This window comes from Pseudopipra pipra, chromosome 3, assembly GCF_036250125.1.
Source record: "Pseudopipra pipra isolate bDixPip1 chromosome 3, bDixPip1.hap1, whole genome shotgun sequence".
Taxonomy (NCBI): domain Eukaryota; kingdom Metazoa; phylum Chordata; class Aves; order Passeriformes; family Pipridae; genus Pseudopipra; species Pseudopipra pipra.
This window is the reverse complement of record NC_087551.1, coordinates 44128232-44200320: the sequence shown is the minus strand read 5'-3', so window position 1 is coordinate 44200320 and position 72089 is coordinate 44128232. Positions and strand designations below refer to the sequence as shown.

General features: G+C 40.5%; 1 long non-coding RNA gene across 1 annotated transcript; it reads left to right on the top strand.

Annotated features, from left to right (window-relative positions):
- The first annotated feature begins 23075 nt into the window (after nucleotides 1-23075).
- LOC135411418 (uncharacterized) lies at nucleotides 23076-53242 on the top strand. The gene is made up of 3 exons (XR_010429141.1): nucleotides 23076-23268; nucleotides 24814-24881; nucleotides 49345-53242. It is a non-coding gene; the product is annotated as an uncharacterized LOC135411418 (long non-coding RNA).
- The last annotated feature ends 18847 nt before the right edge of the window (nucleotides 53243-72089 follow it).

Sequence of the window (72089 nt, the reverse complement as noted above, 5' to 3'; positions counted from 1 at the left end):
CACTTGGTGGTAACTTGTGGGAATGGGATTAACTTTGTACCGTGTTGGATGTTAAAACTTTGACCAAGTGTCAAACAAATACCTTCTTCCACCAGGCAGAAGGAGTGGGCCATATTCTTTTCTGTAGCTCCTGTGTCCTTCCTGATACAGGAATCAATAAGAATAGTAACTGAAAGCTGAGATCAGGATTTTTAATCCATCAATACAATTATAATTAAAAAAAAGAGGCCTTCTGAGCAAATGCAGCAGAGGAGTTTGGTACTCTCCTAAGGATTACAGAGTTTAGTGTTGCAGCTTCTTGTACCAACTAGTAGATAACATTAGGAGCTTAATGCTTGTCTGGATTTTGCCAACAAAATGTAGGTAAGATAAGAAAAAGAACCTACAGCAAAATTTACAAACCAATTAGTCAGCATTATAACAAGTCACTTCACAAATGAGAATACCAATAGGAATGTTTATGTTAGGGATTTATTTAGCTCTTTGAGCTATCTTGTTTCTAATTTAAAATACTTGGGTTTGCTCACTGAAATATTCTGCTTGCAACAGCATTGGGTTAAATACAATAGAACAACATGTTGAATTGTTTGTTTGTATAATGACTTGTGGGACAGGTGATCACTCCTCACTTGGTGCAATTTGACAGGGATTATGAGCTCAAGAGCTGTGGCTACATAATTAGTTGTCAACTAATTTGTTCTAAGGCAGGATCACTTGAGGAACATTTTCACTAGTGATAGTTACTGAAATGTGTATTTTGCTGCTTGTTATTCGATCACTGACATTCATGTTTTTCCTTGGAGCACATGCTAGTGAACTTTACAAACTACAGCATCCTTATTACTCTGTGGCTCTGGATGTTTATGTTGCTGCCTAGGACATCTGTGACACAGCTGTCTGTCTATCCTTCACTGCTTTGCTGCATAACACAACAAATTCTTGTAGGAAAAACTGTAGCCTGTTTTGGCTCTTTCACGGCATCACAATGAATGGTGAAATGAAAATTGGTAGAGTTGGTTTGAGCAAACCTGGCCACACTTGCACCATGCCAATATGTTGGACTATCTGCGAGCTCACAGGTAATCCTGAATTAATACCCTAACTAATTCTGTTCAGGCTCAGGATTTCTTCTTAGCTGTGCTCCAGAACTTACTCAAAAAAATTATCCAGAGTACTGTGTCTTAACCTTGTTTGGCCTTGGCAGAAGGTTAGGAACTATCTCTAGAGCACAGAGCAGGTTTAGATGTTTTTAGAGATGCTAAGAAACTGCAGAGCTCACATCTTATGTGGGGGATTATCACCTCTGAGCCCCAGGTCATCCAAGCAAGATGCTTATACCAAGGAGCCAAGACTGAGCTTCTCAAGCAAACCGATGGTCCAGGTGCATTCATTTTGAACACCTGGGGTTGAATCTAACATAGAACTTCTTAGGGAGGAGTTAAAACAGAGAACTGGCTTTCAAAGGCCAGTTGCTACAAATATAGCGATATTGTCAGAAATCCAAAATTAGTGGACTTAAATTTAAATTAAATAGTCATCATTATAAAATATTACACTGCTCACTTGTATTTACATGCAACAATTGCATTTCATTATTTTTATTAACCATTCAGTAGTTACAACGACGCATTTATGACCACTTAACAGCCAGGCTCTTAATATTTGTAGTGCAATTAGCCTGAAGCAGTCTTGAATAATGTCCTGTTTACAACTGAAGTAATAAAACAAGAGCACCAGGGGACAGAAAGGCTAATTAAAGGGGACAATTGGAGAACCAATCCAGAGTTGGATGGCTGGAAACATGCTGTTATTGTTCCTGTATGGGGTAGATTATGCTAAAGGTGATTAAACCTTGAAAGTATTTGGTTTCTTTTTGCATTTTTGTTTGGACCCGCTGGACCTGATTCTCATTTACAGCCAGACTCCTTTACACTTGCAGGGGCAGTATAAAAAGTCTTTGGAAGGATATTTACTGCCAAAGTGGTCTAAAAAGGCAATAAAAGTTGGACTGGACAAAGAAGTTAATGGGAACAGTTTTCCTACTCCTAAGTGCTCAATATTTTATACGGGCTATGGGATCTTAGGGAATTAATATCACTCCTGCATAATGAACACAGACTGACTGTATCCAGATATGTTGTTTAATTGCTACTAACATCCAAACCTCCCAAAGTCTGCTGTGACTGGCCAAAATGCTTGACCACCATTCATGAGCTGAATTGGGTAGCAGTGATTAGGGGACTCTCATCATGCTTCTAAAATCAGCATTTTATTAGGAAAACTATTCCCTGAGTGTCTACCACATGCATATATACTAGAAACACAGTTTTGTAGTTCTATGTGTGGACTCTTAATGAGACGGATAAAAATTAAGACATCTGAAAAATAGGATGTTTTATGATTGTTGTCACCTAGTTTACAGCCTTCTGCTTTCAAACTTTCCTCAGCAAACTGGAAAGTCAAGATTATTTTTCTGTTTAATATTTTAAACAAAAGCTGTTCTCCTCTGTTCATGCACGTCTAAGAGCTTTAGCTTTCTTTCTTAAACGTACTGAGATTTGCACCAGAGATGCAAGACTTGGCAATGCTGGAAGTTTGAGACCAGCAGTCCTTTTTTTTTTTTTTTTTACTCATGTGGGCCACATGAGTACACTGTGCTTTTCACTGAAATCAGTAGGAGTTTTGCTACTATTCGCTTCAGTGGTGAAAAAAATCAGACCTGAGTAACATTGTTGTATCCATTACTGTACAACTGTCAGATTAGAAAATATAGTAGAGATTGTAATAATTTGATAATTGATATTATGTTCCTTGGTTGTCTTATATGTGATGTCTTTGTCCTATATTTGATTTTAAGGATAGTATAAGAGACTATATAGACTTGAGAGATGGGCTGATTCCAATGGGATGAAGTTCAATAAAGCCAAGTGCCGGGTCCTGCACTTTGGCCACAACAACCCCATGCAGTGCTACAGGCTGGGCACAGAGTGGCTGGAAAGCAGCCAGGCAGAAAGGGACCTGGGGGTACTAATTGACAGGAAGCTCAACATGAGCCAACAGTGTGCCCAGGTGGCCAAGAAGGCCAGTGGGATCTTGTCCTGTATCAAAAATAGTGTGGCCAGCAGGAGCAGGGAAGTGATCCTTCCCCTGTACTCTGCGTTGGTGAGGCCACACCTTGAGTATTGTGTTCAGTTCTGGGCCCCTCAGTTCAGAAAGGATATTGAGGTGCTGGAGCGGGTCCAGAGAAGAGCGACAAGGCTGGTGAAGGGACTGGAGCATAAGTCCTATGGGGAGAGGCTGAGGGAGCTGGGGTTGTTTAGCCTGGAGAAGAGGAGGCTCAGAGGTGACCTCATCACCGTCTATAACTACCTGAAGGGAAGTTCTAGCCAGGTGGGGGTTGGTCTCTTCTCTCAGGCACTCAGCAATAGGACAAGGGGACACGGGCTTAAGCTCCGCCAGGGGAAATTTAAGTTGGATATCAGGAGAAAATTCTTTACAGAGAGAGTGATCAGGCATTGGAATGGGCTGCCCAGAGAGGTGGTGGATTCACCATCCCTGGAGATTTTCAAACGCAGATTGGACGTGGCACTGAGTGCCATGATCTAGTAAATGGACTGGATTTGGGCCAAGGGTTGGACTCGATGATCTCGGAGGTCTTTTCCAACCCAATCGATTCTATGATTCTATGATTCTACGATTCTATGATTCTATGATTCTATGATTCTATGATTCTATGATTCTATATTTTTATACCCGAGATTAGTGGTTATGTGCAAAAAGAGGAACTCAGGAGGACTCTAGATATGTTCCTCTTCCTTCAATCCTTGTTTTTATCAGCTGTATACAATACAGAAGATGGACTGCACTAGCTCCACTCTTGTACAGATCAGCCTCACACCAGGCTGGTAGTATACACCAACCACATGTATACCTGCCATTTCATTTCTGCTCCAACTCCATTAAAGCTGGAAAATCTAACTGCAGAGCCTTCCAAGATTTCTTTCCATCCTTTTCAACTCAGTCGTGAACTGGGGGAATAATGTGACAAATATTGCTTTGTCTGCATTTCAGGCAATATCAATCAGGGTGTTTCAAGAGGATGCAGATACACTGTCTGAAGGAAAGGTCTTTGAAACCCCATAAGCTTCTAAGTTACCAAAAGACTGCAGTTCAGGTGAGCTGGGAGATCTAAATGGGAATGGGGATGAGTCTGCAGATGCGTAAAGGGACACACTGTCTTTGGTGAATTTTGTTCAGCATGCTGGTTAAGGACTAGATACTGATAGTATAACGTTGAGAGGTATGGCAAAAAGAAAGAAAAAAAAAATTGGATGTGAAAACTAAAGTAACCTGATCAGCCAGGCTACTTGAAACCTTGAATGAACTGATGGGAGAGTTTTATATAGAAAACAGTAATGTCAAAAGAGATTAATAGGTGATGATCAGACTAAAATTGACTATTAATTATCAGTACATTTTTTTCCATAATAAGTCAGTGCTCTTTTAATCAAGTTATAGAAAGGAAAAAGGTTTCTTAAAAGGCAGAAGAAGTCATATTATTTATTCATTATTTGACAGTAAGAACTGTATAATTTTTAAAAGGATGCTTGAACGACAGAAAATTGAAATGAAGGGGAAGGGAAGCTGGGAAGAAGCCTGTCTTCTGAGGAAACCGGAGAGCAGAATTTATACATTGTGTGTGATGGATCTCATTCCCAAAGTCTGTCCTGCCAAAGATCTTTGGATCTGGGAATTGTCTTACAGTATTTATTGGTCTCATGGTTCAGATTCCAGGCCTTGTCAATAGTGCAAAGGCTGAAGAAATGTGTGTGTTTGAGCCAAATTCAGTTACTTGTAGGGGCATCTTGTTAAAAATTATTTCCATTGTACATTCCTCTGTTCGCTTTCAATATCAAGGTGATAAAGAGGCTGGTTAACTAGGACAGTGCTGGCAATTTGCCTCTACATAAGCAGCACTAAATGCCTCTATGCCTCTTTTTTTTTTTTAATGAAACCCTATGGAAGCTGTGACTAAGGAAGGCTCATAAAAAACCACCAGAGGCACAACACTTTAAAACTCATTTAGGAGTGTAACAGTCCACAAGAAGTGGTGTGAAACACTCACAGTACCAGGCTTAGATGTAGGGTTGGCAAAACTTCACAGATGACAGTGGCTTCTGGGGACTTAGTCCTATAAATAAGGAGAGGATTTTATCACAGGATAGATTTATGAATGTAATATTTATGTCGGGGAGGGACAGGAGAGAAGAAAGATTTTTAAAACTGCTTAAAATGTTCCTGGTAAAAAAAAGTCTCATTAATTTTTATCTTTATGTGCCAGCTGGCTAAATCAATAGAGAGCAAATTTAACTGTTCTAAGATTTTGGGAAGAATATTTGCATCTTCTTTTTTTTTCTGTGGCTAAAATAGATTTCCTGTTTCTGGAAATCCCTGGTGTTGGAATTTTTACTGACTCTTCTCTACATGTAAATGTCTGAGCTTATATAGGTCTATGCATTTCTTTGCATCCCAGGCTTTGCTGGGCACTCACACGTGGGAACAGCATTGAATAACAGTGTTTCTAAATAGGTGTTGGGTGTTCAGGGAATAAGTAAATATAAGCAGATAGGCCCCAGATATTTTCACTTTAAAATCATTGTGGAGAATCCAGATTTTAAATGACAGAGAAAAATGCTGGCACTTGTAACCCCCAGTCTTCTGAAATACTGCGATTTTCATGCAATGAACCCCCTTGCCTTCAACAAGGTTTCTGGATCTTGAAACATAAGCCCCTGACAACTGCTGTAGACTGGTTAGCTTCCTCCACTCTGCTAAAGAAAACAAGAGATCCTGTTTCTAAATCATGTGGCTGTATGGTTTAGGCTGCTTAGTAAGGATGAGGAGCAGCACTGTGTTCAGAGCCTTAGCCCACAGAAGAACCATTGAGCTCTTTTGGCCCTTTGAGAGAAGGGGTTTGAATCTCAGAAGACTGTGGAACCTATCACATTTCTCTGCATGATAAGGACCCTGCTATGAGGATCCGGAAAGGTGGCCTTTCTACCCCTCCTTACAGTCATCAGGGTCAAGATCTTACTCTCCAAGGTCATTTCTGCCCCTGCCTTGCTTCCGTGGAGACAGAGGCAGGGACTAGCACCATTTATGATCCAGAGCTTAGGACTGGTTACTGGTCCTGTGCACCGGAAACCTGCTGTGTTCTCTATGGTGGTGGTTCTATGTCCTTTGTATATCCTCCATGAATGATCAGTCAGCAGCAGCCTCAGTCCCGCTGTGGCTGTTTGTCTATTCCCCCTAGACACCAAAGGCGAGTGCTACTTTTTTACAACCAGTTAAAAAGAGCTGGGCTTTGCTTTCTTCTTGAGGCCCCTAGTCAAACATAGAAGTCATATGCAGACATGTGGGCTCTTCCTGGCCCCTGGAATGTGAATAGTTACTAGTCACAGGTTAACCATGTTGGTATTTGCCAGTGAGCATTAGTAGTTTCTTTAAGTGTCTTAAAGGTTTGCCCACCAACTACCTCTCAGGACCAGATGATCCTTGAGGTCACTTCCATCCTGCTGTTCTATGATTCTATGATTGGTATGCCACAGGGCTGAAATTAAAGCTCTAACATCTTCAAACCCTATTGAATTTTCAGGATAAGATCCTTCCTGCAGGAAAGGATAGGATATGGCCATACAGATGGCCTCTTCTCACACAGCATGCAATCAACAGTGGTGTGGTTGCCTGCTCGATGTCCCTCATGCAGCAGAGCAGGGCTGCCACGTTCTGCTTTCTCTGCCATCAGCAGGAGCTGCTAGCACTGTTCACCAGGAAAAATCTGGCCTGTGAGGAGCAGCATCTGTGCAATTATGCTGTACATCAGCACATCTACTCATAAAGAGATTTATGATTCATGTCAATGCAGTGGATAGCAAGGTAGATATAACTGCGCCAGTAAAAGAAAATTCACCTGGGGTGGGGAGGATTGTCTAATGTTGCCAGTTCCAAAGGGTTGCAATGACGTACTAGTCCAGGTCCAGACACGCTTTAATCAGCTCCATCTTTATTATATGACAAAAAACCTCTTATGCTAAAGCAGAGAAAAAACATGCAAATAGGTAAGCCCTGTGACCTGCAGCTCCTGAGGGGAGAGGTTTTCTGTCCCATCTGAAGACTGAACAGAAAAACAGGTAAGGACCAAGATTATGAATTTACGGAGTTCCTGTCACAATGCACATGAAGCCAACTGGAACTGCTCCCTCAATGATGAACTAACTGACCAACAAAGACCAGTGGTGGAAAAAAGGGTCTCAGGGAAGAGCAAGAATGTGTCACTACTGAGGTCAAGCACTTTCCTGGAGGATTTCTGTGTCCCCCTTCCCTCCCTTCTCAAAGCCCATGTATATGGAAGAGGTATAACAGCTCTGCCGTCATGTCAAACTGTGGGTCATGACTGGACTCCTGGTTACCCATTTCAATTCTCTCTCTGTCTCTTTCCAGTGGTGACTTGACAGGCCCATATGTTTGGCTATGGAGGGGTACAAAGGCCATCACAGCTAGGATGGCTGCAACCAGAGCAAGGCACTTGTCTGAGCAGATGGCACCCCACTCATGGCTTTGAATGCGGATATAGACAAGAACTCTGGGGACAAGTGGAGCCTGCAAAATGGCAGAGTTTAGCAGCAGGGGTGAATCAGATCTTGCCAACCTCTTCCTATTAATGTCACTCATTAAGTTGAAGCATCCATAGATGAATTAAGTGGTGGAGTTGAAGACTAGGACAAGAGAACCTCCCCACACATTGAGCAAAGCCCTGCTAAAGTGCCCTTCAAGGGTCTGGGAAAGTGCTACCCACTGATGACAAACTGTGAAAAGATGTAGTGGATAGAAGGTGATGTGATAGAGGCATATTTGTATGTGTGAGATGCTTACACTTATGGGCAGGGAGGGAGCTTTTAGTTGTAGTGGCTGCAGAAGCAGAGGAAGGGGCAGGGAACAAAACCATTTTGTTCGTTCTTGCTGTGGGTAGATTGTTGCTCTGCTTTTTCTAAATGAAAATTAATTCCCCATGTTTTCTAGTGATCTCCCTGTACTTCCCTTGCCTTGTGATCAGGGGAGCATCACTGTCAGTGGTCCCAGGCTAGGAAGTTCCTTATTAAATATTTCAAATGGGGAAGCAAGAGAGACAAGTTCAGTAATGTTGGTTAGTTACAGAGAGGATCTGTATTGGTATTACTGGAGGTTACTGACAATGACTTTTCACACAGGCTGATATGACGTAATGGTAAGGCTGTTCTGTAGCCCATCGTGAACCTGTAGGCTGACCCCTCTTCAAGTTAAAAGCTACAAAAATAGCCAATCCCTCTTGGAAATTCTGGACTCAATAGCTAAGAGCTTACAATTTGAACAAACAAACTGGAGATAAGATGTGAGAATGGGCATAACATTAAAGAAATGCCATTTATTATGATAAATTACTTAGCAGTTGTTTAAAGTATTGAAGTATTATCATACAAATAAACACTTGATGAAAGCAGAAAGAGAAGTGCCTGAGGTAATAAAGATTTATGGATTCCTGGTTGAACCACAAGGATTTAGAGCAGGATGGGAGTGAAAAAAAAACAAAACCAAAATACAAGCTTGTTGAAGTAAAGATCACTTTTGAAAGAAATTAAAAGGAACTAACCCCTGCTTAAGCAAAGGGAAACAGCAGCTGCTGAGGGTTGGAACACTTTTCTGCTTATAGCCATTATATTTCTAATCACGATATATTACTCCTTGAAAAAAGCCAGTCATTGCCCCATTTGATCTGTTGATATCAGAAAGGTGCTGGTGCTGAGAGTGGTCATGAAAGAAACACAAAACTGAGAAAAAGATATCTAGATGTCACTGAACGGGTCTTGGGAGCACCTGCACTCACATATAGGGGACTCACTATTCATGAGTGAAAATTGAAGCTTAGACTGACGTCATGCAAGTACTTAATTTTTCTCACACTGATAGTGAGCCAGAGATAGAGGGAAAAAAAGAATGAAAAGGTAAAATATTAAGCATACAGTGAAAATTAGACAAGGAAGTGCCATCATACTAATCAATGTAGATACTCTTATGGGGAAGAGCAAGGTCACAAGAGACAAACTCCAGTAATACTAACAACTTAGTACGAAAATAAGGACTTTTCTGGCTCACTACCTAACTGAATTGCAAATGTGCAAAACAAAACTGATATTCAAAAGTAACTGAAAACTAATTTGAAACTTTTAACCTATCTGCATTAGACAGAGCATGCTGCATACATATTTAGGATAAATTGATTCACTGAATAAATTCTGTAAATGATAGTAGATAATTTCTTTAGGGTGAAATTTTTCACTTTACTGTGTAACTACATAAATTCCAGGCACTGTTCAAATTCCCCATCATTCCTGAAATAGGATTAAAGAGTATGTCAACGCTTCACAAAGTCTTGTCTATGCAGAATTATCTGAATGCATACACGGGGAGACCACTGAAGTAAGAAAACACAGTAACCAGGTTAAGCACATTTGCTCAAGAGAAAGGTAATAAAGTCTCATAGATGTATTTCTTAGTAAAGAAGATCTGTGTGGAAAGGGCTAATATGTAGCGAACACCTGTACAGAGTCAGTAAAGGGAAGCTGTCATCGTGACTGATTCCTCCAAGCATGAGCTAAATGACCACATTAGTATTAGGCAGATATATAACTGTTCACTGTCAGTACTAAATGCAAGGGTTGCTCAAGCCTACCTGCAGCCACAGAAATGGCATGAAGAAAAGTCCTTATTAAAAAAATAGGAAAATAATTGGTTTCCTTACATATATCCTTTCTTAGTTCTTTTGCTGTACCATAAGCCTGATGTAGATAAAACCCTTATGTGGTTAACAAGGTGGGATCTGGTTTGCTGTCTGAAGCCTGCTGGGGTAAATGTGCTGTTTCTTCACCTGTAGAATCAAGATCACAATACTTGACAGGCAAGAGTGCTATGAAGATCTGTTCATGTGTTTATCCCAGTTGCAACATGCAAAATACTCTCCCTCATAAATGCAGAGGGTTAATTATGATTATTATGACCAAAATTGGTTTGCCAAGAGCAGAAATTACGTTGGAGGTGGTGGTAGTTACTCACCTTCACTCATGGCTGTGAAAAATAGCTTGTAAAGAACAAGAAAACACCTTGAGAGCTGGCTGAGGTTTATCTTTTAACCTTCACCTTCGAAAGGTCACTTAAGAGATGAAAATTCTTCCATTGCAACATTGACCTGTTAAAGGTAATCAAATCATGTTCTTTTGAATCTGTATCAAAATTTCACAAGGAGCTGTGAGTGACATCCTATCTCTGACCCATTTCCTGCTACTCGTGTGTGGGCTCCCTAGCTGGACCCTAGACCTGGCTCATCCCTTCACCATGCTTGGGGCTTCTCCCAGGTTCTGTTACCAGCCTCATCTCTGCCCCTGCATTCAACCCCTGGGGACCATCCCCATGGGTGAGGGCATGGTCCGTGCTCGGCTCACCTCTGGTCCAGGCTTGCCTGTCCTGCAGGAGCAACTGCTGCAGCCTGACAGACATGAGAAAGACAACTAGGACCATGAGAGGTTATTGGATCTACCAGTTTGAGAGGTGTATGGTCTGCCTAGGCCTCTGTCACTGTCAGTCATAGATAATCCTTGAAGGAAAGTCATCTTTGCTCTGGTATATTGGACTCCTCCCAAAGAGTGGAGTGGATTAAAAGGGTGGATGCTCAGAAACCCTAAAAATCAGGTGCTGGTTCTGGTGGCTACATGTGAATGATGTGCTAATAATACAGCCTTTTTGGTCACTTTGAAAATGGGCTGATCTGCCTTATTCTGCACTCAGATGGATTATTATTTTGATGTAACGTAGAAACACCCTGCTGGGAAAGTCCAACCAAAAATAAAGTCACGCATCTCTGACCTTCCTTTTAATTCCCAGCCAGCCTTCACTATTGGTCTGACCTAGTCATGCCCGCTGGCTTCTTAAATCAGCTTTGTGGATCTAAGAGACGCTGTACTTATTTCAAGAGCATTTTTATTTGAGCTAAGTTGTAATTAACTGATGTAAAACTCTCTCAGGCAGAAAGAGTGTATGTATTCGTTGATATGTATGTGTCTGAAAGTATGCAAAATGAAACCAGGAATTTGTGAACTACAAGAAGAATCATGTTGCTTATACTGTTGATTACATATTATTAGGATTTAAAAGATATGCAGTGGAAAGGAAAACAACCTAGGAACTCAACTAGGATTGAAATTACTCATAGCTTTCAGTCATTTCCACAGAAAGCATCAAGTGTCAAGGGCTGCTTTATGTTTCTATTTAAATGCCCACTCAGACATGAGAAATATTTTGATTAGATTGTGGTATGGCAACACATCTTCCTCAATGTGGTCTTGTCCATGCAGAACCAATTAGTGCATCATTTCACCACAGGTTAGGAGAAGGGTGTGGATGTGTGAAGAGAGGGAGAAAAGGGAAAGCAGATGTGGTACAGAGATTTTTTCCATCTGATCTGCAAAACAATTTCCCACCACCCTAATTCTGCTCCTGCTGGTGTCAATTGGAGCTTTGCCACAGACTGCAGTGGGATTAGGGCTGGGTCAGCGCATGAAACCTTTTGAAACCACATCCTCATTTCTTACATAAGTGAAAGCTCCGTGAATAATTTTTGCTCACTGTTACAGTTTTTGAAATGAAAACGGTTGAGGATGGAGGAACACCATGGGTTCTGAAGTGGACAACACAAATCTCAGCATAGGTGTGTTTTAGAGATGGGTCTTCAGATCCTGGGGTTTGTTGCCCTGTGCAGAGTGTACTCATGCCAAGTCATCAGGGTCCTTCTCTCAGAGGGTTGAGACACCACAGGTCCTGCAATCTCTTACATGGTGAGGTCAGAAGACCGCGTGAAACTGTAAGAAAGTGTGAGTATGTGCTGGTGATTTGCTAGATAGAGGCAGCAAGTAATCCTTTGTGCCAGAATCCTCTACTGAGCCATGCCAGGCCAAGATTGGGAAGAAGTGAGATTTATTTTCTCCCAGCTATCATAGGCTCCCTCCTTGGAAATCGAGGAGGGAGATTTTTCATTCCTTTTGTGACAGTTTTGTTCTGTGTGAGGGGAACATTGCACTGCAGGAGGATGAAGGAGAATGAGTCAAGTGGGTAAGAAAACTAGGTAGCCCTTCTCGCTTTCTTTGAGACAGAGGTGTTTGGCCATGGAGGACAGGGCAGTTCAGAACCTTTCTTAATGAATTTTTGTACCCAATGGCTATAATACTTCTTTCCCAAGTCTACAGTGTGGAACAGTAAGTGCTATCATGGGTTCTGTAATAGTACAGCTTCCTAAGGACGTACTCAGGGCACACCTTGTACTAAGGCTTGGTGCAGAAAAGCAGCCCTTACATGTTCCTTTGGCTTGTTGCATACAAGTGCAGGCAGATGGGAACGTCAAATGACTAACTTTCCTGACTGCTTCTTAAAGAGGTGGTTTTATACATACATATAAAAAACATAAACATTTACATATATGTGTGGTCACTGGTGAACCTCTTTGAATTTCTGTACTTTCTGTGACACTGTTTATATCTGTAAAAGTTCTGAACATTTCGGGGGGTTTACTGTACTATAACGTGTCAGTGCAATACAGCTCCTTGCACTGATGAGGACTTTTATTTGTGAGCAACTCCTGAGGAGTAATTCTTTGAATAAATTAACAAATAGAAAAGTGTTGCATTCAGAGGAAAGAAAGAAAGGAAATCGCTTATATCACAAAAGTGATAAACACCATTATTAAGGAGGAGAAACCCCTCAAACCATGTTGTCTGTGAGCAAAATACCTAAGCAGAAGGTTTACTAGCACATGCTTTTGAAAACCTCAAGGATTCTGTATAGATGGCAGGTGTAATACATCCTGAAAAGCCTAACCAGCTTTAGAGGTTAGCCTAAGACCCACTGAAATCAGTGAAATTATTATCTTGGGCTTCAGCCCAGACTCTCATTATGGCAGTAGACACTTTCAAACAAATGTAGATGGTATCTCTAGTAGAGGTGCTAGGCTGAGATTCCCGGTTTTGGTCTCTCTGTCAGCCTTGACTCCACTCTAAAGAAGGTAGTGGAAATCATTTAGCCCCACCACAGCCTTGTTCTCATATCTGTAGTACTGTGCCACTAAAAGCATAACTCCTTAACTTTAATAATCTCTGTGAGATCCTCAAGCAGAAGATGCTGTAGAAGTGCAGAGTATAATTTTATTTCAAGGCATAAAAGAATTTACAGAATAAAAGGTGGAAGGATTTAACACAGTTTTCCCACAGTTGCTTGGAAACAGGACTTCAGAAGAACTAGAAGAAATATTAAACTAAATAATCTGTGGCTATCTCACAGTGTTGGTTATTTAAAAGAAGAGCTGGAGAAGCCAGGGTTTTGCCCAAAGAGAGACTAGATATCTGCACAGGGGCTTGAAAACTGGATTACAATAATTCATCGTCTTTATTGGGATGCTCCTTAGGATAAGAAAATGTGACAAGTTAAGGACACTGTACACAGTTTGAGTTCGGCAATGCTGTGTTTGTTCCTACAGGTCATTTGCCTGAATATCCTTGAATTCTTTTTTTTGAAGAAGAAAACTTGCTTTAAGTGATTAAGTGGTTGCTCTGTCCATTTTGAGGTATGCAGGAACCTGACACATGGAAAGACATTTCAGTCTGAAAATTTCACCCAGCACATCCAGGTGATATGCTAATGTGCTGGTTTTGGCTAAGATAGAGTTAATTTTCTTCACAGTAGCTAGTATGGGGCTCTGTTTTGGATTTGAGCTGGAAACACTGTTGATAACACAGGGATGCTGTCATTCTTGCTGAGCAGCACTGACACAGCATCAAGGCATTTTCTGCTTCTCATTGAACCTCAGCAGCGAGTGGGCTGGGGATGCACAGGGTGCTGGGAGGGGACACAGCCAGAACAGCTGACCCCAACTGAACTCAAGGATGTTCTATACCGTATGGTGTCATGGTCAACATACACAGCTGGGAGAAGTGGCATCTGTCTTCCGAAGTAACAGTAACAGACGATGGAGCCCTGCTTATCTGGAGGGGCTGCACACCTGACTGCCCATAGGAAGTGGTGAATGAATTCCTTGTTTTGTTTGCTTATGCATGCAGCTTTTGCTTTTCCTAATAAACTGTCTTTATCTCAACTCACAAGTTTTTTCACTTTTACTCTTCTGATTCTCTCCCCCATCCCACCAGAGAAGGAATGAGTGAGTGGCCTGGTGGGGCTCCGTTCTGTCTGGGGTTAAACAATGACAGCTAATTTGCATGTTCAGTTAATACACGATGGCCTCAGAATAATGGTCTTAATAATAAATGACCTCAAGTGTTTGAAAGACTGCAATTCTACTAGGTCCCAGCTTTGGAGTACATATGGTAATTGACTGGTTCTTTCTCTCAGCTTTTAAGGACATGTGTGAAGTTTATGTGAAGCTAAATTCATAAGTTGTAAAACAATATTCTTGAAATAACATTGCCATATGTTAAGAAACAGACAGTGTTTGCTGATATCTACCACTTTCTATAGTGAATCATGGTTCTCAGACAGAAAGTACCTTGCATATTGTCAAGTCCCTTTCCATGCTGGCATGCCTCCTCTTGCCAGAGTTTAATGATGTTTTGCTATATCTTTGTCCAGTCTAATGCCTGTATAAAGATATTGGAGGCTTTAATGCTGAGAATCACTGTGAATACACACAATATACAACTGTGAATACATACAACATGCAACTGTTGTATGTATACAACAATTAGTTTTTCACGGTGTTACTTTGCAACCCTTCATTAAATATAGCCATCTTAGTCTTCTCCATATTGGACTTCTTACGTGGCTTGTTTCTGCCCTGCTGTAATTTTTACCTCAAATGACAAGACTTGCTTTGTGGGTGTGCACACACACTGGAAATTACAAGTGAAACTATAGGACTGAATAGTACAGATGGGGTTTTTTCTCCCATATTGTCATCTAACACCCTATTGCAAGCTCAGGGAAGGTAAGTCCCTGGAGCTGGCCAGGTGATGCTTCTGGAAAGCACTGGAAAGGGTATGGAACTCAGCTCTGGCAGAGGGGCAGCCCCAGATGTTTCACTGAGAGTCATAGGCTGTCAAGAGCTTAATGGAGATGTATCACAGAAACAAATAAGGCCATCACATTCTGTTTTGTATCGATCCACTTTCAAGCCCTGACAACAAGGACATGCCAGAGATGGGTAGGGCTGCGTTCATGATCTCAGCTTTGGGAGCTCTCTGGTGCTGCTGTGTTTATAGATAATCTGCGAGTAAGATCTGTGGTGTTTGGATGGAGCGGTTTATTCCCCGTTCATGTCATACTCTGGAGATGTCCCAAATCCATGAGACATGATGGCAGATGAAAACCACTGTTTCTCCCCTCTTTCTGGGTGGTTACATTTGTGTTTCTGGGACTATAGCAGAAAGCTTCGCACAGATGCTCTGATACATATGTCATTAAAAAAGTATTTTGAATACTTCCTCAAATTTTTCCCTTTTTTTCTAGGCAAGGAACAACAGCTTGAAGAGGAGGCATAAATATTTTTTTATAACAAGAGTACAAATGTGAAAAAATGAAAGGTAAAAGCTATTGGAAGAGAGAAGCGACAGTACGTAATCACACTTCGGCCTTGCCATGGGGCTGTTTAATTAATTACTGTCTACTCTTACCAGTTTATTTCTACTCAAATGTTTTCTTGTGTTAGCTCTAGGCAGGATATGCACCCAAGCGGAAATCTGTGCGAAAGAGACTAAACCTGTAAACAGTGCTTACATTCTAACTGGGAGCACATGTGCTATTATAAAACAACTTTAATTAGAGGCAACTTAGAAAAGATACCATCACTGCAACAGCAACTACTGTGTACTGAGCGAGACGAAACTCAATTCCTTGGAACCAAAACAAACAGGCCATTACAAGACACTGAGGTTTCAAAACATGAGATTTTAACTTTGGAAGGAAATTCCAGAAAATATGATACCAGAAAAGCATTTTCTGGGTCACTCGGCAAATCCAAAAGTTTTTAAAGGGTCTGGGGTCTAATAAATTCCTATTTTATTATATTAATAATATTATCTATTCAAAAGCTGTATCTGTTTTATGCTTTTCCCTCAGCTCCCAAGACAGAGAGTCTTATCTCAAAGCTTTAATAGTCAAAATCACAGAACCACAAGGAAGTTTAGGTTCAGTTGGACTTTCCATCTGTTATTTATTGCCTCCTGTTGTGTCCTGGTGACAGATCAAGTCACCAGAGTGCATCAGGTACTGTCTGGGCAGGAAGAGAAGTCTCTTTCCAGCCTATGGATTTACAATGTGATTTGGAATAGGAGGCAATGGACAGGATCCTCAAAACTGGATGAAAAAGGACAAATAAGAAAAACATGCCATGGTACAATCATGTGGGCAACTCATTAGACAGGTGCATGTACAATAAGTGCATATATGTACTACAAATGTAATGATCGTGGGCAGCTCTGATCAAAATCAGGAGTCAGTACCCGTACTTGGAAATTAGTGGAAAGAACCACAGCACAGCTTCCGTTTGCCCTGGCTCACTTGTTTCTGCAAACATACCACCAGCATGTGCTTGTGCTTCTGAGCATGATGACTTCCACTAAGAGATGAAGTGAGCAGGAAGCCAGCTGGAGCCCTACTCTGTTGTCTTTCTTACAGCCCTAAGGCTGCCTGGAGGGCCAGAGCCTCTGTGAGATGTTCAGGGTTGGTGCGAATGGGGGAAAATCCTGATTGTGATCATCTATTGGAAGTCGACATTTGCCCTTGAACTTAAGACTAAGCATTAGGAAAAGTGAATCACATGGCACAGTTTTAAATGACTTTGCTAGTGTTACACCAAACTTACCTTTCGTCCTTAAAACTTGCTAGTTTATTTAAAAAACTCCACCAACTGCATTGCAACACGTTTTTGATTTAGGTAACTGAACATCAAGATTTGAAAAGCACCAAGGAAATGTGTGATGCCTGCAAGACTTTGGAAGACCTTTCTCAGTTTTTTGTACTGCCCCATTCAATTGGCTACGTGCCTGGCAGGCAACTGGGAGCTGAGAACTGGCATTGGGAATAGTTTTTGGGCATTGGGAATATTTTGCTACAACAGAGGATGATAAATACACTCTGAAGAGTGGCCAGTAAGCCAATTTCACTTCTAAACTGAAAGGCTTTGAGGGAGATTAGAAGGCAACTTGTCAATCCTGGGTAGAATTTTTAACAATGGGTCCAAATCTAATATTTTTACTACAAAGAATTGAGTGTCCTGTGAGGGCATGGACTACAGTGTAATGATGCTGGCATGTGGTTGTTGTGCTAATGCTCAAAATAAGATGCACATATTTTTTTCCTTGGAAATTACAAATCTGTATGTCAGGATTTTTCCAAGAGCAGTGAGGACCAGCTGGCAGAGGGGCTGCCAGAACAGGACCAGCCAGGCAGAGTTTGTCCCACTGCCCCAGGAGCTGCAGGGCAGCCAATAGTCCTGAACATCAGCATAATTGTGATGATGACGGGGCAGGGTTGAGGTGCAGGCAGGAAGTCAGTCTGTGGGTCAGGGCGAGCAAAATACATGGCAAAATATAAGCACATCTGCAGTGTACCTCAGGAAGCTTCACCAAAGGTGATGTGAGCTAAAATGAACTCTGAAGCAAAAGGAGAAAAGCCCCGAGAAGCCTCCTCACACAAATCTCCAAGTAACTTGATCAGAGATCCCAGAGCTGCACTGTGTTAGGGCCAGGCAGGAGCACAGGAGAGCAAAAGAATATGCTTAGGGCTCTGATGGGATTTTTAGGAAGAGAATCAGCATATGTCGGTTCTGCTGAAACAAAATAACAGTGTGAATAACATCCCTCATTTTAAAACCCCATTTTAACCTCCGAATGAAATAATTTATAACTATGTTTATTTACTGTCACATAATGCTTTACAGGCCAAGTATATTTTAAACGCAGTTTCTGCACATCAATGTATTAGGAATTAATTTAACACTTTATATCTATCTCATTTAATTTCTTTCAGCTTTACTTAAACAATTAATTGCTGGGCATATAGGCCCTGCTGTGGTCAGTACTCTTGAGCTGGAACTCTTCCTCCCTCTCAAGTGGGCTTATGACAAGCCCTTATGCAAGCTAAGTAGTACAGGTTGTTCTGGTGGCCAGGGATGGACTTGGAAGAAAGCAGGCTGCCAAAAATTGACCTTGAAGAAACAGTATGAGGCCATTGCAGAGCAATGAGATGAACTGTGGAAATCTCATGTGGTAGGGTACACACACCTGCAGGATCCCTGGATCCATCCTCTGCTGCTTCTTTCTCTACCTCTTCTTTGTTTTTGTTTTGCAAAGTAAACCACCTCCAATTTTGATTAGAGGAAGGTGTCTATCATGCACACTTTGCAATGGCTACAGAGTTCAAGATAAGTAAAAAGCCAAGGGAAGAGTGTGATGCTGTGAAATACTCTAGTTTTCTGAAACAGTGTGACCACAGATTAATTTTACTTTCATATCAAATAACCTGCATTTTGATTTTATGCCTTTGTGTGCAGGTGCAAGTATGTGCATGTTGTGGCATATACAGGATCAAATTAATCATGGATCCAATCCATTTCTCAGTGGCATTGTCCTGAGAATAAGCTTTGTGCACAGTATGTAGCAAAACACCAGCTATATGTATGTGTTTCAAAAACAACTGGAACAAGCAAGCGCAGATATTGGTGACTCTAGATCTTACTGATTTTAGTGTCCATGCTGTGTGACTGCATACTTAATTGTGGAACTACTGATTTGGAGACAATCATCCAGATGACTTGTTTGAATATTGAAAACGAAACCACTCTAGGATACATTGCCTTTATTTACCCTTTGCTGTTTGGATCCAATTTTTACCTCTGATGATCAATACCAGTCATGGCTACTTTAATAAGCTCAAGGGAAAGGAACTCTAAATGTACTATTTATCAAGTTGATACTTTTCCTTAAATAAGTTTTCCTGTTACATTGCAAATCTTATACAGCTGACTGGATTTACCCTTGTTCAATTAGCAATCAAAACTCTCCATACACATGAGTGTTACGAATCAATACCCACTGAGCCAATTGCTCTTTACAGTGATAAGAATAAAATAACTGGGAGTTCATTTCAAAAAATTCATATGCAATTGGAAAAGGCACATGGCTTTAGATTAGCTATCAGTCCATGTGCTGATAATACTCGAGTAAGCCATTCTGAAGGGTTTTGGTGCTGAACCACACCATTGCATGTCTCAGAAGGACATATGGGAGCACACTGAAAGGGGCTGTCACCATCTTCATGCAACAAGATTTGTTGCAGCCCTCAATTGTTTCTGAGACCCTGATACAACTGTCACCACACATCTTCTATGGACAAAACTCAGCAAGGCTTCCCTTTCTGAAATGTGTTAAGCTTATGTGTGCCGAAGAAATACTGAGAAAGTTTCCAAAAAGCATATATTTATTTCAGTGTCTTGTTTTCCAGATGATAGTTAAAACAGGATTTTAAACAGTTAAAACAGCATTTCTGTCTTTATAGTCAAAGTCTGTGTTCTTCAGTCCTATTTGTCTGACTAAGAAGTATCCTACTTTTTTCAGCCTACTCATCAGAGAGCAGCAATCCATTTCTCTGAAAGGTTTGAATCTTGTCCTGTCTATTGCCTAGGGCTTGCTTATATTAAATGTTTCATTATGTTTGATTAACTCTATAATGACTAATGGCAAAGCAGAATGATCACCTACCTGCTTTTCAGAGTAGGAATATAATGGATAGTCCTGGGAATTAATAAAACTACCATGCCTGATATCAGCTGGTCAAGCAGACCATTATATCTTCAACTCTCCTTGTACTTTTATCATATAGAATAAGACAAATCATGTAAGGCTTGTGAATTTCTTGGCCAGGTCTGTTGATGATTTAACTCTTGTCAGTGAACTCCCTAACTTTCTCTGGATTCAGAGCTATTAAAAAGAAGTAAACACACGGGTGTTCAAAGGCTTTCTCTTCCCTCTGCAGCTCTTCCCATGTTGTTCCTAACTGGAGATGAAAAGGAGAGGGCAAAGATTGCTCTGTCCCAACAGGCATTCCAACTAATGAAATAATTATCTTACAATGTGGTTTAGTATGGAGTAATTGTAAAAGAAAGCTTCTTGGCAGCGTGTCTCAGGGCGGGCAGCTTCCGTGATGTTTCCAGTCCTTCACCCAGGGAGAAGTTCAGCAGGAGGGATGGGATTATGAAATACAGCATGTTTTAGAATGGTGCTAGTGTGTGTTTTTCAAGCCTGTAGTTTCTCACTCAAGTTTGTGAAGACTCGAGGAGCATCTAGTGCTCCATCTTCTTCAGTAGGTAAAGATCCATTAAAATGCTTAGCCTGTATCATATATAACATCTCCAAATTCAGTAACATTTTGACAGTCTCTCAATGGATGCCTCAGACAGAGATTGAGCTATTCCCTTGTATGCTTTAAAAATGAATTGCTTCAGAGCAAGGTAGAGAATTGATGGCTAGGCTGCACAGGGTAGCCCATGCTAACTCTGGCAGCACATCACATAGGTCCTCTTGGGACTGGCAGTCTAAAAGCCAATGGTCTTCAGGCACAATAACATCAAGTTGTAAAGAATGGACTAGGAGGCAGCCCAAATGTCACTTGACTGTTCATCAGACCCATGTACTTATACTCTCTTTGATGTAATCAATGGTTGCCTTCGGACAGATTTCTGAGTTTTAGGTAACAGGAGAGATTTAGGGGGGAGAGAATGTCCTGATCTTCATGAAGACACACATATAATGATGAAGAATGAACTGAGCAGGGACAAGTTTGCTGTCAGTTTATGAATTCTGAAAGGCTCATAAATCACAGAACCACAAGCCAGGCAAACAGTTTATTAGCATGCAACCCCAATAAACTGTGCTATAAAAGCATAGCATACTTGGGCAAAATGTTTTATCACTTGTCCTGAAGAAGCTGAGAGAAATATGTTTTGCAACTCCAGAGAAAGAATTTTCCCTTAAAAGTAGAAGACTATAATCACAGAGGGAGGAAATATTAATCCATCGGGAACTCAGGGTCCCAGATTTACTCATGTATTTGAAAAATAGGAGTGGTGTTGAAGTAAAAATTAACAGGTCTGTAGAAAGCTTGGCCCTGATTAGTCTATCTGTTCAACACTGCCTCAATGTACTGCTTTGTAAGAGGAAAACAAAACAAAAAAAAAGAAAATCAGTAAGGTAACATGCATGGTGGAGATAAATGGTCTTTATAGAAATTAATTTAGTGTAATCGTACAGACACTTTTTCCAGCACAACTCCAAACACAATCACTCTTAAGCTTGTGCTATCAAGTAGCTGAAAGTGCAATGGTTTAAAAAAGGAACTAAATTATTTACACTGTTGGGCTTTTCTGGTTTTCCTGAGGTTTATCTGCTTGTCAGTTGGCCCATCCATCCAAAGGTCTGTCAGACCTCCGTGCCATGGCAACATTTGAGTTACTCTCCAGTTCTAAAGAAAGTCTCCAAGATGCTTAATTCCTACAGTTATTAAAAACATAGGCTTTTTGAAACAGTGCCCCAGAAAAGGCTCAGTTTGTCTGCACAGGACTTTGTCAATAATGTCAGTCTCACATTCTCCCACCATATCTTTGTGGAAGAGACTTCATTGGGGGGGATCAGCCAGTTGCAGCTGCAGTGGGATGAGGGTGCTGCTCCTTGCCCAGCCCCATCTGTGGCTCATCCCACAGTGCTGCTGCCATGGTCAGAGCCCTGAGCTCCTGGGGGCAGCCAGGAGCACTGGAATGAGGGCTTTGGCTGCTTGGGCGTTTGCAGGTAGAGCGGATGGCTGCTGGATGTGATTGGCAAGCCAACCATCTGCTTATTTTTGGCACTAACAGTTCTAATAGATGTCACTGTCATATTGTCCATCCAAAGAGATCCATTAAAAAAAGGGAATTACGTATCTATAATAGCAAAAAATCCAGCTTGTAAGATACAATTGACCTGCATGGGATAGGGGAAAAGGGAACAGGTGTCCAGTCTCCAGCATTGTGGCATAAGCTAGAACCAAGATGTTTTGTGCTGTGAAGAAATCACTCATAGCAGTGGGTGCAATTGCCTATTAGGGGATTACATCTCTCTGCAGCATCTGATATGTTTATTTTGAAACCAAAATGCAACATTAGATGGGTCATTAACCTTCTGCAGTGTGACTGTTCATGTCGCTCAGCTTCCTGTACATCTGCTCCATTAATGGGTTTCAAATCTTCCGGACATAACTGCAGGAAGCAGTGTACTAGATTTAGTGAAGCAAGTTCTCAAAGCCTGAAAGTGTAGCTTTTTAAACAAAGAAGCTATTCTTTAATCCTCCTTTTTTTTTTTTTTTTGGGTTACAAAAGCTTTTTTTTATAAAGACCTGGGGCCATTCTGAGATGAGAAACTGTTAGTTGGTACATTAAGAAAGAAATCGCAATTTCTTCTGCATGTGTGTTTTTCTACAAAGAAAAAATGATCCATCACTAATGAGTAATGAAAGATGAACCTGAAATGAATCAGCACGTTGCTGCTGAAGATCCAGATGGGCCGGAAGACCTGTTTAACGTACCCAGCAATAAAAGTGCTCATTGTCTCTACACTCCAATATTGACATAATTTCCTTTGGTCTTTCAGGTCCTGGAAATGACAGCATAAAAGTAAATATTTAACTCTGAATTTATATAGGAGTTCCCTGTTCTGATCAGGTTCGGCTGCCTTCTCTTTCTCCAGATTTTGTAAGGGTTTCTCAGATACCACTGACATTACTGAAGAGCCCCCAAGGAAATGCTAGCCCCCATGTCAGCACAGTCATCCCTTCAGTCAGTATTCAGCACAGTGAAAGAGCTATACCACTTATTTAGACTTCTAAATATGAACTCAGTTTTAGATGCTCATTGATTACACCCATGCTGTCACCATATCCTTCCAGTTCCACCAGCATAACAGCTGAGGGGCTGTACATGATGAGCCAGCTCAGGAGAGAACCAGGAGAGTTAAGCTGAACTGAGAGTTCAGAGCTGCAGTCAGAGCATTTGCTGTCAGCAGTCAGGCCATTCAACAGGGCTGCTAGATTTTTATGACAAGAGCATGTAAAAGCCCTGGATCATTGTTCAGACAGGGAAGTCGGCCAATTTATCAGGTAAGCGTGGTGCTCAGATGCAGCGCTGCATGAAAACAATGAGGCAAACCAAGGTAGGTATCGATTCCACACAGTTCTTCTGGTAGTAAGGAATTGGCAAAAGGTGTCCCAATGTGAAGAGAAGATCATGCTTGTTTTTCCTTCTCTTTCAAATGAATGCTGAGAAATTTATTCTTTGATCAACCACAATCCCATTCTCTGACCAAAACAGTGACCCTGGTCACTGCTAATGCCAGACTTATACAAAATTTTTACTTGCAATCTAGTAGGGATGTTCTGAACATATAATTCAATGATTACACCGATTCAATATCAGTTAAAGTACTAAAATCTGATGGCAAATTCAGTCCTTAAAAAACAAAAGATGCTTCTGAGAAAAACTGATCTGAAAATCTATTCTTTGAATTTATCCAAAATGCTAAATAAACAGCAACCCCCCCACATTTTCTACATATTATGCTTTTCGAAATGAGAACAGGTTCAACAAATAGGTAAATGAGACCGGGGCTGCTTTTTGACAGGTGACAGCTGAGGTCTGAAGAGGTTCAGTCTACTATATTATGGTCAGAGAAAGTTTCAAAATAATTATGCTTGGCATGCTTTTGCTTTAACAAAACTGGTAAAGTTTATCTGCTTTGCTGGAACAGTGCTTCTGTTCAGCTTTTTTTCTTGAGACACTAAAATGTACAGGATAGCAAATAAAAATATTTCATTGGTTTTACTGGTATTCAAAACAGAATTTTGTCATAAATGTGTACAAGCCTTATTTTGCTATAGTGTTCATACAAATGTTTACAAAAGTACATTTTAGAATCTCAAAAAAAGTTTCTTTACCTTCTACAAATCTTGTCTTTCAAAAAAAAAAAAGAAAATTAAACACAAGGGATTAGAATTGTGTATGCAACCCAGAGCTTCAGGTTTCTTCTCTTGAAACTGAAAATTGGTAGAAAATATACCTTAAATAAATAACTCTGCAATTTCAAACATTAAATTTCATATGTAGCAATAAGCAAACCACTGGACACATAAGGGAGTGAATTGTGACTATCCAGTGCTGAAAGAAATATATACAGAAAATAACTTGTGAGCTATTCAAATTTTTTAAAACATTAAACCTGTTTGTAAAAGTGAATACTTCTCATTACAGTTTGTACTTAGTATTCACAAAAAGGAGCAAAAAGCTAAATTAATAATTTGTGTGATTGTATTTTTGGCTAATACTCTATTGCTCTGTTACAGTAGGACTTTGAATCTCCAGCTATGAATCATCATCCATTTTATGAAGGACTGTTCAATAAAGGAAAATCAATCCTTGCCCAGAGTGCTTGGAAGTCTAAGTTTCTGAGAGCTCAGGTTACATTACACAAGGACTGGACAGAGAGATGGTGTTATAGGACTGAAAATGGGGTTTGAGAAAATAAGAAAACAACAAACAAACAATTTCTGTTTAAAGCAAGACTTTAGAAACAGGCATAACTGGAGGAGCTACAGTGAGTTACGTGTTAACTCATATGCATGTATTAACCGGAGGACTGTCTGTAACAGGTCCTGAGGATGTTGAAAGTGCAGGGAAACATCTGAGATTGGGTTTATGTGGCCAACTGAAACCAAAGGTAATGTAAGAAGTTGTCCCCTGGGGAAGATGTATGAGGGCATGGAGCAGATTTGTGTCTGCCCTGTGCTTCCTGGACACAGTTAATTTACTAATCTAGACATGACTTTTGGTTCTTTCTGTGGATGCCTGTCTGAACTGAGCTAAGTAGTGATGCTTTCCTGTGCTTTTTTTTGGATTGGGTACATCTTCCAGATCTGTCATTGCCTCTCCAGAGACTTTGCACACCTCTTCCCCAGTGCCTCATTCCTGTTACTGCACTGGGTAACTGGTAGACTAATTTTTAGTCTCAGGAAAGTTTAAGCCTATCCACACAATGGATAAACTCAGACTGACAAAAGTTTCCTATTATCAAGTCAGCACGGATGCTATGTGAGTCCTGAGAAATGAGGGGACCATCCTCTTTTCCCACCCAGACGATGTCAATGACCTCTGTTCAAGAGCCTGAGAAATCTCTGACTATAATGGGCCATCATACTAGTTGGCACCTGTCACACCACTGCCCTCTCTACCAACATTACTAACTTTATTCTGGTTGAGGAAAGCCCTGTGAGATCCACAGATGGTACCCACACCTCCTTCCTGTCAGAGACGCAACAGTCAACTTAGCAACAGCTTCAGGTGAAAAGCATGAGGAAGAAAAATATGTAGCCTACATGGGTGAGCCAGTAGAAAATAGTATATACTTTAGGTGGCATGTGGGTGTCAGTGTTTGGGTCTTGTAGGAACATGCATAGCATATCTTGGACATGATGGATCAATGTCCAAGAAAACATTATTAAACAAATCTGGTTAATCATGGAAAAAAATGCATCTCTACACTCAGTTAGTGCATAGGCTGTGTGGCAGCCAAACAGTTCTGTCATTCCAAGCTGTTTAGTATAGCAGTGGTGACTGAAGTTACCATCCCCATCCAGTCTTACTTGAAGTGGGCATGAACATAAGCAGGAAGGAAAAAGAATAGAAAGGGTAGGAGGAAGGAGTGGGGACATTTCAAAACAACCCAAAAATTTACGCAGAGGCAGCTGGGAGAGCAAGGGATGACATGATACAAAAGCAAAGGGGGACCTCAGAGAAGAGGCTACAGAAGATAAAATAAAAGGTGTACTTGGAAGAAATATGAGAAGGCACCAAGGGCACTTATTGATGAAGTCGCACAGAGACCCAGAGGGGTGGCAGAGGCAATCTGAGCGCTACTCACATGAGGCCTGGCTGGAGAGAATAAAAGACCTGGCCTTAGAAGGTGAGGGATAAGAGTGAAGTGCACAAAGGCATCAGAGAGGTTAAAAAGTATATCTAGGTGGTAGGAGGAAGGTGGAGTCATTGGAGGAGCTCTCATGATGGTAAATAGTAATGAGATGACAAAAACTAATAAATAACTGACTGGTATTTTTCTTTAGCTATTACTGGAGAAAAATAACTTACAATTAATTTTCAATCTCTTCTTTCATCTAATGCAATCTATGTCTTTTACAAATTTTTAGTTGTGATGGGGAAACATTTGGGTTCAGCAAAAAATTTTTGCATTGAAACTTTGGACAGTTTTGGCCATTATTTTAATGACATACCTTGGAGAATATTTGATGGTTCCCTTAAGTGTATTCATTATTTGCTCAGTACATTTTCATGGATCTATAATCAATATTCATACTCTAGTGCCACCAATGCCAAGATGGTATTGTGAACCTTGTTATTAAGTGATTTGCATAACTGAAGAGATCAGATGATTGTAAAATCTTTGCCTTTCAGTTATAACCTGCAGTTCTCCCAGCTGCGGAACAAATTTTTAAAAAAGACATATAAAGGGTTAGAAACAAAAATAAATTAGAGCTCCAAATACATTGCTTGATGTATTTTGATATTTGGAAGTCATTATTCAGTATTTAACCCAATATTTAGCATGTAAAACAATACAGATTTTTAAATTTGCTGTTGCACATATTTACACAGTGGATTTTACTCTTCGCCATCAGCGAATGTTAGTAGTCATAAAATTTAAGAGAAATAATCTCTATCTGAAAAGTAACTAAAGATGGTAAAACCAATTTGAGCAAAGGTCAGATAATGTTCATAAGTGATCAAATAATCAAAATTCTTTAAAATGTTTGTTTAAAAGACATTTTAACTAAAATGTCATTCAAATACAGCAAAGGGGACTGCAACTGATGTAGTTGGGTCACTCAGAAGTGAGAAAATCAGCTTAATGTAAAAATATTCACAGTCAATTAGGCAGGGAAACAGGGACGGGGTGGATGACGCACCTGAGAGTAGGAAAAGTTCTATAGAAATGAAATACTGAAAAATAAGACTGAACTTGAATCCTTGCTGCAGGCTCCACTGACATTTACAAATGCAGTCTCAACTGTCAATTTAAAACAGGAATGGATGAGTAAAATAATCCAAAGAAAAGGGCATCCATCAAGCACACTCGGCCCAGCCACGTGAAGCTGGCTTTGCTGCTCTCCCAGTCCAGCTGGCGTGCTGTCTGCACGCACAGTCTGACTAATCTACTGCCTGAGTGGGCTGCTGCTGCTTGTTAAGCCAATTCTTAAAATAATGGCTGACCTAATTATGTAGCATGGATCTTTACCTTAAACATATATGATAACTGTTTGCATGAAATGCATACTGGATATTTTGTAGTAATTTCTTTTCACGTCTTATCCATCTTCCTGTCCTGAGTACAATTAAAGTGATGTGTACTTATGCTGCAAACTTTACAGCACAGATTTAGAAAGCAAAAAGTGTCAAACTGATTGCTTTTTACTAGTAGGCACTGAGGAGGCAGATAAAAGGGGAGGAATAGCGATAGTGTCCTTATCTGGCTTTAATAATTTCTCTGACATAGGGTTGAAAGTTTCTAGACAGGTTAAACTCTCAGTACAGTAATACTGCCAACCAGGTACATGTTCTGAGTGCTGTGTTCATCATATAGCCTGCTAAGTTTAGGTCAGACTCATTAATTATTCACAGAATTATTGTGAAAGCGTTGGACATTGCATGGATTCTCTTGATATGGAGTCTATTTAGCATCTTTTCTACTACAATGAAAAAGCAGCGTATTTTCCAGGTGAAATCAAGGGAGACAAACTACTTACCCACCATCTATAGATTAATAGATTGTGGGGTAAAATTATGACCAGTACTAGAAATGCAGATTTGCAGATGGGTGCTACCTACTTTCTCTGTACAGAAAAATGGTTCATAGGCTATAAGCAGTAGCTGCATTCTATTGTTACAGATGGTTTCTGCAGCTCTTGTTCTCTGATGTCTTTATTGCAGCCACCTTGGATGTTCCTAGAAAAGCTGTAGTCACAGCTTCAAGTGCACTGTAGACATGGTTAAATCAAGGTTTAGACTTCCCCTACTTATCTTTATCCTGGGCTCATGCTGGACCAGTTGTTGCACAACTGATTTTAAATGCTGCTGGAAAAGTAATGAATTTTTTTTAACATGACATCTTTTTTAGAGTGTTTGAATTTAAGGACACTTAAATGGGTTGCATCAGTATTTTAACAATGCAAGTTCAGATTTTAATTTCGAAATAGTAATTTTCAACTAAAATTGAACAACTGATATTAAGAGATAGAAGAAAAGTAACTAAATATTACAGGGCAGTTTAATACTGTGAAAATTAACTAAGTTTGGTGAAATAGGATGCCTTGGATTTACCCAAACAATTTTTTTTTTCTTTTATAAGTCCTCTCAAAGTTTTATATTGCATTACCATAAGACATTCATCTCACAGATTTATTATTTATTTCAGCACTCAATTAGAAGACCAAAGACTTTATTTATCCAGGATAGTTTACCTATGATGTTCCCCAGGCTTTCTACCCTCCCTGACCCTACGTACTTTGACAAATCTGAGAAGATAACAGACTGACAATGGTAAAATGATACAGCTTGAGCCTACAGTTAGCCATTAGTATTACAGACATTGTGATAGGCAACTAAAGTACATTGGGATCTATGCATAGAAGAAACACAAGCAAAGTCTCTTGAGTATCATAGGCTCCTTGGTTTTGTCCTATATGACAAGTGACAAGACGAGTGCAGGGCCACGTTACACCCCCAAAAAGTGGAATTGTGAGAAAGCAGTGAAATTTGTGTATCATGCAAAAGAACTTGAGGATAAAGGCACTTCTATGAGTCAAAAAGAAGCAAAAAAACCCCCGGAACTCAACATAAACTGGTTCTGTGGGGAATGAATTTGTCTCACAGGTCTACGTTAGTGTGCGCACAGCAGATCCCACCTGTCAGCCAAGTCAGTGGTGAATCCCATGGGGGAGTCATCAGTGCTGTTCATCTGCAGCTCCAATGCCTGCTGTGCCTGTGCACATGGTGGGATTAGATAGTTCCTCTGAGCTTCACAGGTAATTAATTCTCTGCTGGGGCCTTGGGGAATAATAAATTTGGTCCAGTGGTTTGATTGCAGGTAACAGAAATGGCCTAATTTCAGCTCACTCCCTGTGGTAGGAAATGGGGTCTTGTCCCTCAGATGATGATTGGGTAATGTCCACATTGCATACACAAGATTGCCAAAGTGGGAGAGAAACTTCAGGGTAGAATATAACTACCAAATGTTGCTGAACATCTTAAGCAAGTACAAAAAATATCAAATAAGAAAGGTCATTCCTGGCTACTGATTTAGCCTGTCTTCAAGTCTTATAAGCTGGACTGACTCTTCATGACCCTTTCATGAGGAGAGCCCTGGAAAGGAATGGAAACTAGAAGGCTTAGAATACACTTTTCTCACAATTACAACAGATTAGTCCTCTTGAAGGCAGTTCCTAGCTTTTGTATGGTGAATATGTGTGATATGAAAGAACAGAGTTTTTATCCGGTTTATAACATAAGGCTTAAATGCCCTATTCCAGTGGTTCCAACTTTATACAATTTATAAATATACTCAGCATACTGTGCCTAAAAATAATCTGGACACATGTGAATATATGCAAATAATTGCTCTCCCTTCACAAACATTATGCTGAAGAGAATTTAAATTGTAGTGTTGAAAAAGCATCAGAACTACTTGAACTGGTCTTCAAAAGCAGATATATACTCCTCAAAAAATAAAAATTAATGTTGCTGAGTCTGGATGACTGGGACACTCAAACCTAAGGTTAAAATCCCAAAAGACTTATTTCTTTAAAAATTTTTTTTATTAGTCATACAAGCGACTAACATGATTCCTGGATGACAGAGAAGTTCATACATTCACAAAATTTATGCTTGGAGTCAAAGGGGCTACATTTTGCCTAGATTTTTCTTTTCCTTTTTAAAGGATGTTCCCAGCTCAGTGAAGCACTTGGGCATGTAAGCTAGATCCTGAAGTTGAAATTGGTGTAGCAGTGTTTGGAAACATGCTTAAATTATCTGCTGAACTGGAGACTCTGGAGAAAGTAACTTTATAGGGGTCAGAAGAAATTCTGAGGTGACACAACAGCAGGACGCAATCACTACCAGCAATCATATAACACTGAGAATGTGTGCAGCTGTATTCATGTCAGGCAATGCAGTGAGAAGCTAAATGAGATGTTAAGTGTATATTAGCCTCTCCTGCACTTACATGCTGTAGAGGCATGTTGCTAAGGAGCAGTATATTTTGCCACAACTTTCAAACTGCTTGCTGTCATGGACTCACTGCCTGCTCAGTGGCTGAGGAACTGCTGAACTCCCTACAGGTAACTTTCAGCCTTCCTCCAGGCAATTAATCAAAAATAATTTGGAAAAGTTCAACAAGTCACTCTGTACCATTTAGAAGTGAACTAGGTTAGAGAAAACCACTACAAACGAAGAGATGCTAGTGAGGTGTTTGGGTTTAGGTCTGGGGTTTTTTGCTTTTTTGTGTGTGTGCATTCTGATGAGGCAAGATTTTTTTCCCAAGTGAGCACTTTTTATCACATTGTCCATATTATTTAACATGAATAGGCAAGAGACTTTTCCTCAAGAGGCTATTCCACAGTCTAATAGATCTGATCCTTCCATTTTTTAATAGCTGAGCTAATGTTTTCTTTTTGCTACTTCAACCCTGTGCTGCTAGCCATGTCCCACACTGTCTTTTGGTTGTTTTATGCTCTGAAAAGAATTAGAGTTTTATTACCCTCTTTCTTTCTCATTTAGCAATGTTAAACATATTCAACCCCTATTATCACTTTTTATGAATTGTCTTCAATCATTTCAGACGTTTTAATTTCACTTCACTTAATTTTCTCCTGAATAGTGTTTCTTAAGTCATTCTCTGTTTCTAGACTTCCTCTCACTATAAGTGCTGCCAATATCCATAACAGAGTATATGAGCTGTGGCATAGCCCATGACCACTGCTTAAATATGTGTCCTTATTATGCTGCCTGTTTCTGTATTATTTATTGAGTGTTGTGATAAGGAAAAAAGGCACTGTGATGCATGGAGCCTAATGCACAATTCCTTAGATAGGATCCTGAACTGCTACTCCTACTATAGACTATTATTAATATCTTGCACACTGCAAAGACATTTTTATTTATTTTTATTTATCTCTTCCTTTTTGTACCAAGCACTGGAGTCACAAAGAAGCACACTCTTTTCCTTTCCCTTGACATATGCATTTAAATGTCTTAGTTATCTACCTTTCCTCACATACACTGGTGATAGATAGCTTTTCTTTTCTTCTGTACAACTGTAAGCAGTACTGTACCTGAAAACAGCTGACATGCTTCTAATGAGAAGGGTTGCCCAAGTCTGAAGGTTCACCTCACCAAGAAGTTGGTCTCTGAAGGTGGCCTAATTTCATAATTTCCACTCTCCTGAAATGCTGTTCTGTGGGTGGCTGTCCACCATGAACCCTGCAGTGCTCTGGTTTTGAGAATAATCCCAAAGATTAAAAAAACCTTCAACTTCATTTACTAAGAGAGCTGCTATTCTTTATGCTTGTAATTGCATTCATCAAACCTTAGGACAAAAAATACTTGGTTGTATCTTCAATAAGCCTATAGTCCATCAAAAGGAACCGTATCTGGAGAGACAGAAGTGCTGATTCCAAGCCAAATTATCTGTTATCCTAGAAACGTTTACTGACAAATTAGCTTGGCATCCAGAGACCTCAGAGGCTTTCAGATTTAGACTGCAGTTGATCAGAGGTGTTGAAGGCCAACATTTTGGCCATAGGCTGTCCCCATTCCCTGCTGAATATGGGCAAAGCTTCTCAAATACTTGTGCTGCAATGGTGCAGGGAGTGAGGCAGAGTAAGAAATCCAGTTGGAGATGGCCTCTAGAGGGGTGACAGGTGCCATCTAAGCCTGATTAGTGTAGACACTAACAAGTGGCGGTTTGAGGATGAAATTTCATAGGTCTTCAGTACAGCTCTCTCAGTCCTTCTCCTTATTTGTATTATGGGAGCACTTAGGAGGCTCTTGTCATTTTTCATGAGGAGAAAAAGAGATAATGAAGACAATGATCAAAACCCTGACTCTGAAGGTGCTGCAGGGCTCTGCAGTCTCACTGCCTCCCAGGGAGGGCTGTATCTGGCAGCCAGGGGTGCAGCAGCATACCCTACATCCCTGTATAGGCAGGGAAGGGGTGGGAGTCACGTGCCAGAATCAATGAAGTTGATTTAAGGGCAACATAATAATGGTGGTGTTTTGATGTAAAGTGATCATGAGTGCAAAGGAAGAAGGAAGGTAGCATTACTTAATAATAATAAATTTATAGTATAAGAGGATAACATTTAAATAAGCCCTAAAACTAAGCCTTGGATATGGTCTCTGGAGGTGCAGTGGAAATGCAGGAAAGGGGAAGCTTGAGCTGCTGATAACTGTTCTTTTCCCTGCCCAAGCAGAAGCTATTATCCCATTTCTCCAAAGTCCCAGAAACTCAGTGTAGTTAAGCCCTTGTGGCTATGGGTGCTGTTGTAGTTGAGACCCATCCCTTTCACCAGGAATGATGGCAGGAATGACTCTGTACAAGCACAGTCCTGCTGCTGTTTTCCTTCAGGCTGTTGTATTAGCCATCCTCCCAAGGCCTTGATTCTGTTTTTTCAAGCCTCCTGAAAACAGGCATCCCAGAGGGCTGAAACAGTTCAGTAGGTCAATACAATAGCAGGGCAAATACAGAGCCTCATGGATGTTCAGAGCCTCTGACGTGTGGCACTGCAACTAACAGCTGATCAAATAGCTGTATGTCACTGGGGCAAGGAGCGGGGGAGGCAGCAGGCATCTTATTACCGTCTTCTTTTTGCTTGTGGCTTTTGGACTGACCCTCCCCATGACAGACCCAGAGTTAGAGGGGTTAGGGAGCCTGGAGGGTGTGAGGGTCCCTGCCTGTGGCTGGATATTCAGACTTGCCCTTTGCAATTTGCACTGAAACTCTATTTTGACTTTTCCCTTTGTGGAGAGGCAGACTGAGTGGTAAGTTAAACTGGAAGGAGAAGGAGCAGCCTTCTGTGATCTCTGCTGCTGCTGGGGATGATGGTCTCCTCTTGGAGAGAGGGTCAGAGGGATTCTGTCAAAACAGGGTAGGCTGTGGGGAATCTGTGGAACAAAGGAGATGGCATCAGGGGTCACTGTTCAGTGCTATAAAATGTGACACACAGGGAGACACAGGGAGACATGTCATGCATTGTGTTTGTGTCCTTGCCAGCTGGTGTCTTTTGGAAGGAACAGTTTGTCTGAATTAGCCATGGTCTTCACTAACAAGGCTTGGAATAGCCAGGCACTACAATAGATCTTCACTCATCTTAAAGACTTGGCAGGGAGAGTGCAGGTCTGCTTCAACTGGGGAGGGAAATCCCTTGCTGCAGGCTGGATGGCGAGGCAGGAGGAAGGATGCGACAGCAACAAGAGACAGAGCTGGTGTCCCCAGTGCCTACCTATGCTGAGGCCAACACACTCCTCACTGCACAGGTAGGGAACAACTCATCCTCCAGGCTGTGAGCAATAAGAGAAGGGGTAAGAGGATTTAGGGGAGAGAGGGGACAAAGCACCTATGAGAGAAGGAAAAGCTGTTCAATTGTAGAAGTGATATGAGAGTAAAGCAATTCTGCTGGAGAAGCAATTGTGCCCTATCTTTAGAGGGAAGCGTTGAAAGGAAGTGGCTGAAACAGAGTGGTGTCGTTCATGCATTTGAACCTAAGATAAAAAGACAGAGTTTCCTCATTACCTTCAATATGCCCTTGTTCAGCACTTCCCTGTATTTACTGTAGGAAATACCTTCGGTATCTCAAATGGTGAGGTTATCTGACCGCAAACACTTATTTAATCATCTAAGTAACTTGCATCAAGGAAGAAAATAGGTAGTTTAAGTAACGTTGGTCACAGAGTCCCTCGGGGGCTGCATTACATTTGCTGACAGACTCAGTCCTGTGCATGTTTGCATCACTTACCCCTTTACTCATGACCCCAAGGACCACTGGGATTCACTGAAATCTCTGTTCTGCTCACTTCTGTTTTGTGTTGTGAAGTTTTAATGAGTCACCTACTTTTAAGAGAGACCTAATCAACATTGCTTTTGAGTGTCTTCCACCTTCAGCCTTATCATACAGCCTTTGAAATACTGCCTTTTTTTCTCAAACCTCTTTACTGCCAAGGAAAAAGGGCATCAGAAGTGCAGTAGCACCCAAGTGGCTCAGAAAGTTGTATTTTTAATGAAGTGTTTTAGGAAGTGCAGATGGCTTTAACCTGTAGCTATCTGGTAAACACATAGACATGGAGTGCAAAATCCCTGCAAGCTGGAGACATCAGTCAGAGGAGGACACACAAGTGGCAACTCTGCACAGTGCATGTCTCCCAGGCAAACAGCTTACTGCGGTGGTGCCTGGAATGACCACTGTAGCCATGGCCAAAGAGTCTGGTGTAGAGGCTCTGGTGAGGGATAAGTGCAGCATTGGCAGACACCATTGTGGTAGGAATGTCTCCACTTTTGCCTCAGACATGGGTTGAAAATTGCCCTCTCTTTTCTTCAAACATGAATGTAAAACAGCAGCCAGATTTTGGGACATAGCTAAATTATTCTGAGAAACGTCACCCCAGCATAGTGCTAATTGTAGCATTTGAAGTATTCCTAATGACTCTAATAGCAGCATTGTTTGATCTTCACCTTTTAATAAGTACGAAAGAATCCTGGTCAGAGTTCTCTGCAGTAAGACAAGTTGTAATGTCTATTTATTACAAATGTGTACAAAATATCAATGGCACATCATATCCAGTAGAAAAAAGGTGGTGAATGTCTCTGGTCTTACAGACAAATTGAGAACAAAGTATTAATAAAAAAATAAATGATTGAACAGTGCTGTTAAGTTTCTGCCTTTTATTTTTAAAAAAATGCACAAAGTAGTAACAGTTTACAGTTCAGGAAGGACACGGTTTTCCCCTGTGCTGACAACCACTTATGGTCTATTTAACATGTGGAATTTAAGTGGTGCAGAAAGTACACTTGGCCAGGAATTGCTGTCTATAGCCTCTGCAAAGGAAAATGCAAAAAATTAGTTTTCAGTAGGAAATTTCTTAATATTCTGCAGTCATAGACTTTACTCCTCTTTTTCACTTAGACATGCAAGGAGTCTGTCATTTGAATTAAAATACATCGATTGAGATCCTTTGAAACAAGCAGCATGCTGAATATAAATAATTAGTCATATTTCTGTTTATTTTAATCTCACGAAACTGCTGTTGAAAGCCATTGTTAAGCATGTAGTCTGTCATTGGAAAGGTTCCTATTAACTTTCACAGGCTGTGGGATAGGCTCCAGCACTTAACAGGTTGTGTAGATGAAATAGCACTCATAATCTGCATTACATGCATTTGTCCATGGCTAGATCAGACAGGTTGTGTTTATTTTGCTTTATGTGTGGTGACTGGGTAAAAATGAATGGCCCTTACTATGTGGGAGGTCAGAGTAGATATCTTAATTATGCCTCCCAGACTTGTGCTCTGTGCATTTACAGGCTAGTGAGGGTACACACATGGGGTGGGGAAATTAGGAGACCCTTGTCAGGAAAGATGTGCTAGTGAAGGCTAGAGGCATGCAAAACATGGTCAGTTCTCTCCTGTTTTCTTCCCTAGCTTTCCAATAGAAAACCCTGAATCAAGGAGGCGTAATGATCAGCTGGGCAATTTATATCACCTGAGGAATACTTGCCTCATAAGAGAGAGTTTGCACGAAGCAAATGTCACTTCAGATCGAGCAGCAACAGACTGTTTCAGAAAGCAGAGGCACAGCTCTAGGAGTGACATGTTCGGGGACGAATCCATGTGCCTGCTGGTAAAGGCTGTCTCAGCACCTACCTTTCCATCTTTCCTACTCCAGAGAAAGAAATAAGCTCACATCAGTGGTAAAAGCAGAGATGGCAATTCAGGACTTTTATAGCCTAACCATTGCTGTTTTGGGGTTCAGTTGCTTAACCTTTGTTGGTACAAGAAGATTAATGCCAAAAATGGTTGGGAACAAACAAACCAGAAGAAGGGACAGTGCCTAACTACTAATCAGGGGTGTGGTAACTGGATGCAGATAAAGTAAAAAATGACAGGAAATGCGTAAGTCCTAAGTATTGTTATCCAGTCTATTTTCCTTTCAAAAAGACTGTCTAACAAAGATACAGCTTAAAGGATAATAACCTATTTTGCTGTGACCGATTATATCAGTTAAAAATTCCCAGCTGCATTACTGAAACGCTTCAGACACCAGTTATTGCTGTTTGTATTTGGCGTTGAATTGATGTCAATTGTTCACACAGTTCAGCGCTGGGTGTTTGATGTATGTGGAAAAACAAAGAAAACTATAGAATAGTCTGTTCGTTACTGACACTCCTACTCAAAGATGATAACAGAGGTTTTTTCCTAATACTTTGCTTTTCTTTCACCTTGTCACCTAACTAAGATCAACAGAACAAAGTAAAAATTAAAGGTAGTAAAAGGAAAATTTCTGTTATATCTAGTAAGATAATCTTAAACTCTCATGAAAAAAGTAAAATAGTATAAATATCAATATATTTGCTCAGTCACTCGCAATTATAGAAAGTGGTTCCTAAACACCTTTTGATATTTCTAGAAGTTCCTTTGTATTACAGTAGCAGTGGGAGACCAGAGCTCTGTTTTATTAGCCTTGAAAAAAAACCAAAATAAAGCAAAATTCCCACCAAAATCTGTTTCTACTAAAATTGCTTCTAATGCAAACCTCATATATGAGGCAACAGATGAAAGCATCAGCAAGCTGCAGGGTATCAAAACAACTTATTTGCAGAAATCACAATCCCTTTTAAGGCAACATCTGTACTTCTTACAGGTATATTGACTGACCAGTTGTCAACAGTGCATTCTATAGGATGGTTGCTCATTTAGGGATTTCTCCATTTACCACCACTTTAAAAATAAAAGAATCTCAAAAGCTCACTCATTGTCCTATCTTTTTGACAAATTCTTCTGCTCTAGACAGATTTTCAAAAAAACTATTACACCAAGTTCCCTGTATCTGTGCACCCGCAGCACAATGCAAGCTGTCTATATCAACACCAGAATCAGGTTCTCTTGGAGCGTTTTTGACTGTAAAAATAATTAATTAATTCTGGAAATGTATTTTAAAATGAAATATCAGTCTAGCCAGTTTCCTACCAATCTCACAGTAGAAACCTTTGAAACAGGAGTGCTGCATGTAATATGCAGCAATTTTTTCAACATGCCTTGTTCATCAAAGTCCTGAGAAGAAATCTGCCATGGTTGGACTCTCTGTTTCTGAGGCTGTTAATGATGTTAGCCCTGTGCTGAGGATGAGGACCAGTCAGCACTTATTTGCTGTGATTTACCTGAGGCAGTGGGCAGTTTCTTAGCACTCCTCTGCAAGGATATGCATCAACCACACTTACTGCGTATATGGTGAACTGTCTGTTTGGGATCCATGGGAGAGATCCCTGTAAGTCGATTCTGATCCTTACTTCCCTTCCCAAGTGAGTACCTACCAAAACATAGGCTGGAATGCTCCAGTTAACCTGTGGGCTTTGCATTGAGCTGTACTCAGCACATGCTCAGATAACCCAGCTAACTGCAAACACGACCACTCTGTGATGCTGCCCTGCTATATGAAACCAGTGCTTGCAATCTCTGGGTACCTTATCTGGATTTTTGCCACAGAGCTTGGATTTGAAGGTTATGGCTTTTCCAGGCATGAAATCTGGATGAAGTTGCTGTTTTTGAAAAGCCAAGAACATTCTTGTGCTTGATGGCTTGAGGTACTTGGGTAAGCGTAGAGGGAGATAGCTTTAAATAATGTCTTTGGCATGGAGTTGTTGCAGAAGTTCTTTTACCCCCTTCTGTCCACCCAAGCCACTGCAGCAACATATTAGCACCTCAGGCACCTAATGCTAATTTTTCCAGCATAAAACCCAGAAGAAAGCTGCCAAGAGCAAGGGGTATGCCGATTGCAACCTGGTTTCAATGTGCAATGAATCCTTAACAGGTTATATCCTTAACAGCAGGACAAAGCAGTGCTTGAAGGTGCTGCTGGACCATGATTACCTGCCCTGCACCTTGCACTCAAGTGGCCAGAGGTAGGAGGTTCCTTTGCCTCTTTTTTCATGTCAAGCTCTCAGACAGGCTGTCATTTATTCCTCTTTGGTATCTTAGGTCCTGCAGAGCCAGGATACGTTCTCCTCTCTGATGAGTTCCTTATCCTGAACAGGCTTTTAGGCACTGCTGTAGTAAAGGCAGTTTTACTCCTTTCTATGACGCAATGTGAATAAGGGGGGAGCAAATGCAGTGACTCCTTACTGAAGGAGGCTAGATGATGATTAGCAGTGACAGTCACACCATGAACACATGTGAGAGACCAAGGGAATGATGTCTCTCACCCATCTGGCTGAACTTCTCTACATATGCATACATATATCTCATGTTAATTTTAGTATAAGCTGAAAGAAGGGGGTTGAAATATAGAAATTATACAAGTACTCTTTGAGATTTGAACTGTGCTTATGCCTCCAAATGCCTATTCAACCCTAGGCTTATCTCACCAGCTGCTTACCAACCCTCGGTTCAGGTTCCCGTTTGGTGCCAGGATGGCTCTGCAAGAGCTGAGACTTGTTTTAAATGATGGTCCCTGCACAAAGAGAAGTCAAAAGGCACAGCACGGTAGCCCAAAAACTGAGACAGTCTTTTGTACTTTCAGAGGAAGGAGTGGAAGTGGAAACAATTTACAGTGAGAGGTGACTCAATGGGATTTTCAGAACTGGTCTGCATGGATGGGTGCAAACAGGTCCAAGTTCCTTTGCTCTGACTATGTCTGGTTCAGCAACTGTGGAGCTGTGCTAATGCTGTGCTTGAGTTGACTTGCCTTGTTGAGAAGCTAATAGAGTTGTGTGGCTTTCAAACCAAAGCTGGCTCATGGCCAAGCAACCTTGAGCATAGGCAGAGTGAGCTCATGAGCTCATCTGCCTGCATCCACACATGGAGACAGGGCATAAGGGTTATGTTTAATATAACTGCAAGGCTACTGTTCATATACAAGAGGCATCAGAACAAGTAAAGAGATATGTGAGCAATAAAATATATGAGGGGAGAGAGATCTTCATACCTGTCAGGGTGCTTTCCAACAGAGTCCACCAGCAAGACGAGCGAGCCCTCAACATGCAAGCAGCACACTTGAGCAGACCTGAGCGAAGTGAACAAGAGGAAATTCCAAACCTCAGTGAGCATCACACTTGTGAACTAGGGCTTTAGTTTTGCCTTGACCAGAAAGAATAACTGAAGTGTAGGATGTTGCAGGGAATGTGAGCTGAAGGCAATGGATAAAAAAAAGACACTTGAATTTCTGAAGCCCTTTGAAAACCTGGGGTAAACTTCTTTCTAAGTATGGCTTATTGGATGACAGTGCTACCTCAACAGAAGATACAATTTTGTTGAAGTTTTAAATGTTCTGAATTTTTCCAAAATTAACTCTAAATTAGTTATAGAACTGTTTTGTTTTCTTCCAGTATCTTCTGCATTTGTTTCTCTCTCTTATGCCAATCTGAGGATTCTAACTGGAGTTTCAAACATTTCAAAATTTGTCACTTAAGACTTTGTGCAATCAATCTGGTTAGACAGAGTCTATTTATATACACTCAGAGAGCAATTACAGTTTGCTATAGTTCTAACATGACAAAAAAGAAATTCAAAGGAATAATTGCTTTTCATATTATATTAGCTTTAATAAAGCAGCCAAAGAACAAATTGGCATCTGTTTCCTGGCATTTTTTCCATTACTTAATCATAATGTTTTTTGAAATCATGAAGTTTCTCTCAAATGCTAAAGTGTGCTTAGGTTGCGACATCTGAATCCAATTAAAGAAGATCCTGTGCTTGAAGCCTTCACTGCTGTCATAAAGCTACCAATCAGATTTCCGAAAAATGAATGCTTAAAAAAATGGTATGAATTTACTTGCAAATTTTTGTGCAATTAGATGGAGTACAACAGCCTTGTTAATACAGAGACACTATAAAACGTCTGTTAAGTGGGAAAACTAAGTTGATTTCAAAATGGGAAGAACAGTAAGATTTTAATTTCATAATGAATTCTTCTTTAAAGTTCCCAAAGCATTAATAAAGCGATAGCATTGACTCAGTTTGGACACAGGACTGTCCTATTATCAGGTAACGAGTGTCACACTTCTGTAGAGAGTGACACCAAGGTGCAAAGTTGGCTTAGGGGCATGTGGCTGCTGCCTGCCTGAGAGGTCTGAAACTCAGAGCAAATTGAAAAGTGTCAAGTCCTGGGTTCCAAGGGTTTCTGAGATGTTTTGTTCCAGATTAGGAGTCAATGAATTTTTATCACACAGACTGCCCCACACCTCCCTTGCTTTATAGTAGGTTTTCACCCTTGTTGTCATAACTTCTTCTCTTAGTTGCTCAATATTAATATTATTTTCTGAACTCTGTTAAATCTTTGCACACACAATGAGGCCTTGAAATAGGAAGTATCTGTAGTAAGTGTTTTCTAGAGAGTCCAGTCTATTATATATTTTTTTAAAGTTCTTTCAGCCTTGATTTACATAGGAAGGACAGGCAATGCATTAATCATTCTGAACCATTAATTTTTTGTTACCTCTATCATGTCCAATATACATCTCTTAAAAATAAGGACTATCATACTTCTGAAACTCACATCTTGGCCAGGCTCTCCTAATTTCTTCCCCCCAAAAAACAACTCCCAAATTTTTTTTGATATGCTGACTAGAACAGGATGTTCACAGTGAGTGCTTATGTTCTCAGAACAGTAGCATATTTTCATCATTGCAATATGGCAACACAGTATTTTATTTATTTACCAGACTGCAGTTGAGGAGTGATCAGGGACACTGCTCCTATGAGCACTGGAACAGGTTTCCAATTTCTTCATCCTCACACATTAACAAGATTTCATCAGAGCTAGTTGCGATCCTACCATGCACTTAGTATTAAAATGAATACTTTATTCATTTATATGAAAAGAATGCAGATCATTATAGGAATACTTTTACAACAAAGATTCCAGTGACTTTTTGAAGTCGATGTCACACCTTTCAAGGGCTGGACTTGCCTGTGTTTATGAGGCTTGTCCGAACAATGGTTAGTAAATATGGGTATTCTATTGCATACAAACATATATCAATACCTCCTTCAGGCAGCTATAATGAGCGTTATAGGTCATAACAAGCACCTTACATTTGAGATCAGACATAAGGTTCCACAGTAATAATAACAGGTCTCCATTGTCTTTTTCTGGGTTAAGCCAGGATTTGGTCCTGGATGTTGGAACAGGGCAAGAAGATGCCAAATCAGCAACCTTTAAGAAGGTCTGTTCTTAATTACAGAGGGCATTTAGAGTTGCCTAAAAACATATGGCTCACTTGCAGAACATTCCTGGTTATACACTGGAGAACTAAATATATTCCACATACATGGATAACCCCATTAGCGTGGAAGAAGAGCAAACAGGCATGGATATGGATGAAACAGATCCTAACTCCACTATTTCTTAATCTTGCCAGTGAAAGGGATAGGCCTCACTCAATATGACTAGAAAAATCATGCTTTTTTGTGTTGCTATAGTAGTCAAGCTCCCAACAGGCACCAGGAACAACTGAGAGCTAAAGGTTGACAATGTCCTTAAAGCCAGACTCTGAAGATTAAAATTAGGCAGTGGCTGCCTTTTATGGAAGACAAATAGTGCCCCTGGAAGTGTGCCACTTACACTGGCACATCTTCTGCTCTGTACCCAGACAGCTCCTTGGATGCTCCAAGGAAGCCACCTTGGAGGCTGGCCACTCTAGGAGCCAGAAGAAACACAGGCAGATGGCATGGTACTTCACAGAATCACAGAATTATAGAATCATTTAGGTCGAAAGATACCTCTAAGATCATTGAGTTCAACCATTAACTGGGCATTGCCATGTTCACCACTAAACCAGGTCCCCAAGTGCCCCATCTACACATCTTTTAAATACCTTTAGGGATGGTGACAAAACCACTTCCCTGTACAGCCTGTTCCAATACTTGACAACCCTTTCAGTGAAGAAATTTTCCTAATATCTAACCTAAAGCTCTCCTGGAGCAACTTCAGGCCATTTCCTCTTGTTCACTTTGCTCAGGTCAGCTCAAGTGTGTTGCTTGCATGTTGTGGGCTCACTTGTCTTGCTGGTGGACTGTGTTGGAAAGCACCCTGACAGGTATGAAGATCTCTCTCCCCTCATGTGTTTTATTGCTCACATATCTCTTTACTTGTTCTGATGCCTCTTGTATTTATTGTGCAGGTCCCTGGTCAACTTAACCAAGCCTCTGCAGCCCTTAGAGTGGCTCTGTTGCTGGCCTGAGTATCTCCCAGTCAATCTGGTAGAAACTTTATATTCTGCCATATTCTCCAGCTGCTCTGAAAATATTTGAGAGTAGCAAGGAAAGATGATCCACAACCATGTTTCACCCAGTGATGTAAGTTGGTCTAATTTAAAATTGTCTCTAGAAAATTTGTCCTTGTAATGTCTGTTTTACCTGTAAAGATGTGACTGCGCTGCCGTAGTTGTTAACTGTACCTGGGAAGCAGTGGAGTCTTGTTTGTCCAGAAGATAATGTCATATAGGACCCTGAAAAGGGCATTTAAAAGCTGAAAGCATTTCTAGAAGAATATCTACATGTCTCTTCTGATCTCCAATCATAATTCACCCATTAGTTCAATAGGATGACCCAAATTTATGAGTATTTGGGCTGGTGATTTTAAAAGGGATATGGTTACAGGCGACTGACAGAATGAACTCAAGGGTTTTATGAGTAACTTTATTTTCCGCCGTGCTGCTGAAGAAAAGGTTGCAACTGCACTTTTGACTAGTGAACAGCTACATGGGAAGTGACATTGCTCTTGCTTTTCTCTCTAGATGAATGATTCAACTGTTATTTTATAACTGCTACCTGTCCAACAATATCAATATTACATGGTAACACTTAGAGAAAACTGTTGTCAGTCGCTGACATCACAAAAATTGAATTTTGTGCCTAATTTCTAGTTGAAAAAAGCATGCTGCATGACTGGTAACAAAGTGGGGAGCTACCACATTACTAGTCATATGATTAAGCTCCTGAGCTTCCAAAGTTGTTTTCAGTAGGAAATCTGGAATTAAAAAAGCTGAAGTGAAGAATGCATCCCAGCAGTCCTCAGACAGCTGCAGAATATAAGATCATTTTAGTCCTAAACTCCCATACATGGCTTTACAAAGTGCAGTCAAAAGTGACAGCAGACAAGAAATGGACAGCAGGGAAAGAAGTGTGGTCCTGAAAGGAATGGTCAGAACAGTTCAGCAGACACTCAAAGGGAATAAGTAGTCTGAGGTGTGCTATAGGGATGGTACTATAAAATCATACAAAAATCAGTATTGTGCCAGATCAGATGTCTGAGTCTCCTATGTGGCCAATGAGAGCCATGAACACAGGTAAGCAGATAACAGGCATCTGCAGTTTTCTCCCAACTATCCTTCCGTCTGCAGCTGTTGTCATCTCAGGGACTTACCAAGTTTGATTCCCAGCACCCTGCCAAGCTGTTCATGCCACAAACTCACAGGAACCAGGAAACCAGGGAACCTGGTAAAGAGGCATATTCTCCTTAACTCTTCCTTAGCAATTATTTTCCTGTCTTCATTTATTATCACAGGTATTGTTTAAACTTAGTTTAATTCATAATGTCATATTTTGCTCTGGGTTTTGTGTACGCACATAATGTCTACACCAACTGCTAGTTAGGTAGAGAGATATATATACACACTTACGGATATGAATATATGTATCAAGTAACTAAAAACGCCATTGATTAAAGTTCCTTGAACAGCCTATAACTGAGTTAAAAGAAAAAAAAAGCAGAAGAACAAAACCAAATAATATTCAAGTCAAGACTCAAACTAAACAGAGCCAAAAATGTCAGAATTTGAAATCTTATCCTGAACGCATGCTGCTCTGAGAGTGTATACAGCTGGGGAGATTCAGAGAATGCCAACTAAGATTATTTCTATTTGCGTAATGCAATATTGAATACATTTACATTACAGATGATTGCTATTGTTACAGAATGCAAGTAATCATGTTAAGTTCAATAACATCCAATATCACAGTCCTGTATAAGGGAGGATTTTAATCTTGTCAGGAGGGTGAATTCATTGATTTTCCAGGTTTCCTTGCCACTATTAAGAAAACAAAGTTTTATAAGACTCTCAGCATGTCCTTTTTCTTACATTGATTTGTTCTTTTCTATAAGCTAGGAAGATGTGAAACATTTTTAAACCCTTTTCTTTTCATATTCCCATTGGTGAATAAAAAATCAGCTTTTTGGCTGAAATTTGCTGGCATGAAGCAAAGGAACATAGCTCATCTCATTTCATAAGATGTGTACTTCCATTCAAAGCATCTCTTTCCTGAGTGAATTCAACAAGTTTAAAAAGTAATGAAGCATTTGTGTTCAAAGTGTCTTCTCTGAGGAATACCATGTCTCTAAGAGTACTGATAGCATTTGAAATAAGTATAATTTCAATGACCCAGATTTTAGCAAGGTTATCTGGCAGAAAGAGATCAATGTTTGCACATGAAGTGGCCAGAAAATGTCATCAGGAGATAAAATCAGAAAATTATCCACAGGTTCATACATACTCTGTTACAGTATAAAATAACTATGAATAATATGCAGTGCCACTTTAAGAAGGAGTGTTTAGGCAAGTGAAATGAATTAGAAGATATATTAAAAATGTGATATTCTTCATAGACAAGTTAAAATTTTGTGGCATCTCCGATCACTGATTAAATTTTCTTCTGAAGGTTGTTGTGTAAGCAGTAAATGGGGCCATTTTCAACCCTGGGAGAATCAATGTCAATCTCACATTAAAAAAGAAGAGCAGGCAAAGAAACAGTAGCAGAGATCAGATGAGGAAGGCTTACTAGAACTAAAGAAAGAAAGGCTAATTTATAATGCATGCAGCCCCTTGGCCCTCATTAAAGGATAAGTATGCTGTCTTGGATACTGTCTTACCGCAGCATCCAAAGTCCTTGGTTTTGGAAAATGTCCAGATGAAGGCCATAAGGATAGGTAAGAGTAAAACGGAATGTGCTAATGGCTTTGAGGTTGTAATTTTCTCAGCCTATGGGACGTGCAAAGAGAATCCAGTTGGGATATACAAGTACCCACGAGAGAAGTAAGAACTAAAATCTCCTGAAGTTGCATCATGTGCTGCCACCACAAAGCCCATGGTGGGTGTGTGTGTGCAGTCAACAGTGAAGGTGACTGAGGACAGAGGAATCTTCTCTGACAGGAAAACAAGAGCAGGAAAAGAGATGGTCTTCAGACAGACTGTCTGCTCAGGGGTGTGCAGCAGGGATGTGTGTTGAAAAGCAATTATTGGCTGCTACGTGTCCCTGCAGAAGAGTTTTGAGGTGAAAAACTCTGGGGAACATCTGTCTAGCCGGTTGGCTTTGCTGCCTGACTGGTCATTGCAAGGTAGAGGGTAGGGAAAGGGCAAAGAGAAATTGTGGAAGCTTGCTGTTTTGAATACAATCTGCAGAATCTTAATCCGAAGAAGTCAAAGGACGTTAAAACTGAATCTGTCCAAGAGCCAGGGAAGAATGTCATGATTCAGGGCCTGACCCAAAGCCAACTGAAGCCTGTGGGTTATGGAGTGAGTGTGCTATTGTAAGCAACAAACAGGATGTTACCATATCCCTTAGGGTTGCAGAAACTTTAAATATCGGACTGGAAGAAATATCTTAGCTCATCACTTCCCATCCCCTTTCTATATAGTCAGCCATGAAATATAACCCCATTTACAAGTGCATCAAATGAGTTTTTATGCTGGTTCGGTAACTTCATTGCTATGTACAATATGAAATCAGCTGAGCTATAATATGAAATCAGCTGAGCTATGCTGAGAGGTGGTGGTGGGGTGTTAAGTTGAATTAGACAAAAAACCACTAGATATAACTGTCAGTTACTGAAAAAGCCTGCAGTTAAGGTAGAAGGTGTTCAACAGGTTATTCAGAATAGTTTTTCATCTGTGCATGGACATAGCATTGAATGCATAGGATTGTGTGGGAATTTCCATGCATCAATGTATACATGAAAAAAGGGCATCATGAAGGATAGGAGTTTAATTCTTATACTGACAAGCTGAAACTAATGTGACTAGAAATATCACCATCTAGGAATGCAGAGGATGTTGTAAAAGAAGTTGTTAAGCTTCTAACAAAAAGAATATTAAAATCAATTGCTAAACTGCAGGCCTAGAGAGCAATGAATTTGAAATTGAAATTTGTGGGGTAGTTTGAGCTATTATAGACTGATGAGTTTTCAGTGGGAGGCATGCTATTTTAAGTAGCTCTTATAAAACAATCTAGAGGAAAATTAGATGATTACAGAAATGGTACTGGTTTATGCCAAAGAAAAACCTTGCTTCCAACTATAAGGATTTGTTAAAGTGTCAACAAATTAGTGGGTAAAGAAGCACTGGCAGATATAATTATTCAGATTTTTTAAAATCCCTCAATGATATTATTAAAGAAAACCAGGCACCTAGAGTGTAAAAGATAATATTCTTCTGTGCAGCGAAAATGGGCTGGGAAACAGTGAAATACAAAGGATAAAGAGCCAGCTTTCATCTAGAAATGAGGTTAATAGTGAAGTGTTTGCAATGCATCTGCTGTAACTGAGGCTGTTTATTAATAATCTGACAGCAGGGCATAGTAGCAAAATCTGCAGATGATGATAGGTGATTTAGATCAGTCAGGGATTGAGATATGCAGATATGACAAAATGAAGCCATCAGGCAGTGTATTATGAGTTTGATGCTTGTTCTGGGGCTGCTGTTTCTTTTTTGTTGGTTTTTTTTTTTTTTTAATCAAAAGCAAAGTCATAAACATTAAAAGAAACTGTTAAGTTCCTTGCAGCACCAGACTGTATTCTAAATGAAATGAACACAGTTCCAGTGCAAGATTTGCAAGTTATTACAGATGGTCCAGAAGAACCCTCTGCTTAATACCAATGAAAAAAAAAGGGTTTGTTTAAGAAAGTGACAACAAGAACAGAGCAGAATTCTATATGGCTGTTATATCTCAGTCCTTATCACCCCCTGACTTCTAATACTGTTTGCATTTGTAGTCTGCCAGTCCTGATCAAACTGCAGCCAGTGAAGGAAATCAGTTCCATGTAAAGAGCAACAGATATGACCTCCAACAAGGAAATATTTCCAGAGACTGAGAAAGATCAATGAAGACATTAATAAGAGGAAACAGAAGCTGAGTGGCTCATGAGAAAGAAAGGAATGCTCATAATTTTTAAAACAGCTTTAATACAAGAAAGAGCAGAAGCTGGTGAAGTCTAACAGTTTTGAAATAGAAAAATAGCTATTCATGCACAGTATGTAATGAACTTGCAGAACTTGCTGCAGGAAATGTTAAAGCAAATAGTTCATGAAGACTGTCAAACTGAAAAATAAGCGTGTCATCAAAATTCAGTATAATACTCAATGGATAAAAATTTGGAAAGAACTGCATTTTTACAACAATGCTGACTCTGAGATATGAGCTTCCCTTGTATAGGGTTAGAAAAATTATTTCCACTGTAAATCTTTTTTATATCCTTGTACAATAATAGTTATGGCTGTAGTGGAGGACACATTTTGTCATAGACCTTTATTGAACTTTTATTTTCCTCCAATGAAAGACTCAGAGGTCTATGGTACCCTCCAGCCTTGGAGATCTATATTTTTATTTAATTATTTCAGAAAAAATTCTAGGCAGCAATTGACGCTCTTCAACGTTCAAAAGCTTTGCCCTAAATATACCATATGAATGGCAGTTAAGCTGTCATCTGCTTTCTTGGCAGAGGTAATTTTGGAAAGACTGGATGGTGCCTAATATGGAAACATTAATTTTACAGTTATTAGCATCAGTAACTTAGAATTAAGTGTGAAAAGAAATATAAAGAAGCTCCAAAATTAAATACAGGAGTGTAAGTGTTCTGAAGACACAAAATTGATATAAAGGTCAAGAGCATGAAAATGAGACATTTGGAAATTAAGAAATGCCTTGTATTAGTGTATTATCACAATTCCATTGACAATCCAGTAAGCTGTGCTTTCTGCCTTCCTTCTTCTGACTCCAAATTATTGAAAAACAGACACCTATTTCTCAGTGATTTCTCTTCCCAACTGGTCCAGACAACCCTGCCTCCCACCAAATGTAGCAGGAGGCATCTTGTGCTGCATCTGCTGCGTTGGAAGGTCATGTGATGCTTCTGCAGAAGAAGAATCAGATGTTCTTTGTTACACCCTATCACCACCCACTCTGCTTTATGGATGTAGTGGCTCCATGTGGAGATAGGCACTGTAATTTCTATTTTGCAGGCAGAGACCTGACAGCAAGGTTACTTATCCAAGGTGGTACAGCCTGTGGAAGCCAAGGATGCAAACCAGACACCTTAGGTCAGGCTCAGCTGTTGCATGCCTGGAGAGTTACCCGGGTTTGAGTGGGAGAGAGGGGTAAGGAATGAATCCTGGGCTCACGTTGCTGAGACAGAGTTGTGTTGTTCTCCCCATCCTTCAACATTTGGAGCAGAGGAAGAAGAAGCTCCTGCGTGCCAGTAACAGCATGGCTAGAGCTTGCTGAGCTCACTGTATGAAGATTATATTGCTTTATGTTTTTTGTCGTGGTGTTTAATTAATGCAATGCCATATCAGTATAATTTCAAGATATTTATAAACTGGAGCGGGCATTTATAAACTGAATCAGGGGGATTTACAAACTGAAGTGCCTATTAAGTACTCTGCTGTGAACGTACAGTAATGAAGCCAGGGAGAGAAGCATTTCCTACACTAAGGTAAAGACCTCTGACTAAATAAGGAACTGGCAAATAAGGAACTGTTCCTAGTGCCGAGGTGCAGGCAATTACACATGGCCAATATCCCTCCCTTCCTAGAGTAGGTCAGGGCACATCTCACCTCTCTTCTTTCTCTTCTCCGCAGCACACCTTCCCCACGCTGAGGAACCTGCCTATGCTTGGAAAGCAAGGGGACAGCAACACCCTCTGACTGCAATTCAAGAGAACCCCAAATAGGCACAAGACACTTGTTTTCAATTAGTTAGGGTTATCCTCCTGCTTTCTGAAGTCTAAATGGATAGCAGACTACAGAAATCCTAAGTGAAATGTGGTTTCGGGAGGTTGTGCTGGGTGCGCACTTGTCCTTTTCTCTCCCTGTCTCTGAGTTTTCCACTGGAGACCTCACTGAATCTTTCATTTTGCACAAAGATTGCTCTGAAGCTGCTTAACCTGCACAATCCTCCCGGAGGTGTACCAGGGCCTGGAGAGGCTGCATCAGAGGCCATGTCGACACCGGTGCAGGGGAGGGGAGAGGATGTGAGATGATTCCCTTCACAAACCCTAACTCCCCTGGGCTGCCTTGCACACTTCAGAGAGAATTGAGGTCTGCTTTTGGGGAGGAATGTAAAAATACAGCTCTGAGTGCCCTCCTACTGCAGTTTTGATTTATCTGCTGAGAAGCCATCAGACTCCACTCAGCTGAAGCCAGCTTTATGCTCAGGTTTCTAAAAACAAAAGGTTTTTCTTTAAATGACTGCTACTGAACTTTAAAAGTCCATGAGGCCCTTGAAACTACCAAATGGCACAGAACAATATAATCATCTAGTAATACTCACCTGCAGACTCATTATTTTTTTTCAGATCTGCTCATTCCTCATCACAACTATTGAGATGCAAGAGAGCCAGCCAGGTTCAGATGTCACCGACAGAGCCATTACTAGGGAATGTGGTGTGAGGAGGAGCAGGATTCATGTCCCAGACCGAGGTTTTGAGGTTTTAATGACCATTATAGGAGGTAGGCTCATATTTCAAACTGCAATAAATTAGGATAGTTCTGCAATTTTTCCAAATAGTTAGGACAATTTATATCACCTACCTGTGATTAGCTGAAGTTGAAAGGCAGGGCTGTGATTCAGTAATAACAACATGAATTTTGCCGCTGAGGTCAATGGGATCCCACCATCAAGACTTCAAAGCAGCAAACCAGCACAGAATTGATTTCAATGTGCTGTTCTCTCCTTCCTAAGGGCAAGTTGTTCATTTGATGTTATATTTGAGGTGTTTGTAGAAACCTGTAGGTAGCAGAAAAATTTAAATTTGAAGTTTGCTTCAGTTTGACCTCACCATGGGGACAGAAAAGTCACAGTGGGAAATATCAGTAGCATTCTGTGACACAAATGATAAATCACTTTTCTGAGTTAACGTCACCAAGCACACGGGTCTTGCTCTTTTGGCAGGACTTCCAAGGAAAAGACTCTCGACCAGACTACCTTCACAGAGAATCAGAGTTCTTTCCTAAAATACGAGAGAATATAATTTCCTTTTGTGTTAGAAACTAGCTAGCACCGAGGTTCTGGAGAGAGTGAAACTGAATTTAGCCGATCAATACACAAAGCTTATGCAAGCATGTTTTCTTCTGGGTGAGGGAAATTCTTCGATCCATCGTTATTCAACTTCATTCTTCAGTGAATTAACATCTCAAACAACTATTCAGGTCACAGAGGTTCAAGTCGCTAAGGCACAAGCAGCTTTGCCTCCCGAGGACTATCAGGCAGCAGGGAAGGTAAATAAAGGGGTTTGTTTAATGTTTAAAAGAGCGTACTAATGGACAATTAGCCAGAGGATTTGAGAGTAGTTTTTAAATCTACAAAAAAAGCAAAACTTCAAACACTCAGTAAACTCCAGGCTGTGTTTTGGGCTAACGCCACAGTACACATCTCAGACCCGCAGCATTGATGGTGACGGGAACCCATGGTTGTCACAGCTTCTGCCGGGAAGCGGTGACAAAAGTTCGCAGGTGTCTCGAACAGAGTAGTAGATAATCTAAAGTGAAGTAAATTTGCAGGGCAAGGACACATCTAGGCTAAAGTATTTGCCTCAAGCTTCAGACTTCAACTGAACCGCATCTTTAGACAGTCATGGCTGCAATGTCACTGTTTATAATATAAATGACGTGGGAAGAAACACCGAGTCATCTGGTTCAATGAAATCAATATAGTCATGCAATACTTCGAGGGCTGTTAAGGTTTTCAGAGAGACTAGATCATATTTTCAAGAACAGGGCTCGCAGTTATTTAGAGAAGGCTGAAAAACAGTCCACACATGTTGGTCACAGCACCCCTGCTGTGAACAAAAAAATCGAAAAGACAGAATGTAATTTTAGAGAAACGGCTTATTTTTGAGGTGTTTCAGTGAAATTCTGCCTCTGAAAACAAGGTGAGGCAGTACAATAGGAACTGTCTTTTCACTGTGTCCAATTTTAGATGGTATCCTCACTATTGAAATGAAAAGCAGAAGAAAAAAATTGAAAAAGATGACGCACATGCTTAAAAAAAATCGACTATATTATAAGGTATTATTTTTTTAGTTTTAAGTTGCTTTTACAGACCGGGCTATTGGATTTTGTAGTTCTGTTGCAGAAACACACTCTGCTTCTGAAGTAAAATGAAGCAATGAACAAAATTATAGATTTTGTGTCTTAAGTATCAGATCGTTTCCAGTTTGCTGATCTGTAAGCAGGTTAATTGTTCTCTGATGAAATTGAGTGACAAGATTAAAAAAAAAAAAAAAAAAAAGAAAAAAACAAAACAAAACGAGGATAATTTTTTTTCATCTGGGAGACAGAAACAATCCAAGCAGTCAAGATTACTGTTGTGAACCTGCCATTGAAAAATACGATAAAAAAATACATTTGATAAAGTACTAAATTAGCTGATCTGAGACAAAACTCCCAAATTAGGTCTGCCGGGTATTTGAGACATTCATTTGACCATCGGTCTGTTAAAAGAAATCTGAAAAGAAGTCTTAAAGATCTTCTGCTGATACCATCATGTCAATGAATTATTCGGCTGCAGGGCATCCAATGTTGCTGGTCTGTAATAGTATCGGCTAATTAGCAATTTTACTTCCTCCCAGGTTGCCATTTCCTAAATCGTACTCCTCAGCTTTTGAGACACAGTACCCTGCTACAGTGTAGAGTGCGGTAACAAGTTAACATTTTCCAGTAACAAGTTAACATTTTCAGGAAATTGAGTCAATTCAATGCAAATAGACCCAAGGGAATTATTAGCCCTCCTTAGACCAAGACGAGGATGTCAATTAAATAAAGTCTTCTCAGCCAGCTACAGAAATGCAACCGACATTTCCTGAGAAGTTCAAATTTAACAAAACTAGTAAATAAGTCAGTTTCCAGGCAAGGCTAGCTCACATGCTGCATGGACAAGGCTTGGAGTTGTGTGTACATTTTATTTCTGTACCTAAAATGGGCTGCATGTTCCCATTATGGCCATGTTGAACCTGAAAAAATGACCAATTGAGCCAAGATGAAGACTTTACTAATGCTTGTTAAAAATCTAAGTATCAAACAATAAAATTATAGTATGCATTGAGGGCTTTATTTGAGCACATCGTATTGCATTATTTTCTTCCAGATTTATAAATAAAAGGTCATTATTATTCCTGCACCTTCTACAGTATAGATACTACAACAGAAACATGATGTGTTTAGTCCTTCCCAGACACAGCACATGCGATCTGTGAATGCTCAAGTGTTTCCTATCTATGAACATCTTTCAGATCTAAGGATAAAAAAGAGAGAATCAGAAACTAAATGCTTTTATGGCTGAGAGGAATTAAATTCTCAGTGAAAAGATTATTAAGAGAAAATTCAGTAACATAAAACATATATGAAATTGCTTCATCTAAACCCCTCTGTAGATATCTGTATTTTTATTGGATATGTGTCTGATGTTGGAATCAATTTTTCAATTTGTCAAAATTATGTGAAATCACATTCTTTCTTGAATCTGTAGCCATGTTTTCAAAGGAATAAAGTTTTTAAAAAGTGCAAGTGTATCAACAGCAGTACCAGTTGTGAATTGTGCTAGAAGTTGTAACTGACCTTGTAACACAGCTATAGCTGCAATGGCATCTGTGCTTTGGGGGCTGCATCACAAGTGACAGTAACATAACAACCATGGCCAATCCTGCAGCTGCTCCTGGCAGCCCACAAGTCGGCCAAAGAGCAAGATGCAACTCTGAGATGTTCATTGGTGTAACAGATTGATTGATTGCTACAACCATGTAGCTTGGGACAGCAGTAGTGATTACAGCCTCACTGATCCCATCCCCGACCTCCCTTTCTTGTCCCACACCAGGCCTATGTCCCTCCCAGTAATGAATGCTCTTGTCCCTGGGACTTTATTGGCTCAGGGGATACATCCTTAGAAGAGTCCAGGGTGGTTTTGAGCTCTGCCAATCAATACTTGTCCCCAGGCACTATTCAGGCGCTAGCATGGGGCTGGGGATTGTGTTTGCTGGCTGAGGACAGAGGACGGCAGGCGAAGTCTTTAGTCCAGTTTGGTTGAAAAACTGAGAGTAGTCTGTTAGCAGCATGAAGGCAGCAGGAGGAGGGTGCAGATAAGGTAATGCTGTGCCCCATGAAAGCGCAGCAAATGCCGGGAATCTGTGCCACCAGTAACCTCTGATTTTCTCCACTTCATCTTCCTTTGGTGGGAGGAATAATGGACTCATGCTGCTGTCATGAACTTCTTAGCTGCTACTGCACTTCCAGGATGCAATGCATCCTCTCTTGTCTAACACTTAATTTTTTATAACCAACTCTAACTGCCACTTAATCAGAACAAAGGTCTGATTGTAACATAGACAGGAGCAGAACAGATGTTTGGAAACAGTCTTTTTTCCTTAATAGCTGTGGCTATGCCTCAGACAATCTTAACACACCCTTTTCCGTACTCTCTGTTCTTTTTGTATGATGGTAGCCAGGTGTAAATGGATGCTTCACATCTGTAGCACTTCTAACCCATTCTCATGGTCCATAGGAGCCTTTTCTAAGCTGAAAACTCATTCTTGTTCCAAGGGTGACTTGAAACTCCTGAGGGAGACCAGAACACCCCTCTGCTCACTGCTGTGCCCCAGGAGAAAGAGTCAGCGTCTTGTGGAAAGAGTAATCAGCCTAACTTAAAGCCAGTAGGTGAGTAACAACGGAGAAGCAAACCTGAGTAATTTTCAGTGAATTACGTAAACAAAATCAGCAAGTCAAAAGCTATATTATTGCTAAGGTTTATGTAGATTTTTCAGAAAGTTAGTTTAGTGTCTGATGCTCAGAGAATGGCAAAAGACAGTTTATAGTAAGGTTCTTTTCAAAGAACTAGTGTTTAGAGTATTAGAAATAGTTAAAATTAAGTAGTAAGAAAGTTCAGTGGCTTTGTAGCCCTGGAAAACTAATTTCTCACTTGGAATATTATGGGAAATAAAAACTTCAGAAATAAGGAATTAAAACTGAGATGATGAACTAGAGTGATGATGAACTAGAAGTGAGGGGTTCCAGCACACCTACCTTGGGCCAAGGGCTTAGCTGGCCTGGAGGTATGCAACTCAATTAACAGCTTTATCATTCTTTTACACCTGATTTGCCTTGTTATGTAGCTATGTACCATACACATTCAAAGAGTACTTGAGATTTAAGGAAGTTTGCCAGTTTAGAGGGTTTTCAATTCCACCATTATCTTGCTTAGTTTACACTTCCTCCCTTTATTCCTGAGCTAATCCGAGTGTCTGCTTTCTATCCTGCAGGGGTACTTTCTCCAAACACATCACTAACTTCAGTTATTTTTGCCTCACAGTGCAACCTGTGAGCCAACATTGTCTCTATTGCATATGTGCAGAATAAGGGAAAAACAGGATCAAAATAATCTGCCTGAAGATTATCCATTATTTCCATTATCTTGGAAACTGGTTTCAGACCCAGCAGCAAACTCACAGGGGTGAGCCAGAGAGGGTTGGTATTTGTAAAACATCGCAAGAACCTCCAACCATAGACTCTGGAAAAAGAGGAAGGATCCAGGTGAAACCACTTTGCTAAAGGGACATCAGACCAGCTTTCTGCTCTGCCTCATTCCTGAAGGGATACCTGGCCAACTAGTTAGATCCTCTGCAGCCACCTCTCTTGTAGGATATGTAGGGGATGGTGGTACGGGCCTGTGGCTACTGCCCATCTCATAACTGCTGCAATACCAAAGGGTATGAAATGGCCTGAGAGCGACTGTAATCCTTGTGAACTCTCCAGCTGGTCTGCCACAGCCTACCCTCTGTCTCTAGGATTAGTTCCCACAGAACAAGGTTGCATTGTACTAGCAAGTGTCTTGCAAGCCCACAGCTCATTTGAATCCACACAGGTCCCACACTCACAAGAGAGAAAAAAAAAATTAGGGCTGTCAGTCTAGAATCTTTCATAAGAAAAACTCTCTACCCAACGACCCCCCCCAAATCCTGAGACTGAGTCTTTTTTTTTATTGAATCATTTAAAAATTAATCAAAACTGACAATACTACACAACCTAGAAACCCTCTGTACCTGTAACTCACAGAAGATGGGTTAATATTTCAGTACTCAGCATCAAGAACTGTGGAGTAGTGTATAAAACAGGCAAAACCTCATTTTCCCAAAGGTACAGCTGCAGACTAGCATGGCAGAAGCCGGCTCATCTTCTAGTGTTTGGACTTGTGTCAAAAAGAGGAAATCAGTAGAATCACAATTTCAGATGATAAAACTCAAACTATTGGATTTCACGGATGTTTTTGTTCTTCTTTTCTTTTGTTGAAGAAGCACCACTACCCAAGTGACAATTATGAACGAAGCTGTGGCCTAGAACAGTAGAGTCATGCCATCTGGCTGGGGTGACTAGGGCTGGGACTAATTATTTGCTTCCTGACTGCAGGCTTGTATCTCTACTGGGTCAGGACTGGGCTCAGTAAACCTGTCCCATAGGCTGGGTTTTACTCACTGGCAGTAGTACAGGGCAGGATTTGTACAGTTAGTGAGGAGGCTTGTAAGGAATCATGTTACTTGCTATGAACATTGCCTTTTGTTTAATATGTTTGTTTAATCCTGAAGGATATAGCCTGTCACTGAAAAATCTAATATATGAGATTTGACTTTGAAAATACAGCACCATGCTCTGTAAATTCCAGCCAGGTGTATTTGGCTACATTTCATTCATTGTTCCCTATGAGAATTCTCTTTCATATTTTCCACAGGCAGAATTGTGAACTATAGTTTACTGTATTATTCTAACGTTCAACTGTGGTAAAACTTGAATGACTTTGATCATAGACCAAGAAACATTTCTCAGACCTCAGACAAACTTCACCACATGAAAAATGTTATAGAAAGAAAAATACCCAAAAAACCGTGCCACACAGACTCTAAACCTGCAGCTGGCCTGATAGAAGAAGGTTACTGATACATGCCTTGAACACTCTTTTCCATGCGCATTGGACTTCAGTTGATGGCACTTAATAATTCATTTTGCTACCTCAACATTTATTTTCTGGATGATTATCATGCATTTTTTGTGTTTTATGACTATTTACCTTAACAGTCTGCTAAAAATAATATACCTGTTCTTTTTTTGTTCAAAGATGTATTGATTTATAAACAACTTCTTTGACAGCTGACGGTTTTTTCTCAGAGCTTAATACAGATGGTGTGTGAAGAATCAACTGTTGACTGCTGGACTGGCATTTATGTTTAGAGTCTACCACATAAAGATGTCCACGGTTCACAATTAGGGACTTTCAAAAAACAGGACTTTTCATTGTGAAAAACAAGGTGAGTTAGATGTTGATGAGAGAAAACTCATTAAAATATAGTCAGGATAAGAAAACAAAAGGGGCAAACCACATCAATTTCATAGTTGGTCTCTGGCAAGACTGAATTGCTATTACTCAGTTATTACCTGTGCAAACACATGATTTTCTCCCCTAGTCCACATTGACCATCCAGACAGACTTTTCCCTTGGGGAATGCTGTGTAGCCTTGGCTGTGCTACAGATACACACCAAAAACACACGAAGAACAGCCACAAGTGGGTTTACAGAAGAAGGCAACCTCTGTTGTCTTCTCTGACTGTGACTGAACAATTTAAGTAGCAACACTTAGAGAAGAAAGAGGCAAGCAAGTCTTTGTCACCAGAGTTTCATTTTCAGAAATGAAGGTATTATGGTAAGGGGCTGGCATGAAGCACTGCTTATGTTGCTCATTCTAGAGTACCTTCTGGGGCAGAAACCGTAATGAGGGAGAATAAAGCCTACACATGGTTCACAGTAACCCAGTTTAATTTTATGCCTCTAATGAGGATTCTTCACAAGATAATTTCTGAACAAAGTGCTAAAATCAGTACTTCCATTTCACACTTTTTAATCCTGAGAGCTTCAATGTACTTAGAAGACAAGTAAGTCATTTTTTTTTACACTACCTAAGCACCTGGCCTGTTGAGAGCTCATGCGAGAGCTAGTTCATTCGCATGAATGCTAGCTCATCGCTAACCCTGCCAAATATCAGAGTGATGCCAGTCCTGCATAGTGTCATTGCTGACAGAGAAAGGTGTCCTCTTCATGTGCATTAGCAGTCCTTGCGTGGTGAGAACAAAAGACCTGTAGCACAGAATGAACAATCCAATTGTCCAGGTGACTTAGTCTAGCTGCTCTGCACCTTCTCTTTGCTCAGCATTGGGTAGCCTCCCTGTTTTGTTCTAAGAAATACTGAAAACAGAGCCCTACTGCTCTTTTCTTTTCACGTAGAGGCCTGAGGACTGCTTTAACAATTCAACACTATGAAATGTTGAATTACATTGCTCAGGAATGTTCCCTGGCACTGTTTAATTTACTAGCATAGGCATAGCCCAAGTCCTCCCCTATGAAAACAGACCTTGAAAGGTGGTGAAGTCTGAGCAGAATGGAGTGCTGCAGTACATGTGGGGGGAGGGGGAGTCCTCTAACACTCCAGGGTTGATTTCCTGGGCATTTTAAGTGTTCTCTGGTTGTTTCAACTGTAGAAAGGGATGGCCAAAGCTTTTGACACACACACACACAAGATGTCATCTCTTCTCCTTTCATTTTCACCCTTTACGAATGAAAGCCTTTCTTGAAGATGATAACTCTGTCTGGAAAGACTCAAAGGGATGACTGGAGAGAAATGTGCCTGAGAATCCTTTTTTCTAGTTCCTGGTAATGGCAAAATTCCCACTGATGTGAATGAAATTCTACTGCTATAGATTTACTGTACATTCTTAATTCCAACTGTCCTGAGGCAAGAACATCCTCAAATACTTGCATGTTTTCCATTTCCTAACAAGCAATACTTTTTCTGATTTAAAAGTAAAAATCTATAAGGGATGACTTTTTGACCCAACTTGGCTGAAGAGAATGTTTTTCCCAGCTTTCATGCAGATCCAAGTTCTGCACTGCACTAGTTTTTTATTAATATTCTGCTCTCACCTTTATCAATCTCCTCACCAGCACAAAAGTTCGTCTGCAAACTATTACTGTCCCACCTTTAGAGCTCAGATCAGCACATCTGTTGCTTATAAGTGGTGTTTGACGTCAGTGAGAGATGACTCCATCATCCATCAGATTTATCATTTTGAGGGGGAGAAAACCTGCCCAGCTGAATACGCTGCTGGAAAGCATATCTGTCCCTTAAGTAAACAGACTTCTATTTGAATTTCTATCAGTCTGGAGACAAACAAAATAAAAACCATGGACTTTAATTGCTACTGATAAATCTCCATGCACTGCTGTTATCAAGGTGGGCAGGTAATATAATTTCAATGCTTCTGAAAAGGATATGAGGAAACAAAACATTTTTTCTTATATCTTTTCAGTCATTATTTGGATCTGTTATTTGATTCATTATTAAAGCATATTACAGTTTTGTTTAGAGTTCATTTCATACTTTGGAATACAAAGGTGATATTTCTAGGTAAAGTATTTAGGCATGCTCTTCTGCCATATGTCGCATTATACCAATTCTTTGTTGTAGAATTGGTTTTGGTGAGAATATTTGGTGTTCACAAGCCAAAATCTGCCCACTAGAGAATATTTTAAGAAGTAGGTGAATCTATATTGAGTGTGACCGCAACAACTTTTTCTCCCTTTCCTCTTACAGAAATAGGTTATGTTTGCTACAATGGTCAACAAAAAAAATATGGTGCCAAGTATTTCTTTAGGTGACTAGTGCCAAGGCTTCATTTAAGAAAGCAAGTAGAAGCCCCAGTTTCACAGTCCTAGCAGTCTTGATAACAGATAGACAAAGATATATCTGCTCACAAAAAATGCAACCACATCCTCCCAGTCCTTCCAAGACTGTTGGAAGTGTTGCAAGCAGTTGTGTTGGCACACTTGACAGAGTTTGACTACCTGAAGTCTTTTTTTTATAGAAGTCCTTGGTGTTTTGTGGCCAACTGTCAGCTTGCCTTGTGCAGACTTCAACTTGGCACGTTAGCTGAGTCTGGCTAGAGATGCCCAGTCTCACAGAAAGGCTTGCCAGTCCTGGCTCACTGTGCTACCCGTGTTTCAAAGCTTCTGCTCAGCTGGGAGCACTGGTGGCCCTCACTCACTCCTGGCTGCAGGAAACACTGTACCTGATAGCCTCAAAAATTTTTGGCAGCAAAATTTAGTCAGCTTCAACTGCAGAGCACCACTGGATGCTGGACAACAGTGAAAATCATTGAAGAGCTTGCTTGCAAAATTATTGACTGAACTTGTTCTGCATGAAAAGGTATCGAGTAATGTTTTATGGATTTCCACACACAAACAATAAAGTCTGTTTTCAGATAATTTGTAAGAGGAAGAAGCTACTATTGTTAAAGCAGTTATTGCAAATGCAGCATTAGCAGTACAATAAAGCTTCCTTAGTTCTTTCAGAACTGGTCAAGAAAATGTCAAGAGAAATGGAGGCAAAAGTGAAAAATGAGGTCATTCAGGGGCATGAAGATGTATGACTTTCTTGTAGTCAAAATCTCCCTCCATTTTAAGGAAGGATTACTCTGAGGTACAGGAATGTGCAGTATATAGCTTGTATATGCACCCAAGAACCCCCAAACTCCTCAATTTTTTCTCTGATTCAATGATCAGAAGATAGATAAAATGGACACTCACATTCAGACTTCAGTGGTGTCTATTCCAGGGACTGACTGACTAGAGACCAAAAAAAGTCTGTGGCGACATATTTCTCTCATTTGTTTGCCCTGATGTGTATGAGTGTGCGCTCAAGGGTTCTCTATAGTGTCCAGTATGTTAAACAGCTTAAGAAAAATACAATTTTCCCTTGCCAACCTTGTCTTGCTTATGAACAAAGGTACAGAGGGGGAAAAAATTGTGAGAATTACAACAAATATAACTGTTGAGAATGCCATAGTATAAGTACCCAGTAGAGACCTATTATGGCCTTATGCAAGCTGAGTTAGCACAAAGTCTTATTTCATTCATGAAAAGAAATAAACTTAGGTACCTCAGTTATTGCTGTTCAGTAACTGATTAGTTTGCAATATAAAATAAGTGTAGCTCCTGGGACACTTTGTTCTGGCTGCTCCCATCATGCTTTCACTTTACTTCTATTTTCACTGTAGTATGTTCCTTTTACTTGCCGTTACAGATGAATGAAAGCTCAGTTATCAGCACAGGAGTTACCTCTGGTGAGGAAACGTGCACTCAGAATAGAAGCATTGTGCCACCAGCTGTGTTAAATTGCTGCCTTTAAGCTACTGCGGAACAACTCAAGCCTGTTGTAAAATAGATAGCAGGAAGTCGTGTGTGTTGCCAAGGAAACCCTTGGCTGCAAGTTTATTGTGTAAATAACACTGGGGTGCGGAAGATGTGGTTAACGAAGAGTAGGGGAAAAAAATGAAGTGTCTGGCATGTCTCAGTGCCTGGGGGAGGGTCGTAAGCAGAAGCAGTGAAACAGATTTACCAGTACAAGTAGCTGATCTTTCTTCAGCTGGGGAAAGCAAGGAAAGCAGGTAATCTGTAATCCAGAAGTGACTAGGGAAGAAAATAGAGGCTGGAGGTAGAAATATGACCATGATGAGCAAGTCCATGCCTATGGGTGGAGAAGCAAGAGTGACTCCTGCACCTTCTCATACTCACTAGAGAAAGAGACACCGGTGCTCAGAGCAATGCAAGAGAAGAGGCAGATGAGGGTTGTAGCGGCAAGTAAAAAAGTGAGTGAAATATGAAAGAGGGTAGCCACCACAGTAATATACCTAAGCATTGGGACAGATTCAAAACAAACATCAAGACATTTATGTTCTCCAAAGATTATTTGAGTATAACCTCTTTAAGATTTGTGGACAAGATGCTACTAGAATGCAAAGAAACGCATCAGGCAAATCCAATTCACTGCATGTCAGACATGTGCCAACAGTAGTGTGTGCTGAAAGCTTGTCTCTTCTTCTAGACCTTACAGAGATGGTCTATAATTCATCAGCATTTTCAACAGTCATTTGTGAAGTATTCATTTTAGCATTCATGCATTTTAAGAGCTTTACTGATTCAGATAGAATCTGAGCACTGCGGTACTGTGAGAAGTACAGCTTGGTTAGTGGTGTCTTTCAGAGAAAGCAAAGGGCTTACAGCTTAGGAGAAGGGCTGATTTCCTTCCTGACAGTGACAGGAATAGGTCATCTCACCTCCTCATATCTTATACACCTCATTCAGTAAAATGGGATAACATTGCTGTATCTGTAAAGCAGTTTGAGCTACAGGTCAGAAGAATGCTTTGTTAGTTGACAGTATGATTAACTTCAGTGCAAATCAGTGCATAAGCAAGAGTACTTCATGAGTACTTCAGGGCAGATGAGCAGCAGAAGTACCCACTGGGCTGTAGCACCCGGCATGCTCCAGCATGTGCTGTCGCAGTGACCAGAAAGATCTTGTTGACCAGGACTCCTTTCTGACTGCAGATGCTTACAGACTGGGTGGGATGCAGCAAGCACTTGACACTTGGAATAACTGCTGTTCACCTTAGGCAACTGGCTTTGGCAATTGAGGGAACTTGGTGTTGCTCCTAACTGTACTATCCGCCCAGGTCTGCCAGCTACCACTTGCACTTAGTGAAAACCCATTACTTTTTCAGTTTGATGATCTCCCAGATTCTCTGACATTGTGCTAACACAGCTGATGGACATCCAACAGCCTGGACTGATGAACAAATCTGTGTGATGTGTTGTTGCTCTGTATACATGGTTCAGGCTGTGCCAGTTGGGTATGTCCCACTCAGCTGTCACGGGATGCAGATAAATTGCTTCTGGACTTGCTGATGCTGATGGTTATGAAAGAGAGAGAGAAAAGCTGCTGCAGGCATAACAGCCCGCTTGGCTGGTCTCTCCTGGTGTGTTCTCTTGCCACTAAACAAAAAGGCTCAGAGTAAGGGAGGAAAACACTTCAGTTTACAACCTCAATCTTTAACAGGAATGTAGCAATGGACTGTGATCACAGCTCAAGTCCCAAGATATTTGTACTCATTGCAATTGATATTATTTTATTTTCATTTATATGGGGTTATTTTTTCAACCTAACCAATACTCCCATTTTCTTCTCCATTAGCTTTTTTGTATGAAAAGAGCTCACCATTCTAATTACCATCCTTGCGTGAGGATTGTTGGTCCCTTTGGAAGCACTGTAGAACAGGACTTTAGCATGGGAAAACCTCTTCTGACTGTGGAAGGGCTACTGAGATCTGCTCTGGACAACTTGCAGGATTGAACCTCTGATGACCACAAATATTGTGAAACATAGTAAGTCCAGGCATTTGGAAACATCTTCCAAATACCTCTAACCCAAGATAGGAAACATCTAGTTTAACAAAAGTGGTCCAAAATACAATCTCCCATTCAGGAACTTCATCAGGTCTCCGCAGAGTCCATGGCAAATGGATGAGCCCTAAAGGTATTTTGCTTTTGGAAAATGCACCATACAATGCCATCATATTTAATGCTTATACAACAGCATTTCCTTGAAGTGGAAATAAAAGTTGCTGGATTTATTATACAATTTCATGAACTGGACAAACTCTGGAATATATTTTAAAGTCACTTGGGAAGAAAAATAATCTCTCATACTTGATTAATTAAATGAGTGAATTACTAATAAACCTATTCTCTTTCTTCAGTGAGTTGTTTTCATTTTTCAATTAAGCTGGAAATCATTCAGCCAATTTTACCTTAATGAATGAACACCTCAAATTAGCATTTAAAAAAAATATTTCAGAGCAAGTTATTTTTGCTAAAAGAGATGGTGGCTATTTTCCTCTTTCAGGCATGCCATGCTCTCAGAGGTATAAGATGGAGAATCTGAGATGAAATAGATACTGCAATGAAAAGTGTATGTCATTGCCAGAAGATCTTGGAGGATTTCTTGCCTTTCCAGACTGTCTGTCCCTATTTTAACAGAATATTTATGTCTAGGTGATACTATACTGTTCCATCCATTTCTCTGGAATTTTAATAAATACACACTTCATTCCATTTTATTTCAGTCTTCAATACTGTCAGACTCTGTAAAATATTAAGTTGAATTGCAGCTAGAAATCCTATATTTTTAAACATTAGACTGAACTGCTCCTTTAATTCAGTTCCATTTTTCTGTCTCTATACAGATAATAAATATCAGTTTTACAGGTAGAGTTCTTTCTTATACTTTATAGACATACGGGATTTTAAGATTTGGTGGTTTTAGGATTTCTCAGATGAAAAAATATCAGAATAATTCTCAATGGAGAAGCTGGTAGGACATATATTTGCTGGGCACTAAAAAATCAAGGATTTTTTTCTCAGTTTTAGTATGATGAAAAGAAACAGATTTTTCTTACAGTTTATGTGGATTCCTGCTTCATGAGAACTTTTAATATTTCAGACAAATCACCACCCCTTAGTCTGTCTATAAAATACATTCCAATTTTTAATGTGAATTTTGGTAAGGTTTCAGATGCTCTATTCCAGACAATAGGAAAGCCAGACATTTCACATGTTTTCTCCCCTAAATGCATGATTCATATTTATTTCCTCTAATATCAGCAAACCTGTTAAATACTGAGGTTTCAGACTCTGATATGAATTTTGTCCCTGCTCAGATGATTGCTGAATGGTGAAGTGCAACCTGATATATGATATAGGACTGGCTGTCAGGAAAGTGGGATGCTGAGTGAAATCCAGGTCACTCTCTACCCTGTTTTGTTGTTGATTTGAGTAGGACCAGGACTTTACCTCTGTTCTCAACCCTAAGTTTCATCTGAAAGAGTTCTGATGAATTAAGATGGCTGAGGCTGAATTCAGGTACCTGGAGTCAAGAGACTTATAGCCAAAACTGCTACTCATTCCTAGAACAGTTTTGCTGCAAAAATGGTGATGGTGCAGTGTGCTTAAGTGCTTGGTGCTGTGGAATTTTCCACTCCTGCTGTACAAGTCTTCTGATTTATACAAAATATCTATATTGTTGTACTGGTGAAAAGCAATAGAAAGCATAGCATTTGGCTTTGGTTCCTGTTCCCAGGGCATTTAGCATCGACGTGAACAGTCAACCCAAGTGAAGACTGTAATAGAAATACCTACATATGAAGAGGACGATTGTTTCAGATTGGCTTTGTCTTGTTTTTAGAGGCTGCGTGTTCTGACAGGGGCCACATATCCGATATAATGCTGCTAGTGGGCTTCATGGAGTGACGTAAGTTATTCGTGACAAGTTTTTATTTTCTCCTGACATTCTGCTTGCTGAAAAACACTTTCCTGAAGTTAAAAAAAAGTCAAATAATCTTCGTGGAAAGACGATAGAGAAATCAGAGTGATTATATAGGCAAACAAAGCCCTAACGACTTCTTAAGGACTCTCATTATCAAAGTGAGTTACAAAACATAAAGAGATCAGCGTTGTGGTCTGCTGACTGCCAGAGCTCTCTTCCACCAAAGAGGCATAGTCAAATTCCTTTTTTCTTTGTCCAGTCAATTTTTGTATCATTTCTGAAAAGCATTCTCAAGTGCATCTCTCAAAATCGTTTCAGGCAGCTGCTCCAGCTTTCCTTTGCCTATCAGGAGTTGTGCTGGCACATTAGCCTCCTTGCCTTTAGAAGAAGTGAAAGGCCAAAAGTCCACAGAATAAACTGCAGATGAGGCAGACTAATTGGTCTCAAAACCGAAACATATGGCTTCTTTCAGGATCTTGACTTTTAAAATACTTGTTTAAAGCAAACATTTGCAATTCCTCATGAAAGGCACTTTCGTCCCCGAATCCTCTTGACCCTCAGTGACCTTTCTTACCAATTGCACACTGCTTTACCCTTGGGGATGATTAAATCTTGAGAGGCTTTTTTTCCCTTTTCTTTTATTCCCCACATTTGTCTCTGAGGACTAACTTAAGAACTGGCTTGAAGAAAGCTAACCTGGGTCAGAAGGACAGAAACATGCCAGATGCCCACCTGAGCACTCCACAGGGGTGCCTGAGGCTGAGGCCGGATGGGAAGGTTTCCATAGATCATCACAGCACTTTGTATTCAAAAAAATGGACTACAAAAAGTAATCACTAAACATTCATTCACCAAAGCTGAGTTTTTGAGTTAAACATCGAACTGAAAGCTAATTCTTGTGTCCTATGTGTAGAAGGGGAACACGGGATGGGGAGAGTGGGGGGGGGAGAGGAAAGATGGCCTGAGGCAAAGTCATCGCTGAGACAAGATATTTTAAAACTATGGCCTGTGGCTGTTGTCTCCTCCTTCAGAAAAAGGCTGACAAAAGTGATTGACTCCAGGCTGTAATGGCTGGCAAAGGCAGACAAACCCTCCCAGTTTGTCTCCAGGGTGTCAGTACATGTAAGTTGATCGAAATCTCTCTAAAGTCACTTTATTTATAATTTATGTTCCAGTCTCGAAGGCACTCCCAAACCCTCGTTAGGCAGTGTCAGAGCTCGTGTGAGGCCAGGCATTGCAGCCGCTCATGTCCTGGCACAAAGGGCCCGATGCTTGCTAACAGGACCAGGAGGAGTTGTTGTCCCAGCATGGGCAACAATTGTTCCAGCTTTTCTTTACATTTTTGTTTGCCAAGAACCTGGAAGAAGATTAGTTCTTGTGAAGCACTTCATTTTCAAAATCTCTTCTGCCTAACACCTCTGTCTGCCAAGTGAGATGCCAGCCTGCTCCTGTGATCCCCAGTGCATAAACAGAAATGTGCTGGTGGGGCAGCAGCCTGTGACAAGCAGCACCCACTGTCCAGAGCCATGCAGATGCAGCAGGAGCATCCCCACGTCTCTGTAAAAATGAGTGAAAACCATGAAGGCAACAAAACACAGTGCTGCCACAGTCAAACAGCCACATGGAGGAGAAGGCTGGTAAACCAGCTGGACCTGGAGAGATCTGCATTTTCAGCTGGTTCACGCAGCCCTGTGTGACATTGTGATGCCTCATGCCTGACACTCCGGAAAATTCCTAGTCCTGTACCTTCCTGTATGCTGTACAGAGGGAGACCAACTGCCTGCACTGCACCTGACAGTGCTACACAAACACTTACCTGAGCTGGCTTCAGCCTGCCTGCTGAGTAGATCTGCTTTATGCAAACCGAATCTTACCTAAACAAAGAGTATTTTGCTGGGTTTCATTCTCTGCTGAGAGCTGCAGCTTGAATGCTATTGCAGTCTTCCAGAGATCTCTGTACCAGAGCAGGACTATCCAGCACTGACATACAAGAATATTTCAGAACAAGAGAAAACAGAAATGAACATATGTTTCTAACAGAAACCCACACCTGGTCACAGGTGTGACAGAGGAGGTCCACAAAAAGATCAATCTCGTGCCTTAAATCAATATCTCTGTTGGATCCGGCTTTAGACATTTGCTCAGATTCTTTGTGATCAATTGACTCCTGAATGTCCCTAAACTCCCAATACTTTCTCCATCGACATGGACAAGTTGCGTTGTGACACTGCCAAGCTTTGCAGAGACCTGACAAATACCTAAAGACTGGAAGGATGCTCAGACTTTGCTTCCCCTGTCAGTCACTTGAAAGACGTGCTCTACTTCATCTGCTCAGTTTGTCTTCCGGATAACAAAACAATTGTTGACATTTTTTTCCCTCCTAACTTAAGGCACTCTCCTGCAACCTAGGATACCACATTTCACCTTGCTCAGAAAAGGGCCGAAAGCCAGATCTGGTGGGATATGTAGCATTTAGGGATATGTAGGGACATGTAGCATTTAGGCCATGGGAATCAGAGGAGAGGTCTTCCTTTGAAGTGAGTCCACTATTCAAGAAAAATAAACATTAATCAGATCAGTGTTTAAAGCACTTGGCAGAAATGCAACAGGACAAGCCAAGTACCTTCCCTGAATCTTGAGTTACACAAACTGGAAACAAGTTAGACCAAGAGGACAGAGTATCCAGCACACAGAAGTGAGGGTACTCTCTGTCAACATGTGAAATCTAGTATCAAGGTCCTAGTTCAAAGTGGATGGAATAGGGAATTTTTGCACAGCACAGGTCTTTGTGAAGTAGAGCCCCCTGCTCTGTATCAATGTCTCTTTTCTGTTTGAACCCTTCACTGGGGGTGGGTTGAAGAATCGTTGGTGAAAGCAGGTGCCTCCCACATATAGTCTGTGCCCATACCTAGGCATCAACTACCTTCTTGACAAATATTCCTGCCAGGCCTTGCAGGTTCTTGCCCACCTTGTTCAGAGTAGGGATGCAAAAATAAACTACAAACTACCTTGGAAGTAACACACTACAGATGTGAGAAGAGGTTTTTTCATCTATCTCTTCAGGTGCAGATAAGAAATTCCTTTTTCTCCGCTCCTACCCAAAACCTCATCGTGAACCCTCAGTGAAAACAACTCTCCCAGCCTCCCAAGAGGTGAGGCAACTCCCTGCACTCCACTTGCTAGCAGTGACATTAACATATTTTTATACATATTCTCAAATCAGCATGGTTCAGGTAGTATTGAATGAGGACAGCGTCCACCTCTGGGGCTGTCCCTGAGCCTCCAGGCTTCCCTGTGGTCATAACACTGACCTTTAAGAGAATTCTTTAAATCTCAGAGGACCACGCTGGGAGTAGGCTGTCCCGACAGATGTCACACATACACACAATTTCTCTGACATAATTTGGCAATACAATATAAACAAAAGACACACTTCATGGAAAAGGCATGAGGCACACCCTGACCCAGTTGCTCCGCACACCCACCACCCTGCATATGGAAAGGTTGCATAGCTAGACTATTTCCATTAGCTGAAGTAAACATCACTTGAGTGAAAGTGGGAGGGAGACATGTCTCCTATTGAAATATTTGAGTACTTTCTGAAATGGAGGCCTTTCAAATGTTTACTGTCTTTTTCCTAAGACCCTGTTTATAGTTACTATTAGTACCACACAGTAGCAGTGCCACCAGCACCTCTATTTTCTCATGAATGAGATTTTCAGATTTTCACTGGTTTGGTTTAGATTCTCTTTCTAGGGGAACATACCTCACAGAGAAGAAAAATAGCAGTTTTGCTTATTACTTCAGATTTTCATTTTAGTGTTAATAAAACTTCATGTTTAAAATTGATCCTGTTATAGTTTTCCCTTTGTATCAGCTTTTTCATCTCCCTTAAAAGAAAAATGAAACATGTTTTGACTATTCTGATAGTCAGAGAATCAATATGAAGAAGACTGCTACTTCTCCAGACTGTGTATTGGCCAGAGCTCAGGGGCTGATTCCTGGGCTGAGAAAGAGATGTCTAGAAGGTGCCTTCTCACCTTTCATTGCCCTTTGAAGTTCCAGTCCCTGTTGTTATCTGCACCACTGACTGCAGCCTATAAACCTCTTCACAGAATAGGATTAGCAGGAATACTCATCACTTCTAACATTTTTTTTTTGACGTTAAGGTGGGGAGAGCATGCATATGATCTCGAGCCCATGCAGTGTTAAGCAATACAGAGTCAATAATCTTGCTGCCTTTTTTAGCAGCAGCACTAACTAGGGCTCTTTTAAACTGCTGTAAAACACATTCTGCCTCACCAGAGGTGACGAGTCTTTACTCTGGTTTTCTCACTGGTAGTCTGTGAATGTACCACATCTGTAGAAGCTTTCCCAGCAGTCAGAGGCAGTCATTCCTAGAGCTCTGAATGGTGCAGAGTGATTGAGTAGAAATTAAATAAGTAATGATGCAGGTAATTCACAGTGAGAATTTCTCCATATGGAAAATCAACAGTGAGCAGTCTTCAGTACAAAATCTATATTAATATATGTCTGCCTGAAAATTACAGTTAAATAAAGAATATTCATTTTACTGATTGACTTTTAGATGGTCACTAAGGACTTGGGCTTCTTGGCATCTTGCTGGCAAAGAAAGCAGCACAGAGAGCCTGGCTTTTCTGTACCAGCCTTCTGTGCAGGTGTGCTTTGCCCTGTGCTCCGCAAGGCACTGGCTCAAGCCTTTACCCAGGCCAGGGTGGGTTTTGCTGCAGCAAGGACAGGGAGCTGAGGCAAAGGGACAGTGAAGAAGAGAACCTTCGGGTGTTTCCCAGATGCTGAGTTGTGCTCTGTTCCGAGCAAGCTGAGCAATTGCCACGAGTTTCTGAGCTGAGCAACATCACGACTTCATTCCTGGGTGCTTTTTTCTTTCAGTCAACACTACTCTGTTGTCATTTTAACTCCCAGGTCTGCTCCCATGATACTCACATGCTTTCCACTTTGTTGACATGTGGGAAATATAAATTTGTGGATGACTGAATACTCCAAGCTCTGCTTTGATATTCTGGCCATGTACAGCCAACATTATCCCTAGTTATGCACAAATGGAGTAGCTGCCTGCTGCCACAGCCTGACCCTTGCATCCCTCTGCATGTCTGTGTTACACTCTCAGTCCATAACAACAACTCTGAGCTTAAAGAAACACAAAAAGTGTATTAATAAAGAGTCTTTTCTGGGAGATGGAAGCCTCCCTAAACCCAAAGCTGTGGAGCTGCCGATAGGATGCTGCTGAGGGCACCCCAAATCATTCACATCCATGTTGAATTACAGGTTATTAAACCTGGGCCTGGAGCTATACTAGTGCAATTGAACTGCATTAGTCTATTTTGTCGTGTGGACACAGAGAAACTTCTGCCATCAGCACTGTGAACATGCCTCAGGGCATTTTATTTCTAAAACAGGATAATCCCTCCCCAAAAACTGGGATGTTGCAAGAACATTTGCAAGGCTTTAAGATGCAGTTCTGATTGGGGGCAGATCAGCAATAAAATTTCAGATAAGTAGATTACAAGGTGATGACTGAGTTTGTGAACATCTAGCTTACCTTGACTAATCTCTATATGTAAAGTATTAAAGAATTTTGCTACTGAAAATTTGCAAAAACATTCATGTCTCAAATGAAGATCTATCTTGTTACAGCAAAGGGAAAAAACATTAGAAATATTAGAATGACTGATTTCACTAGAACAAGCACAAGCTATTGCTGTGTGCAACTAGCAGCAAAATTCAGCAGTGCAGAGGGATCGATGGGAGAAGATGAGAATATAAAGTAGATAAAATCTATATCACTAAGGCTGTGTACCACAAATACACGCACATGAATTATGTGATGCAATGAACACCCAACTGAAGATTTCATCCATAATTTGATAAGCTTTGAGTAGTTCTAAATAAAGGTGAACAGAAGAGCAGCACCAACAAATTGCAGTCATATTTCAGATTAGTTTCTCTTAATACGTATACATAGTTTCAAAGAGCATGAGTGCTATTATGTAGAAAGAGAAGAATGAAGAGTGACTTTATGCTGTCTGTGAAGAATAATTTTGGCTGAAGATGTTAACAAATTACTGTTGTTTTAAGTTTGCCTCTGACCTATCTGTTAATTGTTGCACCCTTAGCACTGTAACATGGCCTGCTTTGGTTTTTTACAGATTTACATAGCACAAGAAGGCAGCACACTCCAGAGTGACCTCTGAAAATAGCTTTGCAAATTCATGTTCCACATCTCTGCCTGCCATTAGACCCTGGTAACCACAAATTAACCTTTCAGGGCAGTTTCATACTTTACAAAACTCACATGGTTGCAAAAGTGATGTGTCCAAGCAATAAATACATTTCTGGCATTCACAAGCAGTTGCACCTGTGGAATCAGGCAGCTGTTTTCAAAACTTTGGTCATAAATGAGAAAAGAATGACTTTCTTAGCTGATGCAACAAATGTTGACTTAGTTGAATGTAGTATCTATAGTTCAAAGGTGAATTAAACAGACCAGGGAAGGGGCACATGGCTTGGAGCCATATGGCTAAACTCTTCTATCCTTAAGAGGTTGTTCAAGTTTAATTTTCTGTTTGGAACAAGCTTCTGGCCTATTCTGTCTCCCCAAAATATGTCCATCCCTGTTCTGGGAGAGGCTGATCACCATGACACCAAGCCTAACTGGGAAGCCTAATATACACACATGCCACTGCCCAAGCCAGTGCCCTGGTCCTGTTTGGCTCACTGGTGTAAATGCAGACACCAGTGACAAGAGATGATGCAATAGTAAATCATGGCTGCATCACACAGCTCCAGCAACATGAGGCATACATTCAGTGGTGCCAGGAAACCAGAGCCTGCCCTGTAAACTGTTGTAAAGCAGCGTGGGGCATATAAGGGAAATGTCTTAAAGCCCTTTCTCCTTTTCTTGGTACTGACTTGCTTTCAAAGGGAGAAAGAGAAAAAAAGGCATCATGTAACCGCTGAAATACTGACCTTGCAATGTCTATACACAGTCTTAACTTAGTATATAGGGTATAGTCTGACCTGACCTAAATGTGATATTAGAAACACTTAATTGGCCACGTAAGAGTTTATCATTGATGCAGGAAAGTCTCCTTCT